Below are 72,089 nucleotides of genomic sequence, written 5' to 3' on the forward strand. Positions count from 1 at the left end.
CTAAATCCTGTTTTTCTGCCTGCGTGTGTTTTTCCTCTTATACTCACAGTCAATATTTGTGGGGGGCTGCCTATCCTTTGGGGTTCTGCTCTGAGGCAAGATAGAATTCCCATTTCCATCTATAGGGGTATTTAGTCCTCCGGCTGTGTCGAGGTGTCTAGGACGTGTTAGGTACATCCCACGGCTACTTCTAGTTGCGGTGTTAGTTTAGGGTTTGCGGTCAGTACAGGTACCACCTACTCCTGAGAAAGTCTCTCATGCGGCTCCAAGGTCACCGGATCATAACAGTGGTCCCAAACTTCTTCCATTTAATGATTATGGAGGCCACTGTGCTCTCACGAACCTTGAGTACTGCAGAAATTCTTGTGTAACCTTGGCCAGATCGGTGCCTTGCCACAATTCTGTCTCTGAGCTCCTCAGAGATTTCCCAGCAGGTCGTCAATGTTTAATTGGTGGGGGTGTAATACTCGGCATCCCCATCGATCAGCTGTTCCTGTTATGCTACGGCACAGCTCCATTGACGAACTAGTGGACGCGGCTGGTACTGCACATACACCCCCTATTGATTTGAATAGTAGGCAGATGTGCAGTACACGGCCGCGGCCATTATTCAGTCGACAGTGCTGTGCTGTGTAGCTCTGTAACTGAGCCATTCCGGCCACCGCCGACACATAGGAATAGCTGATCGGCAGGGATACCGGGTGTCGCACCCCCACTGATCAGACACTGATGACCTGTCCTAAGGATGGACCATCAATGTTAAAGTCCCGGTCACCCCTTTTAATACTGTCCCAATTAACTCTGTTAAAAATATATAAATAATATTCAATATAAATAAGTATATGAATCATTCTCCTATATCGAAAACCTCGCTTTAACTGATAGGCGACTGGCTACATCAGTAACCCTTCCCTTGCTCTGTTTTCAGTAGGAGGCCATAGAAGACCCATCAGAGGTCACTGAGACTTATGTACATAGATAGACCACATAATAAGACAAATTAAGATTTCATAATTTTTATTATCCCTGAAATAATGAAGGACAAGGTGAATAGCCAAGTACTGTATCAAACAGCACTGAGCTTGACCAACTGGAAATATAAAGCTAAATCAGTGTGCTGAATTTTTGCAGCCATCAACAAAACATCCCTGTGGCTTTATTTTATGAATATGCAGTGAATGTTCATGTTTCCCCCTAATCTAGGCATGCAGGACCCATAAACACAGAAATGCATTAAGCCGGGGACCCTTCTGCTGTGTATAAGGGCTTGAACTAAACTTGTCATTATGGTTTTAATACTGAAACCAGTTGTACGGCTGTAGAGGTCCTGGTATAACAATGAAAACGATACCTGTGTTGTAGTGATCCGATGTACCAGAGCTGAGATATCAAGCTTTGAAGCTTCATGCAAATTAATGTGGGGGCGTGTCCGTGACTTCCATGTAAACCTAAACATCCCCAGCACTTCCAGGCTAATTTACATATGGTTTCAAAGCTTGATTTCTGTAGTAATCGGATGGATTACTACAAAACAGGTATCATTTTTATTGTTGTAATTGGATCTATACAGCCATATAACTCATTGCATAAATAAAATTATGCTGGCGCGTTCCCTTTAAAATTAAAGTTTGTGTGTCATTATTAGTTTTGGCTTCTATAAGTGTTATCTCTAGCATAGGATGTTGCCGAGTAGAGTCTTTATGTGCTGGTCTTCTACAGACAGGACAGAAGCTATGACCCTATGACCTATATTATGACATTGCTGAGAAGTGATACAACCGGTCTGTTCTCATCCATGAATGAAATGGGGCTGTCACAGAAACTCCATCTTTCTCCGTCTTAGTATCACCAGTTAGCACTTGGGAAAGACATTTCTTCATGAGATTGGCACCACAACAGCTAAAGAATTAGAGTCAAGAAAACATTGCTACAATAATAGGAATTAAAATACCTATATCGATGCAATTGGCAGTATATTGGCAGTGCTGAGTAGGTCATCCTGTTATATCGATACTATCGTATGTTCCCTTCTATGAATAGAAAGAATAAAAAGCAATTGGTATAAGGATTTACAAAATATTTTGCAGGGATGCCCGATATATTTGGTTCTGATGAGATACTGGCAGTGTTTTTCTGATTGGACCCATCATTTTCAGAAAAAAGTGGAAAAATCAGTGACAGTCAGAAACCAATAGACTTGGCGGCCCTGATCTACAGGATGCATTAGCCTGGACAGTTCTGTATTATTGGTATGTGTACAGAATATCGCATCTTGTACCTTTGTGAAAGTAATGATGTCCTGACTTAGGTTTTTAGTTTTTCAAGTGCTTGTTTAGCCATTACCATCCTCTATTCATATGCATGCTCAGTTCAGATGATCATGCATGCATTCAGATTGGGGAGAGTCTAGTCAAAGGCTGGCCATACAAATTTGGTAGCTGTCGGCTAAACATTTGCTTGACCAACCGCTATTTCACCCACCTACCCTATACACATGCACTCTCAGTTCTGCAGAGCATGCATTATGCATGTGTTCTCTTTGTAGAGATAGGAGTGTGCTGCTATCAGACATCTTCATCCCCCCCAACATTATCTGTTGGGGGAGAGTCTGGTACACCACATACATATTACTTAGTTGGTCGGTCTCAGTCCCACTGGGTCTAGCCAACTTTACTCTTAATAGATGTCGGCACCTTAGAAACATATTGTGTGCTGAACTGGTAATGGGACATTAATGGATGAAGAAGCATGGATGCAAAACCTATGCAGTGCCAAAAAAAACATTCCTTCATTCTGCAAGTGATCCATACTTGAAAGGAGACCTGGGTTCGTCCACATTTACAAAAACAGTCCACTGGATCGTCCACCCTCCGTGCACCCACTGAACCTGACATGTGCACGCTCACAAACAGGAGAAGGCTCCAAGTGTCTCCAGACCAAAGCTGCCCAGATGTCTCCTTCACTATCTCAGGATCATACACAGTGGAAGGGTTCCTGCAGTCTCTTGGGATTATTAACAGTGGGTGTCACATAATCTTCATGCCCGGGAGCTAGTAATGCTCAAAATGAATATAAGAGTATTATTAATATATTCTAAGGACAGAGTTGTCTGCTTCTCCCTGGGAATCCGCTCGTAACTGTAGATGTAAGAGGCAGGTCATAGAACCTCAGGGATGGTTGCCTGCGGGAAAGAAGCATGGAGAAAACATTACAACCACATTATGGATAGTCTGTAATACTATGGATAAATCAAAAAACGTAGTTACCCTCGCATGACATCTGGATTATTACATTATTTCCACAGCGCTACCCAAAACCATAGATGCATCAATTACAGGCATCTAGTTATAGAATAACCAATGGTGGTTTATGAGCATCAGCAAGCAAGTCCTTATGTGGTCTATAGAGTTACTGGTATGTATGTAACTAGGAAATGTCCCAAGCTTATAGGGGTTTAATAATGATGGCCGATACTTAAAATTGGTCATTAATATCAGATTGGTCATGGTTCAACTCCTGCACCCCGTTGTTTAGGTGGTTTAAGAGGCCACACCACATTGGCACAGCATGTAGATTTTGTTGTACCTGTGCCTGCTGCTCCTTGAATAGGATGTGATGTAGAACGCTGCAGTATTCCTCACAGATACTACAGAATGCACATAGTTAGGTCTGGTGCTGCTGCTCCTAGAATAAGATGTGCTGTAGAGTGCTGCAGTATTCATCACACCTACTACAGAATGCACAGAGTTAGGTCTGGTTCTGCTGCTCCCAGAATAGGATGTGCTGTAGAGTGCTGCAGTATTCATCACAGCTACTAGATAATGCACATAGTTAGGTCTGGTGCTGCTGCTCCTAGAATAAGATGTGCTGTAGAGTGCTGCAGTATTCATCACACCTACTGCAGAATGCACAGAGCTGTGTCTGGTGCTGCTGCTCCTAGAATAGGATGTGCTGTAGAGTGCTGCAGTATTCATCACACCTACTGCAGAATGCACATAGCTGTGTCTGGTGCTGCTGCTCCTAAAATAGGATGTGCTGTAGAGTGCTGCAGTATTCATCACAGCTATTGCAGAAAGCACAGAGCTATGTCTGGTGCTGCTGCTCCCAGAATAGGATGTGCTGTAGAGTGCTGCAGTTTTAATCACAGCTACTACAGAATGCACAGAGCTATGTCTGGTGCTGCTGCTCCTAGAATAGGATGTGCTGCAGTATTCATCACAGCTACTGCAGAATTCACAGAGCTGTGTCTAGTGCTGCTGCTCCTAGAATAGGATGTGCTGTAGAGCACTGCAGTATTCATCACAGCTACTGCAGAATTCACAGAGGTATGTCTGGTGCTGCTGCTCCCAGAATAGGATGTGCTGTAGAGTGCTGCAGTATTCATCACAGCTATTGCAGAATTCACAGAGCTGTGCCTGGTGCTGCTGCTCCTAGAATAGGATGTGCTGTAGACCACAGCAGTATTCATCACAGCTACTGCAGAATTCAGAGATGTGTCTAGTGCTGCTGCTCCTAGAATAGGATGTGCTGTAGAGTGCTGCAGTATTCATCACAGCTATTGCAGAATTCGCAGAGCTGTGTCTGGTGCTGCTGCTCCTAGAATAGGATGTGCTGTAGAGTGCTGCAGTATTCATCACAGCTATTGCAGAATTCACAGAGCTGTGTCTGGTGCTGCTGCTCCTAGAATAGGATGTGCTGTAGAGCACTGCAGTATTCATCACAGCTACTACAGAATGCACAGAGCTGTGTCTGGTGCTGCTGCTCCTAGAATAGGACTGAGCTGTAGAGTGCTGCAGTATTCATCACAGCTACTGCAGAATTCACAGAGCTGTGTCTAGTGCTGCTGCTCCTAGAATGCTGCAGTATTCATCACAGCTACTACAGAATCAGCTTTCTTCCTCCTGGATTCGAGCTCATTTGCATGACCTACGGATAGGCAATCAATAACAGAATCCAGAAGACCCCCTTTAAGGAACCCTTAGGATGTACATAATAACATTCTTATGTCCTGGAGGCATTGCTTATGATATGTTTATTCCCTGCCCGGAAGCAGAGTCCCTGGGAATGTTATCCATATCTTGGCAACTATGCGGAGCAGTCCCATGGCAGCCGCCTTGGCAGCTATGACTATAATTACTATGGCTATAGTGACAACATTGTCGCCCTCTGTATGTCAGAACGTTATCACCTGAGGAACTTTACGTATTTGTTTTTCCTCTCTAATATCTTTTTCTTCCATCTATCCAATAAATGCCATTAATATACCATAGGTCTCTCCGATAGTCTTTTTTTTTCCACTTGGGTCAGCGATGACATCCCTGCCTACTCCTGGGACGTCTGCAGCAAATCATTGACCTCATTGGTCCCATGCAGTACATTACTGATGCAAGTGATTGGCTGCAGCGGTGTAACTTCTGCCGGTGCATCCGCATGGTTCTCCTCCTCCCACCATGCAGGGATGCTGGCTTTCTTACCGCCCCAGCGGCAGCAGCTACCTATATTATTTGGAATGGATTTCAATTGTGAATTGCAAGGCAGCATCCATAGCCGGATTTGACATCTCCACTGGTTTAGTAAACTGGAAATATCCCGTAATACTCTCTGGAGACTCTGTAGTCTTGGAAGGGAGCAACATGAACCAGAGCTGTACAGGATGGGAAGGACACTTAGGTCCTGAGCAGAAGATGATTTCGATTTTTTTATTTTTTTTTTGCAAAGGAGCAGATACATTCCTTGCGTTCCATTGTTACATATATTTGTGGATTTAGTATTTTCCCATTTTTATTTCTTTTCCGTCAGAAAAGATTTAGGAAGCCTCCGTACACTTTAGATCGTGATCCAGTCGAGCTAAAATCATCATCTAATGTTTTTTCAGCTTAAAAAAAGACTTGTGCTCTGATATATAACTCCATTTTTCTGCCTTTAGAGAGGGTTGTCTTAGTTTTAAAAAAAAATGTCGAAAAGGTACAAGTAGCATAAAATCACAAAAGCACTCACCTGAAAAAGCCTCTAGTGCCCAACTGGTCTTACGCTACCCTTATCACTGGTCTCAGCAATCTTGTGCCAACATGCTAGAATTACCACTAAAGCCAGCGATTGGTAGCAGCGGTCACTTGGGAAGGTAAAGACACCAACCCTGGACAAAGATAAGCAAAGCTTGTCTGGAAGCACTGCAGCTGACACCATGGAGTGTCAGTGGATTTATCGAGCTATCAAACTGTGTGTGGGGGTTGCTGACTGTGGGGGCCCTTATAATAAGTGGAGAACTGTGGGGCCATCATATTGTGTGTGGGGGCACTCAAATTGCATGTTGGGGCTATAGAGGACATCATGTGTGGGGGGCTTTGGGGGCCATCACACTGTGTATAGGGGACTGTGGGGCCTCCATTATATACAAGTGCATCTCATTAAATTAGAATTTCATCAAAAAGTTAATTTATTTCAGTTCTTCAATATAAAAAGTGAAACTCACATATTATATAGAGTCATTACACACAGAGTGATCTATTTCACATGTTTATTTCTGTTAATGTTGATGATTATGGCTTACAGCCAATGAAAGCCCAAAAGTCATTATCTCAGTAAATTAGAATACTTTATAACACCAGCTTGAAAAAGGTTTTTAAAATCCAAAATGTTCTCCTACTGAAATGTATATTCAGTAAATGCACTCAATACTTGGTCGGGGCTCCTTTTGCATCAGTTACTGCATCAATGCGGCGTGGCATGGAGGCGATCAGCCTGTGGCACTCCTGAGGGGTTATGGAAGCCCAGATTGCTGTGATAGCAGCCTTCAGCTCGTCTGCATTGTGAGATGCACCTGTATATATAGGGGAGCTGTGGGGCCATCACACTGTGTATTGGGGACTGTGGAGCCTCCATTCTATAAATAGGGGAGCTGTGGGGCCATCATACTGTGCGGGGGGCACTTTTGGGACATCATGCTGTGGGAGGGATTATACTATGTTGGGGTTACTTTTCCAGGGGCACTGTGGTGTCATCATCATTATGTGCGTGATAGGGGACTGTGGGGGGAATTAACTGTAGCGATACTCAGCAATGAGGGCATTTCTTAAGGCATTATACTCTATAAGGGGCTTCATTATTGGCATAATTACTGTGTACCTTCCTTAATATATGCCACTTTCCCTGATTTTAAAAGCTGCCAAATTTTCAGGGAGGGGGTAATTAGAGGGGAGGGGCCCAATTAGGACTTTTTCTACAGGAACCTGTGATTTCTATCACTGCCCGAGGTCCCTGTTCCACCTGACCCTCCCCGACTGTCGGAAAGCCGCCCACCTTACTCACCCTCTCCCATCTCTCCCCCAGATCCTCATTGTTCACATACTTTCAGTTCTCCTTCAGGGTTCCCCTCTCCATCAGTTTTTACTTCTTCCTCAGTTTTCTGATCCTCTGAGTTAAGGTTTTGCATTTTTTTTCTTCTGACACATTTCAGAATGACAAGGCAAAGAATGACAACGGCCAAAAAACCTCCAACCGATGCTCCGACCAAAACTGCAACGGTCGAGTCTCTTTCAGGTGGAACTAGGAGAAGAAGACACAATGATGGAATCGTCACTGGACTGGTATGGTGGCTAATATCTCGGCTAATATCTCAAGCAATTTATCAATTAAAGGGTCAAACGTTGACATACAAAGAAGAGAGCTAATTGGCATGTTTTTCCTATGGTGCATTGCTATCGTAGACTGGCTGACTCAATACTAAATGTCGTTGCCCATTTTATACCTTCTGTAAGGACCTCTAGGCGAATTCTCCCAGTGCCCTTATGACGGTCTGGTGGGTTCAACACATAACAATGGTATTCTCCCTCATCTTCCAGCTGAACGTCATGGATTGTCACTGCTAAATCATTTTTAATGGGGTTTCCTGTAAACTCCACACGGTTCTGAAAACGCTCGAGACGTTGGTTGATGATCTTCTTATCGTACTGGATAAACTGGAAGTTCAGAAACAGAGGATGGTTACATTCTGGTGGAACTTTGTAATAACGTCGATAAACGTTTTGACAGATATTGCACAAAATATACTGATAGTGTAGCAAAAAGTCTATGGACACTATGGAAAACATGAGTTTGACACGTTATCAGGTAATTTTAGTTATAAACTTGCAGTTTTACTCTGCAATCCTCTTTCCTTCATTCATTTGCAGACCCCCTGATGTGCAGTTTGCTGCCTGATCCAAATTACCTATTTTCCCTCAGTGGTAGTGTTTCTCCCAGTAATAGAGGCTGGATGTGAGGTCTGTGTGTCTCTCCCAGTAATATAGGCTGGATGTGAGCTCTGTGTATCTCTCCCAGTAATATAGGCTGGATGTGAGGTCTGTGTGTCTCTCCCAGTAATATAGGCTGGATGTGAGGTCTGTGTGTCTCTTCCAGTAATATAGGCTGGATGTGAGCTCTGTGTGTCTCTCCCAGTAATATAGGATGGATGTGAGGTCTGTGTGTCTCTCCCAGTAATATAGGCTGGATGTGAGCTCTGTGTATCTCTCCCAGTAATATAGGCTGGATGTGAGGTCTGTGTGTCTCTCCCAGTAATATAGGCTGGATGTGAGCTCTGTGTGTCTCTCCCAGTAATATAGGCTGGATGTGAGCTCTGTGTGTCTCTCCCAGTAATATAGGATGGATGTGAGGTCTGTGTGTCTCTCCCAGTAATATAGTCTGGATGTGAGCTTTGTGTGTCTCTCCCAGTAATATAGGCTGGATGTGAGGTCTGTGTGTCTCTCCCAGTAATATAGGCTGGATGTGAGGTATGTGTGTCTCTCCCAGTAATATAGGCTGGATGTGATCTCTGTGTGTCTCTCCCAGTAATATAGGCTGGATGTGAGGTATGTGTGTCTCTCCCAGTAATATAGGCTGGATGTGATCTCTGTGTGTCTCTCCCAGTAATATAGGCTGGATGTGAGGTCTGTGTGTCTCTCCCAGTAATATAGGCTGGATGTGAGCTATGTGTGTCTCTCCCAGTAATATAGGCTGGATGTGAGGTCTGTGTGTCTCTCCCAGTAATATAGGCTGGATGTGAGCTCTGTGTGTCTCTCCCAGTAATATACGCTGGATGTGAGCTCTGTGTGTCTCAGTAATATAGGCTGGATGTGAGGTCTGTGTGTCTCTCCCAGTAATATAGGCTGGATGTGAGGTCTGTGTGTCTCTCCCAGTAATATAGGCTGGATGTGAGCACTGTGTGTCTCTCCCAGTAATATAGGCTGGATGTGAGCTCTGTGTGTCTCTCCCAGTAGTATAGGCTGGATCTGAGCTCTTTGTGCATCCACGGTGCTGATGTTTACAGTAGCTAATATATCAGCACAGCTTCTGACCTGCGCTTAGTTTCTCATTATGTGTTTTGGTTTTTTTACATCCAGTTTTCTCTGCAGTCAGTCTTCATAACCAGGAGAAGGATTTGTAACATTTTATAAAGCACTCAGCTAAATAAAGGACTTACAGACATTCTCCAGCAACAAAATGGTAGAATATTTTAATGAAGACAATTTTGAAAGTTGTGTAAATTTGCATTTAGGAAGCAAACTCCAGCATGGGATTATTTGTACTCTTATGGGACTATAAGTTCTCTGTATGGCATGGTGTAGCCACTGTATATTATTTTGTACAGAAGGCGTTGTAGTATATTGTGGGGGGTTATGTAATGTATAGTGGTACGATTATTTATCATAGTTGTAACCCAATGTCAGGGTTTTGCATAAATGTGAAAAAAGCAAATGGATTTGGTCGTGAATCAGCTTAGAAGAGAGTTCAGGAAAAGAGAACTAAGACTTACAGACCCTGTCCTCAAAACAAACTCACCTGAGGGATTCGCTGTTAACTCATTCTGCAGACTGCTATGTACTGTGATACATAGAGAATGTAGAAGTCAAACGGTGCAAAATGTTTAGTAGAATGATGGAGTCTGGGTCTGTATTTATCTTGGACATCATAGCTGGGGTATAGGGAGTCTGTAATGGGGTCTGTATTTATTCTTAGCTCCTTAGATTTTTAGGGGTCTGTATGAGGTATGTATTTATTCTGGGGTCATTTTTTTAGGATGTTCTGCTTTGGGGTCAGTGTTTATTTAAGGGGTTTGGGGTTTGTATGGATTTAATGAGGTCTGTTTTCGGATGTGTATTTATTCAGGGGGTCTGGTCTATGGTCCGCAGGTCCTGTGTATCTTGGGTCTGATCTGTATTTGGTTAGGGGGTCTAGTCTGGGGTCAAGTAGGTAGTTACTTTTTATTCTGGGCTGATATATGGATTTACTCTTGGGGTCCGTGCTTATTCAGCAGTCTGTAGTATGAGATACACATTTATTCTGGGGTCGGTATTTAATCAGGGGGTGTCAATAGGTTTAAGGTTTCAGCATTGGGACCTGTATTTGGGGGGCATCTGGATCTGTATTCATTTTGTGATCGGGGGGGGGTTCTAATTTAGGGTCTGTATTAATCTAGTTTGTCTGGTCTGATAGCTGTAGATTTATCTTGTGATCTGCATTTATCCTTGGGTCTCATCTGTTGATTTTGGGATCTGGTCTAGGACCTGTGCTTGCCCTGGGGTCTGTATTTTGGGCTGAGGTTATTTTAAGGACTTCATTTATTAGGGCTCAGGAAGTCTCTATTTATTTTGAGGTCTATATTTTAGGGACTTTACTGCCGGCATTTATTTTTAGCTTTTCTCTGGGGTCATTTTCAGCAAATTTGGGGCGTTTCTGGGCATGAAAGGCATATGTCACAAAAATCTGGGGTGACTCTTATACTCGGATCATTCTTCTTCTTGGAATTTCCAAACCTGATGTCAATGTGGATAAGAATGGAGCGTCAGTCATGTGTGCGTACATGGATGTTCTAGAACTATAAGTTAGTGACCCACGTCGTGGATTTTCACCACGGGTTTAACCCTCCGGAACTAAATCTGCCCAGTTTGGTGACTGTGGACATATCCTTATAGTTTCCATTCCTTTTTAGCCTATTCCTAGTCGTAGATACTCGGATAGCATCTTATCCAATCGCTTTCGCTCATCACTAGTTTTAAAGCAGTGTTGTCCTGATAAGGTCTTTTTTTTTTAACCAAAATTGTAAATTGACAATTTTGGTAAGAAAAAAAAAACTCAACTTGACCACAATGTGTGAACCCAAAGCTCCGCTAATGTTCTCCATCCCCGCTAAAGCCACGTTCCCCACCGATCCTACTTTATATTGTACAGTTCTATTCTTAATTCTATTATCACCTTTTTTTATTTTTTTATTCTTCCATTTTTCTGAACTCTCTTATTGAATCTCTGGTTCCTGTCCTTCCCACACAGGCTTCCTTCGCTCCAGTGCCTGTTGTGCTCGTTGCCCGAGGAGGCGAATCTCAACCCACGCGCTCCACATTCACGAGCCGAGCTGTATATTCCCATACCTCCGCGCTTACACATAAGCCTTGTTAACTGACTAATCCGGCGCACGTTGCTTCCTTTCTGTTTTCGGCTTCACGCTACGTTCCCATTCCACGGCTTCCCACACTTTCACGCGCTCTCAGTGGGACATTGAAGCCCCATTTCAATAGCACGGTGGGTTTTAGTTCCTGAGAAATTGTGAGACTTCCATTAGTGATCGCTTTCCTACTGCAAGAACATATTAGAGTTTTTGTTGCTTATTCATTTTTTATTATTTAAGTTTAGATTTCTTAAAAATATATTTTCTCATAATACATTTCAGATCTGGGCAAGAAAAATTGAAGGTATTGGAAATATCATTCCCAGATTCCATGGCCAACAATGAAGGGAAGTCTACAAGGATTGATGATACAATGGAAGTGCCGCTCATAGTAATAGCTCATGTAAGTTTTTGTTTTTCTGCTCCAACTCTCCTGCCATTTTTCATCTTTTTATTTACTTTTTTTTACTTTTTTTTCATTTTTATGCAAGTTGTGGCCAGGCTCTTTAGTGTTGGTAGGGTGAGTTGGAGTGTCTGTCCTTGTGTGGTTCCCTTATAGTATAGGTGTTTGTAAGCCAGACACAGTGCATCACACATAATGGTAAGCAAGTTCCAGCACCTACAGTGCTGTCAGAAAAACCATTGGACAATAGCCGGAGAATTAAGCATTGCAAATTGAAGGGAAGTAGGTTCCAGTACCTATAGTGCTGTCAGAATGCTGATAAAAAGGCACCGTTCAATGAAAAAAAACTTTGAATGGCAAATTACAGAGCATGGCATGAGAAAAGTCAGAAAAACCATTGGACAATGGCAGGATAAATAAGTATTGCGAATTGAAAGGAAGTAGGTTCCAGCACCTACAGTGCTGTCAGAATGCTGATAAATGAACCGCCCACTGAAAAAACATTGAATGGCAAATTACAGAGTATGGCATGAGAAAAGTCAGAAAAACCATTGGACAATGGCAGGATAAATAAGTATTGCGAACTGAAAGTAAGTTCCAGCACCTACAGTGCTGTCAGAATGCTGATAAAAAGGATCCGCTCACTGAAAAAAGTTACAGAGCATGAAAATTACAAAAGATATATTAAACTGGTATGTGCATCAAAAGTACCTTGTTGTTGAGGATGAGGCCAGCAAGACGAAGGGCAGGTTTGTGTGAAATTAAAGATATGTGTTATCAATAGGACATGGTGGAGCTTGCTGATCGCTGGGGGTTTGATCACCAGCAATCCCAAGATTGGGGCTCTGAAGACCCCGTTTAGAATAGAGGTTCACATGCTCGACCTCCGCTCCATTCATTGTCTATGGGACTGTAGGATAAAGCAGAGTACAGCAGTCTCATAGACAATGAATGGAGCGTGTGCACCTCTGCTTCATTTATGACGGGGTTTTAGAGCCCTGGTTTCAGGATAACTCAGGGTTTGAATGCTCGGACCCCCAGCGATCAGAATCCTGTAGATAAAAAATAACTTGTTATTTTTTGGGACACATAAATACTTTGTAAAAAAAAACAAAACAGGAAATGGCGGGTACGACTAGGGTTTAGTTTTGCATATAAAAGTGTTAGAATACAAAGCCAATAAAATGTCATCTGTACAATATGAGAAAAGTTGCAAACACAAAGGAAACAAGACATTGATGGAAATGAACTAGAAAGAAACGAAACATCAGCGTGGACTGAGCGTGGACGGAGCGTGGACGTTCATGGTTCTCACAAATGGTTAAATGTGGACAGGTGTGAGTCCCGGTGCGTACTGGGGACACATGATGGGGACATACTGGAGCACAATGGTTTGGCACAGATGAGCCAGTACATTCACAGAGGTCCACACCATCGCTCACCGTCTCCTCCGTACAGTTCTCGCAGCTCCGATACGTCCAGTTCATGGAGAATTGTTTGATGTCCATCTTGTAGCATGAGTTGAAGTTGCAGGGCAGTCGAATGTCGGAGCCATTAAGGGCATAAATAACAGCGGGCACAGCGATCTCCATCCCGGATGCACAAACTGAGCACATGCAAACATTAGTGGCAGAAAAGCATAACTGGAAGTCATTGCATGCAGAGCGGCACGTGGCGGTGACAACTGCGATCGGCACTTTTTTTTTAGAACTCCCATAGAAGTGAATTGTGGGAGACCCCAGTCCTTGAGATAGAGGAAGGTCCCACACCTATCAGCTATTTACAGCAAATTCAGTGGATATGCCAAAAATGTCTAGCATTACAATACTCCTTTAATTTCCTAAAAACATAGCTACAACGAATTACCCTTTAAACCAAATTCTCATTAATTAAAACTTTAAGAATGCTTTACATGATCAATGATGGGTGGTCGCCCACTGCTTTACTTAATTTTCACTGCTCCGGGGTAACAGTCTATATTTTATAGCAGAGATTGCTTCACAGTTCTGCTGGTTGTCATAGGAAACAGTCAGCAGGCTCGTTGTCAGGTCCGCTGCAGAGCTGAACTCTTATAATGCAGTGGCATAGATATTTCTACCTACATTATCATAACGTAACGTGACCATTGTGAACACTTAAAGGTTATGGATACCTTTGCACACATTTTTGTAAATGAAGAATTCAACAACTTAAAAAAAAAGAAGTCTTTTAAGATTCCTACTATTCTGCTGCTGTAGAGTCTGTTTTACCTCCTTTACATAGCTGACTGTTCTGGTGTCAGTGCTTAGGATAGCTGCAGGGAATGGGGAGAAGGTTCTACATGGCAGAACAGAGTAAGGCTAGTTTCACATTTGCGTTTAAAAACGCAGCGTTTAAAACGCAAACGCAGGTGTTGAAAAAACGCATGTAAACGCGTGCAAACGCTGCGTTTTTTAGACGCATGCGTTTTTCTCATGCGGTAAAAAAACGCGTTTACATGCGTTTTTTCCTGCGTTTGCATTTTTGAAACGAATGCTGAGAAGTGTGTGACAGCTGCCAATCATCAAAATCATCTAGAAAACCCAATATAAATAGAAAAAGCTATGATGCGACCTCTGCTGGATGTCCTCATGAACTGGAGCCTGGGAACTTTTTCCCACGCGCGACGTCATATGAGGACATCCAGCAGAGGGCGCATCACCGCGACTGAAGGTAACTATAGGTCATTGACCTACATTTCCTTCATTCCCCGGGGTTTTACAGGCACGAGCACAGCTGCATTATAGCAGAGCTCCTGCCTGTAAAATATTTTAACCCCTTCAGATGGATTTACATCGTGGGACGTGACAGATCTACAGAAGGTATGAGATATTGTTGGTTTATTATTTTTAATTTGTTACAGAACGAGGGTCTTCAGGTGGATTGAGAGAGCAATAAAATATTACAACAACCTGTGTGTTTATTTCATTAAAATACTTAGCAATATTGTGTGTGTGGTTAAAAAAAACCATTTCATGCAATTGGATTAATAATGGATAGGTGTCATAATTGACGCCTCTCCATTATTAATCTGGCTTAATGTCACCTTACAATAGCAAGGTGACATTAACCCTTCATTACCCCATATCCCACCGCTACACGGGAATGGGAAGAGAGTGGCCAAGTGCCAGAATAGGCGCATCTTCCAGATGTGCCTTTTCTGGGGTGGCTGGGGGCAGATGTTTGTAGCCAGGGGGGGCCAATAACCATGGACCCTCTCTAGGCTATTAATATCTGCCCTCAGTCACTGGCTTTACCACTCTGGTGGAGAAAATTGCGCGGGAGCCCAGGGGGATATGACATGGTTTGCTGTATGTAAACCATGTCTCATATCATGTCGGGTTTAGGCAGGAGAAATGAAAAGCCGGCAATTGAATTACCGGCTTTTCAGCTATATCGCGCTGAAGCAAATATATATACAGTCATATGAAAAAGTTTGGGCACCCCTATTAATCTTAAGCTTAATGTTTTATAAAAATGGTTTTTTTTTAAGGCCAGAAGTGGCAGGCCAAGAAAAACATCAGAAAGGCAGAGAAGAAGAATGGTGAGATCAGTCAAGGACAATCCTCAGACCATCTCCAGAGAGCTGCAGCATCAACTTGCTGCAGATGGTGTCACTGTGCATCGGTCAACTATACAACGCACTGTGTTTTTTTGCCCCCATGCATAACGCCTTTTTGTATTACCAAACAACTCAATCTTGGTTTCATGAGTCCACAGGACCTTCTTCCAAAAAGAAAATTGGCTTCTTTAAATGTGCTTTTGCATACCTCAGCCGACTCTGTTTGTGGCGTGCTTGCAGAAACGGCTTCTTTCGCATCACTCTCCCATACAGCTTCTCCTTGTGCAAAGTGCGTTGTATAGTTGACCGATGCACAGTGACACCATCTGCAGCAAGTTGATGCTGCAGATCTCTGGAGGTGGCCTGTGGATTGTCCTTGACTGATCTCACCATTCTTCTTCTCTGCCTTTCTGATGTTTTTCTTGGCCTGCCACTTCTGGCCTTAACAAGAACTGTACCTGTGTTCTTCCATTTCCTTACTATGTTCCTCACAGTGGAAATTGACAGGTTAAATCTCTGAGACAGCTTTTTGTATCCTTCCCCTGAACAACTATGTTGAATAATCTTTGTTTTCAGATCATTTGACAGTTGTTTTGAGGAGCCCATGATGCCACTCTTCAGAGGAGATTCAAACAGGAGAACAACTTGCAAGTGGCCACTTTAAGTAGCTTTTCTCATGATTGCATACACCTAGCTATGAAGTTCAAAGCTCAATGAGGTTACAAAACCAAAAAAAGTGCTTTAGTAAGTCAGTAAAAAGTAGGTAGGAGTTTTTAAAACAAGAAAATGATAAGGGTGCCCATACTTATGCACCTGTCAAATTTTGTTTGAATGCAGATTGCACATTTTCTGTTAGTACAATAAACCTCATTTCAAGGCAGAAACATTACTGTGTCCAAAAGTTATTAGATATATGAAACTGAAATAGGTGTTGCAAAATAAACCATTTTTATAAAACATTAAGCTTAAGATTAATAGGGGTGCCCAAACTTTTTCATATGACTGTATATATATATGTGTCTCAATGACATATATATATATACAGTATATATATATATATACATATATATATATGTATATATATATATATATATATATATATATATATATATATATATATATATATATAAAAAAAACGAAACCCGACTTTGGCAAAAGTCGGCGACTTTTGAAATTGGCCGATCTTTTTCTCTCAACCCTAGTTAGGATCCCTAGGGTCAGGGTTAGGGTTAGGGTTTGGATCCCATTATTACCTTGATGGTGGGGGGTGGCTTATCAGTGTGTATTATTGTTTTTTTCTATTAAAACGCAACCAAACGCATGTGCTTAAAAACGCATGCGTTTACATAGACAGCAATACGTTTTTTTGCCGCAAAAAAAGCCTCTAGAAATTACTACATGTTGCATTTCTGCGACCAAACGCAAGCATAGAAAAGACGCATGCGTCGTCAAACGCGGCAAAACACATACAAAAAAACCGCATGCGTTTTTAATGTTAAATATAGAAAAAAAAACGCATGCGTTTTTTTGCGCTAAAACGCAGCGGCAAAAAACGCAAATGTGAAACCAGCCTAAGATTCCTACTATTCTGCTGTTGTAGAGCCTGTTTTACCTCCTTTACATAACTGACTGTTCTGGTGTCAGTGTTTAGGATAGCTGCAGGGAATGGGGAGAAGGTTCTACACGGCAGAACAGAATAAGATTCTTACTATTCTGCTGTTGTAGAGTCTGTTTTACCTCCTTTACATAGCTGACTGTTCTGGTGTCAGTGCTTAGGATAGCTGCAGGGAAGGGGGAGAAGGTTCTACACGGCAGAACAGAATAAGATTCTCACTATTCTGCTGTTGTAGAGTCTGTTTTACCTCCTTTACACAACTGACTGTTCTGGTGTCAGTGTTTAGGATAGCTGCAGGGAAGGGGGAGAAGGTTCTACACGGCAGAACAGAATAAGATTCTCACTATTCTGCTGTTGTAGAGTCTGTTTTACCTCCTTTACACAACTGACTGTACTGGTGTCAGTGTTTAGGATAGCTGCAGGGAAGGGGGAGAAGGTTCTACACGGCAGAACAGAGTAAGATTCCTACTATTCTGCTGTTGTAGAGTCTGTTTTACCTCCTTTACATAGCTGACTGTTCTGGTGTCAGTGTTTAGGATAGCTGCAGGGAATGGGGAAAAGGTTCTACACGGCAGAACAGAGTAGGATTCTTACTATTCTGCTGTTGTAGAGTCTGTTTTACCTCCTTTACACAACTGACTGTTCTGGTGTCAGTGTTTAGGATAGCTGCAGGGAATGGGGAGAAGGTTCTACATGGCAGGACAGAGTGTCTGGGGAAGGGGTTAAACATCTATGTCTTTAGGGAGGGATGAGGACATAGGTTGAACTCTATACTGTGTATCACATAGGCTGTGGGTTAGCTACAGACAGAAGAACACCCAGGGGAAAGGAGAGGGAAATCATCCAATGCTCAGTGTCAGTGTGAATACGAGGGAGAAATAGATCATTCATGGCCTATATAAGAAGGATGAAACATAGGAAGGAAGGGGCAATGGGTAGTGATGAGCGAATATACTCGTTGCTCGGGTTTTCCGAGCACGCTCGGGTGTCCTCCGAGTATTTATGACTGCTCGGAGATTTAGTTTTCATCGCCTCAGCTGAATGATTTACATCTGTTAGCCAGGCTGAGTACATGTGGGGGTTGCCTGGTTGTTAGGGAATCCGCACATGTAATCAAGCTGTCTAGTAGCTGTATATCATTCAGCTGCCGCGATGAAAACTAAATCTCCGAACACTAACAAATACTCGGAGGACACCCGAGCATGCTCTGGAAAACCCGAGGAACGAGTACACTCGCTCATCATTAGTAATGGGGGCACATTGGGATGAGGGAAGTCTGACATTAGGGGCAGACTGCAAACTGTGTATCTAAAGGTAACCGCTAACATACAATGCTATGGTTTTATGCAATCTATTGATCCATGGGGTGTACTTAATTTTTCACATTTTTTTTCAGCATTTTGGCATATTTTCTCTTAATTAAACAGTGACGCGGTGCAATTTCTCATGCGTTCTTGTTTGTTCATCTGAGGTTGTATTTACCTCATTTTAGGACCTTCTAAGGACCGGTTCATTTTATTATGTCCTGTTACAAAAAAACCCCAGAGAATTCCAATATTGTGTATTTATTTTTTCTGACTGCATGTAAAACATTTTTTTTTTTCATGTCAAAGGCGTCCATAGCTTTTAAATTCATATTTGTGGAAAGACTGAGCCAACAAAAAACACTCAGATTCCAGCTCTGAAGCCTGAATGCAGCTATGGGCCGATAATAGTGCAGCGCCCCAGAGTCCTGGTCGTTGCAGTACTGTGGCTCCGCCACTATGGGGAGCTATGGTGCGTCTGATGGCACTGAAGGAGTTCATCTGATCAGGTATCACAGACACCAATACATTTCATAGCCGGGCCTCCGGGGGGAGCTAAGGGTGCTATTCATTAGGCCACTCCCCACCATAGTGGGTAAACTGGGGGTCAGGCAGGAAGTTAGATCAGAAAGCTGACTGGGTTGGGACCAGGCAACACCTTGTGGCAGAGGGTGTTGTAGGGGAAGATACAGTAGGGTCTCTGTCAGGGGTGGGATCCTGGCAGAGGCTTGGCAACTTGAACGAACGTAACGGGACCGTGCCTGCTCCGGGTAGCGGCGGTGCCCAAGGAAGGATTAGAAGAGAGATAGATTGTGCTGAGTGAGAAACGAGATCACGCAAAAGGAGAAATACCAGTAGGAGTCGTGCTGTAAGACCGAAGCAACATCCTACTGAGGCGCACTACCGGTGGCCGGAACGCCGAGGGAGTATCATAACATTCAGCTTCAAGCAATACTCTAAACAGCGGCAGGACAGTCAGTTTAAGGCGGGCTGTCTAACCTAAATCACCTATGCAGTCTTGGGGGGCAACTTGTGGAGAGGGGCGACTCTAGGGTCCCGGAAGAGCTCCGAGCCTACCCGTCAAACGGGTGCCGTCCCAACCAGAACATCAGGGAGGGACGGAGGATTAGCAGAACATCATCTAATCGAGTTGGGAGGGAACTTAAGAAACAGACACAACAGTTGTGGGGGACTTCCCGTAAGCACAGCAGGGAAGGACCACAACACATAGCGCTAGAAGGAAGGCACCGATTTCCACCTGTGAAGAGAACTCTGGAGGCGCCATTGGACCGGCCGGACTTGCGCAGCCTGGTGAACCGTATTCCGGACTGAGGACTCAGAGATCTTCAGTAAAGAGGTAAAGAGACTGCAACCTGGTGTCCTCGTTATTTACTGCACTGCACCACCACAGCGTCACCACCATCATCCATATCTATTATTCACTGTACGCCCCACGGCAGGGTCACGGACCGGGGCCTAGCCGCCGTGACAACCCCAGAGCAGAGACTCAGAGGCCCGGTACCGGGTACCCCTCGGCCCTGCGGCAGTGGGGGCGCTACAACTTGGCGTCACGAACAGGATCTACTTAAGCCTGAGGAATCGGGTCATGTGTGCCTTGGAATTGTGATTTATTTTGCTTGAACTGTGACTTATTGCAAAGACTGTGGATTGCCACTTGCCGCCAAAAGTTCCCGCCAAAACCGCCGCCATTACAGCGCTAAGGAGAGCGCAGGAGAAGACGAAGGGCGTGGAAGTGGGCGTGAACAAGCTGGAGAGCGCGAAAGACAATGGCCGCCCAGTCTAAATATTTCTGCCCCTTGAGGACGTGTCCGTCAGCAGCCGAGATCCGCCTACTGATCCTCAATGGGGGGCGGAGACAACGAAAGCGAAACCGCCCACGAAGGAGAGAGCGGGAAAAGGACCAGGAAGAAGAATTCAGCGACATGGAGGACGCCATGGCCAGCCGCCCGGAGCCGGAGCGTGGGGTCGGAGCCGAGGACTCCCCCAGCTACCCGGAGAGGCACCGCAGCCAGACCTCCACAGTTGACGCTGACCTCCTGCAGACCGGAGCGGATGAGCTGATCCACCAACTCCTGCAGACGCAGCTGAGCACTGAGGCCGGGTGGAAGAAGGCCATCATCGGGAGCCTCGCCAGACGTCTGTCGGCAGCCTCGTCTGGTCTGGAGCAAGAAAGAAGTTCCAGCGCTCCGAAGCCATCAAGCAAGGCCCTGCCGGAAAGCGAGATGCTGCGAGCAGAGATGACAACGTCGCAGCACGAGGCCCTGCAGCCAGCATTCCAGACCCCAGCGGAGGCAGAGCAGACCGGCACCGGAGGGACCGCATCTGAAGCAGGTATGAAGGACGACCCTGCCCTGACAACCGACATCACTCCAGTGACTGCTAGTGCCCCAGCTGCTGACTCCGTTCCAGTGACTGATCTTGCAGCAACCGCTACCTCTGCTGCAGCAAATGCCCATACTCAAGCTGTGCAGACATCCATCGCTGCGCATGATTTAACCGTACATGAAAGACGGATTAACGGCGTTTGTCCAGCACTGGGTGTAACCCTGGACCTCACTTTCCCCAGGCCAAGAAGGGTTAAGTGCCAGGTGCAGCCCTGGAAGCCGTCCAACTAAACCTCGGAAACCTGAACATGTAAATAGTTAACTGTTCCTCTGCTGTTTTGCTGCTAAAACCCATCCAGGGTTAACTCTTAAAGGGATACCTTTGTTGACCCGGGATCCCTATTGTTTTTGTTTGTTTTCTACGTTTTTGCACCAGTTATCAAGAACTGCTGAATCATGAACAATGCATGATACAAAATCCTTGTATATAGTTTGCACCTTCTTAAAGGTGCTCCCAACTGGTTTTACTTAAAGAAGGACTCTTTGTGAAGATACCACACTGGAACCTTTGCTGAGTATGGACTGGTAGCTTGAGAAGGCGTGCTACCTCATAGAGACTTGGTCCCCTCTTAAAGGGGATGTTCATTTGTTGCGCTTAAACGGCGATATTGCTTTAAGACTGGAAGCAATAATGTCTCGACCAAAGAAAGTGATGATAATGTTTATGTGAGTAAGTTATATGTATTTAACTAGTTGATTGTGAAGAAATGCTGATGATGTTCTCTGAAAAGAAAAAGTGAAAGATAGTGAGAAAGATAATGAGAAGGCTTAATGTTTAGTAGAGAATGTTTTGATAATGTTGATAGATAGTTAGGATAGAAGGTAAACCCTGAGTCCTCATAGGAGTCATGTAGAGATGGCTCAGTGCTCTTAAACTGAAAGTAATGTTATGTTCTATACCGTGTATAGTAGTCGAAAAGGCAGTAGGCCCGGGCTGAACGGGGCGGTCCTGCATAGAAAGGAGAGGCAGTAGGTCTGGTGCCGTTAGGACAGGCGGTCCTGCAGATTTAAAGAAGGAGAATGAAAAAGTTAAATTACCTTATAATGTGATTATAGGAAGGTCTTTAGTGGATTCAGAGTGTATGTCCTTAAAGGCAATGTTAAATTATTGTTCAACAATTTTGCACTTAGTAGAATACCCGGTTGGGTAAGAAGAGTTATTTATAGCATGTTGCTATGATATTTAACCATGTTTGTAACGTTCAAGTGTCCTTACCTCCCATAAAGGGAAGCCTGTTCAAGTATACTTATTGTTATTGCACTCAACAAAACTGTATGTCTTTTTGCTAACTTGTATTGTTGTTTTCTTCCCAGTCCCGGAGTACTGTGTTTAACCAGGGGGGAGTGCAGCGCCCCAGAGTCCTGGTCGTTGCAGTACTGTGGCTCCGCCACTATGGGGAGCTATGGTGCGTCTGATGGCACTGAAGGAGTTTATCTGATCAGGTATCACAGACACCAATACATTTCATAGCCGGGCCTCCGGGGGGAGCTAAGGGTGCTATTCATTAGGCCACTCCCCACCATAGTGGGTAAACTGGGGGTCAGGCAGGAAGTTAGATCAGAAAGCTGACTGGGTTGGAACCAGGCAACACCTTGTGGCAGAGGGTGTTGTAGGGGAAGATACAGTAGGGTCTCTGTCAGGGGTGGGATCCTGGCAGAGGCTTGGCAACTTGAACGAACGTAACGGGACCGTGCCTGCTCCGGGTAGCGGCGGTGCCCAAGGAAGGATTAGAAGAGAGATAGATTGTGCTGAGTGAGAAACGAGATCACGCAAAAGGAGAAATACCAGTAGGAGTCGTGCTGTAAGACCAAAGCAACATCCTACTGAGGCGCATAACCGGTGGCCGGAACGCCGAGGGAGTATCATAACATTCAGCTTCAAGCAATACTCTAAACAGCGGCAGGACAGTCAGTTTAAGGCGGGCTGTCTAACCTAAATCACCTATGCAGTCTTGGGGGGCAACTTGTGGAGAGGGGCGACTCTAGGGTCCCGGAAGAGCTCCGAGCCTACCCGTCAAACGGGTGCCGTCCCAACCAGAACATCAGGGAGGGACGGAGGATTAGCAGAACATCATCTAATCGAGTTGTGAGGGAACTTAAGAAACAGACACAACAGTTGTTGGGACTTTCCGTAAGCACAGCAGGGAAGGACCACAACACATAGCGCTAGAAGGAAGGCACCGATTTCCACCTGTGAAGAGAACTCTGGAGGTGCCATTGGACCAGCCGGACTTGCGCAGCCTGGTGAACCGTATTCCGGACTGAGGACTCAGAGATCTTCAGTAAAGAGGTAAAGAGACTGCAACCTGGTGTCCTTGTTATTTACTGCACTGCACCACCACAGCGTCACCACCATCATCCATATCTATTATACACTGTACGCCCCACGGCAGGGTCACGGACCGGGGCCTAGCCGCCGTGACAACCCCAGAGCAGAGACTCAGAGGCCCATTACCGGGTACCCCTCGGCCCTGCGGCAGTGGGGGCGCTACAATATAAGCCGTAATTCAGGATCAGTGCAAGATAAGTAATGTCATTTATTTACAAAATTACACCGCAGATATGTTACAGGGGGTTACTAAAGTGATACCATACTCTAATATACTTTATGTTTTATTTACTCCAAAGTTTCGAGTTTGTTGTGAAAAAAATCAGGACATTGGTGATTTAGAGGTGGGATAGATAATAGATAGATAAATAGATAGATAGATAATTGATAGATAGGTAGATAGATGGATAGATAGATAATTGATAGATAGATAGATAGATAGATAGATAGATAATATGATAGATAAATAGATAGATAATAGATAGATAGATAATAGATAGATAGATAGATAGATAGATAGATAGATAGATAGATAGATAGATAGATAATATGATAGATAAATAGATAGATAGATAGATGATAGATAATAGATAGATGGATAGGTAATAGATAGATAATAGATGGATAGATGATAGATAGATAATAGATAGATGGATAGATAGTAGATACTGTAGATGATAGATAATAGATAGATGATAGATAATAGATAGATAAGAGATAGATACATAGATCGATAAAAGATAGATAGATAGATAGATAGATAGATAGATAGATAGATAGATAGATAGATACGAGTATATAGGAGACGGATACAGTTGCATCCCTTTAAGACAATGCTCTGTGAGCTGAACAAACCACACTACACTGCCATTTCACTCACAGAGCATTGTCTTCAAGGGATACAATTGTATCTACTTCTTTTCAAGTGGACAGAATGAGGGATTTCTGCCTCCCAGAAGGTTCTCTGTTACTCGCAGCATCGTAATATCTTGAAAAGGGCGAGGAATTCAATTATAAAGCATATTAGAGAGTTGTAGAACTTTTCATTACATAGAGAAATCCCTTTACTGTAGTTTATTAGCATAAAAAGATCAGAATAGTTTCTCCACAGTCTTCCAGGATAATGTACTAAGGCTGAGTTTTTGGTCAGTTTTTTTATGCTGTGTATCTTCGAAAAAATGCAGTTAACCTGAAATGGTGCAGACAGTCAGACAATCTGCAATATCAAAAACTCACCAAAACCTCATTGTGGGAACGTAGCCTAATAATCCACAGTTATTAATGAACATCTCGGTGATAATTTTCACATCCAAAATTATTTATTTACAAAACAACCTAAATTGTTACTATACAGATGTCATAATCAAATTCTGCAGCATTTTAACCCTTTACACCATCACTCGTAATACTGTTATCTTCTCAATGCATCATTTACATATCCCTTAACTTCGTTCTCGCCTCGCATTTTTATGCCTGCATCCCTAATAACTCTTCTTTTTCTTCCCTTTCCCTCCCCTCTCTGTTCCTTGTCTCGGTCTCATCTACGGTTGCTGCACTGCGGGTAGATCCTGGACCGGCATCTGGCGCACCGTGCAGGTCACATTGCAGAGTAAGCGGTATAAGAGGGGTTAAGAGGCGTCCTACTGGTGACTTATGGTACTGCAATCGCTCCCAGCACTCCAGAATGGCAAGGGTAACTGCACAGCCTCCATTATTACATGATCAATAGCTACTCTGCTGAGTCAAGATTACTGGAGGAGGAGGAGGGGGTTGGATGTATCAAGGTGGAAGGAGTGGACGAAGAGTTTCACTGTATGCAGCATGATGTCTATCCCAGATGCACAGATGCTGCTGTAATGGGACGTTGCATCATAGAATCCCATTTTCAGGATGTAAAATCTCCTAAAATTTGGAATCTAGTCATTTTAGGTTTTGACATTTTTATGCTATTTTTGCATATTTATCTATTATCTATATATAATCTATCTATCTATCTATCTATCTATCTATCTATCCATTATCATCTATAATCCATCTAATATCTATTTATTATCTATCTATATAGATGTTGTAAATACTAAAATCTAGAATCTAGTAATTTTAGGTTTGAACACTTTATGCCATTTTTGCATATCTATCTATCCATGCATGATCGATTATATATATATATATATATATATATATATATATATATATATTTATTTATTTACACACTAACACATACATATGTAAAATTGTTAGGGTTTTAGATAAAGGTCTTGGCCAGCAAACTGGACCCTTAAACCTGATATATTTTATTCATATATATTATATATATATATATATATATATATATATATATATATATATATATATATATATATATATATATGCTCTATACATATTTCTATCCATTTATGTATATATATTTATTTACACGCATATATACGTGCCAGAATCATATGCATTTTGGTATCCATGCCTAACGCTAATAATATAGTCTAAATCTTGCTGATAGGCGATCACCATTGTATCAGTTCAGCACCATTATAATAACACAATTACTGGGATTTTATGGCGGTTCCATCCCAGTGACCTTATAGAACCAGCCCAGTAATAGTATATCATTTACGTCACATACAATTAATTTTTTGTAATTCCCACAATCCATTTATCGATAGCGCTGGACATCATTGTTCGTGATCGCCCCCTTATCTATGACATTTCCTTTATTCATGACCTTGTTGCAATCTACAGAATTCCTCCCCGAAGCTTTTAATTCCCAGTTAGGAAATCATCAGAATTGTTCTTCCCATATTTAATCAGCAGCCTCCGTATTAATCCTCCCTGGAATCCCTTCTGCTTTTGCATGGAAGTCCCTCGGTGCCATAATCTAAGCTGCAATGGTCTGTGCCAGAATCAGGTCAGACATGTGAAGGTGACCTGGGGCGCATCGTCCAATACCGGCAGGTAAATACCCCACGATGATACAATATGCACAGATATAGGATCTACCTATCACCCCCATTCCGATACTGTTTCATTCCGATGCAATTAAATGTTTATTTATTTTTGATTATTTTATCTCATTTTTTTTTTTTTATAGGTTGAATGCATGGGCCTCATTAACCCCCGATTGGAAGTGAAAGGGTAAGTATGGAGTGTGCGGAGGGTGGAAGTGCATTGCGGCAGATGTATACCCAGCTGTGCATGCAGAACTGGCCATACAACTTACCCAGGAGGCTGAGTGCCAGTGTTACCGAGCTTAGCCCATGGGGTGTTGGGCGCTCTCTCCTGCCCATGGCCTGGGAGGGGTGAGGGGGGTCTCCGGCTGCTGTCCAGGAATATATCTATTTATATAATGTAATTTTCCCCTCGATGGTACAGCTCAGACAGAATTGTAAACTCAATATGGCCGGTTCTCTGGCTGCAGCAGAGATGCAGGAGCGTTGGGGGTGGTGGGTGGTGGGAACACTTGGTTTTATGGTTGGTGGATTTCTTAGAATGATGCAGGAGGGAGAAAGAAAAAAAGAGCTCTCTTTTACTGTATTTATCATAATAATAATAATCTTTATTTCTACAGTATATAGCGCTAACATATTCCGCAGCGCTTTACATTTTGCACACATTATCATTTCTATTCTTTTTTTTATTTGCCAGATATAATAAACCGTTACAATAGATGTGAATACATTTTCTATTTTATTTATTTTTACAGGGATTGTTTACAGTACATCTCTCAAGTTGTTCACTGTTCTTTTTTTTTCTAATATTACATCCTTCTCATCTTTCTTTGCATTACTTACTAACTTTTTAACTCCCTCTATAGTAGTGATAGATATTGTATAAAGAACAAACCACCCAGCTTTCCTAGAGTCCCGACTGGCAAAATCTACCAAAGGATACATTAGTATGGCAAGGGTTAATTAATATTTACAAATAAATGCAATTGTGTGAAAATACATAGAAGAAAATGTTACAATATCAAATAAATAAAATGTTACATAAAAGTAATACGTTTGTTAAAGAAAATTGAAAGGACCAGGCTCGGTTCTGCATGACGTGCTCTTAATGTTGATGCTTCGGCGGCCTCGCTTTATTACTTAGTCTGTTTTCGTGTCAGACAAGTACACAGTATACCTGGACCGACTGCCCAACGAGGGATCAATTATCTGTTCTAGGTTTATGAAATATTAATTATACTGAGCTGACAGAGCATTTTCAGCAAATGTAATGCATTTAGAAAAAAATAGTCTGCTCATCATTCTATCAAAGCAGGCATTACCCTTATACAAGAGAGTATCCCCCGTCCTTGTCCCCGTGGGTAGAGACAGTCATCCAGCTTTTCCAATACTCTGCCCACAAACATAAGCGATCATCATTCATCTTCTATCGCCCAATATCACTACTCCCATTTGCTTCCATACTCCTGGAGCAGCACGTCCACTCTGAACTTTCCTCTCACCTCTCATCTAACTCGCTCTTCGACAATCTACAATCTGGTTTCCGTCCCCACCATTCCACTGAGACAGCCCTGACCAAAATTACTAGCGACCAACTTACAGCCAAAGCTAACAGACAATACTCTACACTCCGCCTTCTAGACCTGTCCTCTGCCTTCGACACAGTTGACCACTACCTCCTACTACAGATCCTCTCCTCCTTTGGCATCAAAGACCTCGCCCTATCCTGGATCTCCTCATACCTTTCCAACTGCACATTCAGCATTTCCCACTCCCATACTACCTCCTCATCCCACCCTCTCTGTTGGAGTCCCCCAAGGCTTTGTTCTAGGAACCTTACTCTTCTCAATCTATACACTTGGCCTGGGACAACTCATAAAGTCCCATGGATTCGAGTATCACCTGTATGCTGATGACACTCAGATCTACCTCTCTGGCCCAGACGTCATCTCTCTGCTGTCCAGAATCCCGGAGTGTCTTTTAGCCTTATCCTCCTTCTCCTCCTTCTTCTCCTCTCGCTTCCTCAAACTCAATGTGGACAAATCTGAACTCATCATCTTTCCTCCATCTCATAGATCTTCCTTACCTGACCTATCTATTACAATCAATGACATCATGCTTTCCCCCGTACCGGAAGTCTGCTGCCTCGGAGTAACCTTTGACTCTGCCCTGTCCTTCAAACCGCACATCCAAGCTCGTTCCACCTCCTGTCGCCTCCAGCTCAAAAATATCTCCAGAATTCGTCCTTTCCTCAACCGTCAATCTACTAAACCTCTTGTGTATGCCCTCATCATCTCCCGCCTCGACTACTGCAACATCCTTTTCTGTGGCCTCCCTGCTGATACCCTTGCACCTCTCAAGTCCATCCTTAACTCTGCTACCCGACTAATTCATCTCTCTCCTCGCTACTCCTCCACTTCCCCCCTCTGCAAATCTCTTCACTGGCTCCTATTCCCTCAGCGTATCCAGTTCAAATTACTAATACTGACCTACAAAGCCATCCATAACCCGTCTCCTCCATATATCTCTGAACTAATCTCCCGATATCTTCCCTCACGTAATCTCTGGTCCTCCCAAGACCTCCTTCTCTCCTCCACACGTATTCGCTCCTCATCCAATCGCCTCCAAGACTTCTCCCGAATATCCCCCATCCTCTGGAATTCTTTGCCCCAACACGTCCGACTATCAACCACATTCGGATCCTTCAGACGGAACCTGAAAACCCACCTCTTCAGGAAAGCCTACAGCCTGCACTGACCCCACTGCCTCCTCACCACTACCGGAGCTACCGCCTCACCAACATCGGAGATCCTGCAACTCTCAACCTATTGTCTCCATCCCCACCATCCTGTAGAATGTAAGCCCACAAGGGCAGGGTCCTCGCCCCTCTGTATCAGTCTGTGATTGTTAGTTTGCTTACTGTAAGTGATATCTGTAATTTGTATGTAATCCCTTCTCATGTACAGCACCATGGAATCAATGGTGCTATATAAATAAATAATAATAAAATAATAATAATAGGAAATCCTTCAGCTTTTGTGACACATCTGTAAAGACAAAAATAGATGCTTACTGCTTTGGAGGTGGAAATGGGCTCCTTTATCTTGTGACCACTGTGGCTGCACCAATGATATATCCACCCCAGCGGAGCATGCATGAGCGGGCTGGGAAGAATAGCCATAGGCAGAATCAGCGTTTAGTCAACAACATTTGAAGTCTTTCCACTTGTCCCCTACACAATCAAATTTGCACAAAAAAAAACAAAATATCTGTTTTACCTGCACTATAATATGTGCGATTGTAATGGCCGCGCATTTATGCGTATGAAGCAGCTGTTTCCCTCTGACATCTTCCCAGAACCATTAATGCTTAGCTCGGCAGAGGGCAGATTGCTAGCTGTGCAGAACGCGCATGTGTACGGGGGGGTTAGCTTACAGCTCACTAAAATGTATGGCAAATATAACATGGCAGATTCTTGTTTCTCAGCACATCTGTTATCAGGTGGGCACAGTCGTGATATCTCCATACACAGTAAGTGGGGGTGGGGCTTTATCTCTCTACAGGAAGTGGGGGAGGATCTTTATCTGTACAGGAAGAGGGGGAGGGTCTTTATCTCTACTGGAAGTGGAGGAGGGTCTTTATCTCTCTACAGGAAGTGGAGTGTTATGATCCTAGTGGTAGAGGATCTCAGGAGTTCCAGCTAAGTCCGCAAACACAAAAACCAGCTCATAGGGAAGTGGTAACTTGGCTGACCGCATATCTGATCCTGGCACAACAACTAGAAGTAGCCGGGGAACGTACCTACGTTGATTCTAGACGTCTCGCACCAGCCGGAGAACTAACTAACCCTTTCAGAGAAAATAAGACCTCACTTGCCTCCAGAGAAAAGACCCCAAAGTTATTATACAAGCCCCCAACAAATAATAACGGTGAGGTAAGAAGAAAAGACAAACGTAAGAATGAGCTAGATTTAGCAAAGAGAGGCCCACTAATTAATAGCAGAAAATAGGAAGAGGACTTATGCGGTCAGCAAAAAACCCTATAGAAATATCCACGCTGAAGATCCAAGAACCCCCACACCGACTAACGGTGTGGGGGGAGAATATCAGCCCCCTAGAGCTTCCAGCAAAAACAGAAATCACATTTTGAACAAGCTGGAACAAAATAAGAGCAAATGCAAAAGGACAAAAATAAGAAAGCAGAACTTAGCTTATCTTGCAAAACTCAGGGACCAGGAGTCAGGAGGAAAACAGACATAGACTGATTACATCGATTCCAGGCACTAGACTGAGTTTCCAGGAAGTCTAAATAGGAACACCCAAGGCCTAACGAACCAGGTGGGTACCAACCTGGGGAAGGATAATCCAAGTGCCATACCGCTAGTGACCACAAGAGGGAGCCAACAAATATAGTTCACAACAGTGGAGCAGGTCTTTATCTCTCTACAGGAAGTGGGGTGGGTCTTTATCTCTCTACAGGAAGTGGGGCAGGTCTTTATCTCTACAGGAAGTGGGGGAGGGTCTTTATCTCTCTACAGGAAGTGCGGCAGGTCTTTATCTCTACAGGAAGTGGGGGAGGGTCTTTATCTCTCTACAGGAAGTGGGGTGGGTCTTTATCTCTCTACAGGAAGTGCGGCAGGTCTTTATCTCTACAGGAAGTGGGGGAGGATCTTTATCTCTCTACAGGAAGTGGGGGAGGATCTTTATCTCTCTACAGGAAGTGGGGGAGGATCTTTATCTCTACTGGAAGTGGAGGAGGGTCTTTATCTCTCTACAGGAAGTGGGGTGGGTCTTTATCTCTCTACAGGAAGTGGGGCAGGTCTTTATCTCTACAGGAAGTGGGGGAGGGTCTTTATCTCTCTACAGGAAGTGCGGCAGGTCTTTATCTCTACAGGAAGTGGGGGAGGGTCTTTATCTCTCTACAGGAAGTGGGGTGGGTCTTAATCTCTCTACAGGAAGTGTGGCAGGTCTTTATCTCTACAGGAAGTGGGGGAGGGTCTTTATCTCTCTACAGGAAGTGGGGTGGGTCTTTATCTCTCTACAGGAAGTGCGGCAGGTCTTTATCTCTACAGGAAGTGGGGTGGGTCTTTATCTCTCTACAGGAAGTGGGGGAGGGTCTTTATCTCTCTACGAGAAGTGGAGCGGGTCTTTGTCTCTCTCTGCTACTAATCTCCTGTTTCTCAAAGTGCATACAGGCATAACAGAGAGGTTGACTCTCACATTAAAACAGTCAAGTCATTGGGCAATAGCAGGAGCCATACATGCTGGGAAGTGAAGGAATAAGAAGTTCCTGCACATATAGTACTCACATAAAATTCCTGTATGTACTGGACTGCTATATGCACCAAAAGCAGTCTTACCATGTCATGGGAGATGTGAGTAAAACTATGTTTTTTTAAACAAATTGCCTCTTCAAAGAAAAAGAGGACTTGAACTATATAGCGCCACCTGTTGGAAGTAGCGATCCTACAAGTCACAATCAACCCTTTAACGAGTCTTGCAATATGACTTAGGATAAAAGCCAAATCAGTATCTCAATTTGCTGATTTGACTCTTATCCTAAAGGTACCGTCACACTCAGCAACTTTGCAAAGAGAACGACAACAATCCGTGACGTTGCAGCATCCTGGATACCGATCTCGTTGTGTTTGACACGCAGCAGCGATCTGGATCCCGCTGTGCCATTGCTGGTCGGAGCTAGAAGTCCAGAACTTTATTTTGTCGCCAGGTCGGCGTGTATCGTCATGTTTGACATCAAAAGCAACGACGCCAGCAACGAGCATAGGGGGCGTCGCAGCATCTCCTTCTAGCCAGTCGGTACACTCCGGCTGTTTGACATGGAGCTAACAACCAGCGAGAATGATAAGTGAGTCGCCGTTACGTCACTGGATCGCTCCTGCATCGTTCTGGAGTTGCTGTGTTTGACGTCTCTACAGCGACCTAAACAGTGACGCTCCAGCGATCTAGTTTAGGTGGGCTCGTTGTCTATATCACCGCAGCGTCGCTGAGTGTGACGGTACCTTAAGTCATATTGCAAGACTCGTTAAAGGGTTGATTGTGACTTGTAGGATCGCTACTTCCAACATGTGGCGCTATAGAGTTCAAGTCATCTTTTTCTCTGAAGAGGTAATTTGCATATTAAATTTCCCAGAGGAGCATTGCACGGCGAATAAGCCTCCTTACCCTGACAAGCCAAAGCTGGTATGTCACTCTCCACAAGGAGAAACCTTACCCCTTAGGCTATGTGCACACGCTGCGGAATGGTGTATTTTTCCGCACTGATTTTGATAAATCCTCAGGGCAAAAACACTGCGTTTTTCCTGCAGATTTATTGCGGATTTACTGCGGATTTACCGCGGTTTTTACTGCGGTTTTACACCTGCGGTTTTCTATTATGCAGCAAGTGTAAAACCGCTGCGGAATCCGCATGGTACTGTACACCGCATGGAAAACTGCTGCGGATCCGCTGCGTCACAAACACTGTGGATCCGCAGTAAAAACCGCAACATGTGAACATGGCCTTAGACCTGTTTTTTTATAGGTTTTATGTGAATCAACACATACGACTTAAAGGGAACCTGTCACATCCAAAATCGAAGGTGAGCTAAGCCCACCGGCATCAGGGGCTGATCTACAGCATTCTGTAAAGGTACCGTCACACTAAGTGACGCTGCAGCGATACAGACAACGATGCCGATCGCTGCAGCGTCGCTGTTTGGTCGCTGGAGAGCTGTCACACAGACTGCTCTCCAGCGACCAACGATGCCGAGGTCCCTGGGTAACCAGGGTAAACATCGGGTTGCTAAGCGCAGGGCCGCGCTTAGTAACCCGATGTTTACCCTGGTTACCATTGTAAAACATCGCTGGTATCGTTGCTTTTGCTGTCAAACACAACGATACACGGCGATCTGACGACCAAATAAAGTTCTGAACTTTAATCAACGACCAGCGATATCACAGCAGGATCCTGATCGCTGCTGCGTGTCAAACTCAACGATATCGCTAGCCAGGACGCTGCAACATCACGGATCGCTAGCGATATCGTTTAGTGTGACGGTACCTTAATGCTGTAGATAAGCCCCCAATGTAACCTGAAAGATAAGATAAAGAGGTTAGATTATACTGTGTTGTATTATATATTTTTTAATATGATTTCAACACTCCAATTAATTAATACGAATGATAGAGATATTGATTGGTTTTGTTATATAATATACAGTATATTTGTATTTTCAAAGAGTATAGCAGAAAGCTAATTGAAAACTTGTCCAGCCGCATGTCAATAGTCAGTCTAAACAAAGGAATTTACATTTAGTGTACACTTTACACTTATCTTCAAAGATGAGAGATCTTCCTAGGCCTACATATGTTGATTGGAGGTCTAAAGGTACCTTCACACTGAACAACTTAACAACGATATCGCTAGCGATCCGTGACGTTGCAGCGTCCTGGATAGCGATATCGTTGTGTTTGACACGCAGCAGCGATCAGGATCCTGCTGTGACATCGTTCGTCGGAGCTAGAAGGCCAGCACCTTATTTCGTCGCTGGCTCACCCGTTGACATCGCTGAGTCGGCGTGTGTGACGCTGATTCAGCGATGTCTTCACTGGTAACCAGGGTAAACATCGGGTTACTAAGCGCAGGGCCGCGCTTAGTAACCCGATATTTACCCTGGTTACCAGTGTAAATGTAAAAAAAAACAAACACTACATATGGAGCGCCCCCACTGCCGCAGGGCCGAGGGGCACCCGGTACCGGGCCTCTGTGTCTCGGTTCTGGGGTTGTCACGGTGGCTAGGCCCGGTCCGTGACCCTGCTGAGGGGCGTCCAGTGAAAGTTGCCAATGTGCAGATGTTGTGGTGTGGTGTAAGTTGCGGTGAATAACGAGGACACCAGGTTGCAGTCTCTTTACCTCTTTACTGAAGGCTTCAGGATCCTCAGTCCGGAATACGGTCAACCGGGCTACCTGAGTCCGGCCGGTCCGATGGCACCTCCAGAGTTCCCTTTGCAGGTGGAAATCTGTGCCTACCTTCTAGCGCTTGTGTGTTGCAGTCCTTCCCTGCTGTGCTTACGGGATAGTCCTCACAACTCTTGTGTCTGTTTCTGAAGTTCCCTCACAACTCGATTATGATGTTCTTCTTCGTCCCCCAGATGATATGGCTAGGACGCACCCGTATGACGGGTAGGCTCGGAGGTCTTCCGGGACCCTAGAGTCGCCCCTCTCCAAATGTTGCCCCCTGTGTCTGCTTAGGTGATGTTGGTTGAGACAGCCCGCCTATAACTGACTGTCCTGCCGTAGGTTTGAAGTAAGGCCTGGAGCTCAATACTTCCTCGGCGTTTCCGGCCACCGGCTGCGCTCCTCAGTAGGATGCTGCCTCGTCTTACAGCATGACTCCTACTGGTGTTTCTCCTTGTTGCGTTGATCTCGTTTCTCACTCAGCACAATAAACCTCGCTTCTTGTCCTTTCTTGGGGTACCGCCGCAATGAAGTGCAGGCGCGGTCCCGTAACGTTCTTTCTGTTCGCTAGGCCTCTGTCAGGATCCCACCCCTGACAGGGACCCCCCTGAATCTTCCCCTGCAACACCCTCTGCCACAGGATGTTGCCTGGTTCCAACCCAGTCAGCTTTCTCTCTAACTTCCTATCTAACCCCCAGTTTTACCAGACTGTGAGGAGTGGCCTAATACATAGCACCCTTAGCTCCCCCTGGAGGCCAGACTGTGAAGTGTATTGGTGTCTGTGATACCTGGTCAGGTGAACTCCTTCAGTGCCATCAGACGTACCATAGCCCCCCTTAGCGGCGGAGCATCAGTACTGCAACGACCAGGACTCTGGGGCGCTGCACATACCTACATTCCGGTGTCTGTCGGGTCCCCCGGCATCTTCTTCCCTGCACTGTGTCAGCGCCGGCCGGCCGTAAAGCAGAGCACAGCGGTGACGTCACTGCTCTGCCGGCGCTTACAGTGCAGGGATGCAGAACGCCGGGGGACCCGACAGACACCGGAATGTAAGTATGCAGTATTTGTTTTTTTTTACATTTACACTGGTAACCAGGGTAAACATCGGGTTACTAAGCGCGGCCCTGCGCTTAGTAACCCGATGTTTACCCTGGTTACCCGGGGACTTCGGCATCGTTGGTCGCTGGAGAGCTGTCTGTGTGACAGCTCTCCAGCGACCACACAGTGACGCTGCAGCGATCGGCATCGTTGTCTAGATCGCTGCAGCGTCGCTAAATGTGACGGTACCTTTAAGGTACCGTTACACTAAACGACTTACCAACGATCACGACCAGCGATACGACCTGGCCGTGATCGTTGGTAAGTCGTTGTGTGGTCGCTGGGGAGCTGTCACACAGACAGCTCTCTCCAGCGACCAACGATCAGGGGAACGACTTCGGCATCGTTGAAACTGTCTTCAACGATGCCGAAGTCCCCCTGCAGCACCCGGGTAGCCAGGGTAAACATCGGGTTACTAAGTGCAGGGCCGCGCTTAGTAACCCGATATTTACCCTGGTTACCATTGTAAAAGTAAAAAAAAAAAAAAAACAGTACATACTCACATTCTGATGTCTGTCACGTCCCCCGGCGTCCACAGGGTTAAAACTGCTTTTGGCAGGAGCGCTGGTAATGCACGCGCTGCTGCCGAGAGCTTCCCTGCACTGACTGTGTCAGCGCCGGCAGTAACAGCGGTGACGTCACCGCTGTGCTCTGTTTTACGGCCGGCGCTGACACAGTCAACCCTGTGGACGCCGGGGGACGTGACAGACATCAGAATGTGAGTATGTACTGTTTTTTTTAACTTTTACAATGGTAACCAGGGTAAATATCGGGTTACTAAGCGCGGCCCTGCACTTAGTAACCTGATATTTACCCTGGTTACAAGTGAACACATCGCTGGATCGGTGTCACACACACCGATCCAGCGATGACAGCGAGTGATCAGCGACCAAAAAAAGGTCCTGATCATTCCCATCGACCAACGATCTCCCAGCAGGGGCCTGATCGTTGGTCGCTGTCACACATAACGAGATCGTTAGCGGGATAGTTGCTTACGTCACCAAAAGCGTGACGTTGCAACGATATCGTTAACGATATCGTTATGTGTGACTCAGCCTTTAAAGCCCCCAGGGATGCCAGGTGGTGAAGTCTTATCTATTTGGCCTTAAGGGTACTGTCACACAGTGCAACTTTCCAACGATCACGACCAGCAATACGACCTGGCCGTGATCGTTGGAAAGTCGTTGTGTGGTCCCTGGAGAGCTGTCACACAGACCGCTCTCCAGCGACCAACGATACCGAGGTCCCGGGTAACCAGGGTAAACATCGGGTTACTAAGCGCAGGGCCGCGCTTAGTAACCCAATGTTTACCCTGGTTACCAGCGTAAAAGTAAAAAAAAAAAAACCGTACATACTCACATTCCGGTGTCCTTCAGGTCCCTTGCCGTCTGCTTCCCGCTCTGACTTTGTGCCGCCGTAAAGTGAAAGCAGATCACAGCGGTGACGTCACCGCTGTGCTCTGCTCTTACATTCCGGCCGGCAGTCAGTCAGAGCGGGAAGCAGACGGCAAGGGACCTGAAGGACACCGGAATGTGAGTATGTACGGTTTTTTTTTTTTACTTTTACGCTGGTAACCACGGTAAACATCGGGTTACTAAGCGCGGCCCTGCGCTTAGTAACCAGATGTTTACCCTGGTTACAAGCGAACGCATCGCTGGATCGCTGTCACACACAACGATCCAGCGATGACAGCGGGAGATCCAGCGACGAAAGAAAGTTCCAAACGATCTGCTACGACGTACGATTCTCAGCAGGGTCCCTGATCGCTGCTGCGTGTCAGACACAGCGATATCGTATGGATATCGCTGGAACGTCACGGATCGTACCGTCGTAGCGACAAAAGTGCCACTGTGTGACAGTACCCTAAGGCTTCAGTACACATACCATGATATAGAACAAAGCCTCAGATAACAATGGACAGTTTTTAACATATAAGGCTGTGTGCACACGTTGCAGATTTTTCGTGTTTTTTCCCGATAAAAACGCTATAAAACCACAAAAAATCTGCATACATTATGCATCCCATCATTTGTAATGAATTCCGCAATTTTTGGACACATGATGCGTTTTTTTCCCACGAAAAAAACGCATCGCGGTAAAAAACTCAGCATGTTCATTAATTTTGCGGATTTTTAGCGGATTTCCCACTATATAATGCATTGGGAAATGTCCGGAAAAATCTGCAAAAAAACGTACCAAAAACGCGCCAAAAACGCGCAAAAAACGCATGCAGATTTCTTGCAGATTTCTTGCAGAAAATGTCAGGAATTTTCTGCAAGAAATCCTGAACGTGTGCACATAGCCTTAATGGGAGGTATGCCTGAGACAGGACACAGAGACAGATTGGATGAGAGAGGACACATGTGGCTTGGCTACTCTTGCTTCCTGGACATCAGTGATGAACTCCTACCATGCTAATGTAATGTATGACTTATGACTTAATTGATTATGTGCTATTTTGAGTGACTGTTTATATTTGTTATCTATTATTAAGTAAATTCATATTAGTTTATTAAATTTTCGTGTGAGCATTTATTTTATTCATCACAATTCTTTGAACCTTAACAAAATAATACTCACCTGGGCGGGGGGTCCGATCCGATGGGCGTCGCAGTCCGGTGCCTCCCATCTTCATAGGATGACGTCCTCTTCTTGTCTTCACGCTGCGGCTCTGGCGCAGGCGTACTTTGTCTGCCCTGTTGAGGGCAGAGCAAAGTACAGCAGTTCCTGGCGCCTGTACACTGCAGTACTTCGCTCTGCCCTCAACAGGGCAGACAAAGTACGCCTGCGCCAGAGCAGGGGCAGGAAGACAAGAAGAGGACGTCATCGTAAGAAGATGGGAGGAGCTGGATCAGACCACTACACCCATCGGATCAGACCGCAGTGGGACCGCCCCTGGGTGAGTATAATCTAACCTCTTTTTCTCATCTTTCAGGATACATCGGGGGCTTATCTACAGCATTACAGAATGCTGTAGATAAGCCCCTGATGCCGGTGGGCTTAGCTCACCTTCGATTTTGGGGGTGACAGGTTCCCTTTAAGTCATAAATAATCTAAAACAGTGAAGAAAGTAATAGATTTTCATATATTTCATTTTCATGGATTATTGGCTAATGATCCAGTCCCTCCTTTGTGTCCCCTTTGTCTTGGGGTTATACTATGGTGGATACCAGGTAAAGTGCAATATGACTGAGCCACGACAAAAAAGATCTGAAGACAGAATGAAAGCGACTGCCCTCTCCAGAGACACCAGAACGCTGATTTCCAGACTCTGCTGGGACCAATAAGTGCTGTGTAGTAAAAGTCCTCTGGGTATGAACTGTGCTGAGTTTGCCAGAATTTTAACTCATGAATGACCTGGGATGTAGATAGTACTCAGTCACTACAGTCTTTCATGATCAGTTATCTATGGGGGTGCCTGAACATTTGATATGCAATATCAATTCTATACAAAGTGATTTGTACTTTTTTAAGGGTAATCCCAGTGTTTGTCCTTCTATGGAATAATGAGCACCTGACATCTGAACATGCTGATTTATACAGTTTTGCCCAGTTAAGGTATGTTATATACACTGCTCAAAAAAATAAAGGGAACATTAAAATCCCACATCCTACATTTCACTGAATGAAATATTCCAGTTCCAAGTCTTTATTCATTACATAGTGGAATGCATTAATAACAATGAAACATAAAAATGATCAGAGTAAATCAAAATCAATATCCCATGGAGGTTTGGATTTGGAATGATTCTCAAAATCAAAGTGGAAAATCAAATTACAGGCTGATCCAAGTTCAGTGGAAATGCCTCAAGACAATTAAATGATGCTCAGTAGTGTGTGTGGCCTCCACGTGCCTTTATGACCTCTCTACAACTCCTGGGCATGCTCCTGATGAGACAGTGAATGTACTCCTGAGGGATCTCCTCAAATACCTATATTAAAGTATCAGTCAACTCCTGGACAGTCTGCGGTGCAATGAGGCATTGTTGGATAGAACGAGACATCATGTTCCCCCGTTACTGACCCACTGCCAAACCAGTAATGCTGAAGGAAGTTGCAGGCACCAGAACATTCTACATGGCGTCCCCAGACTCTGTCACGTCTGTCACGTGCTCAGTGTGAACCTGCTCTCATCCGTGAAGAGCACAGAATGCCAATGTCAAATCTCCCAATCTTTGTGATCTCTGGCAATTGCTAATCGCCCTGCATGGTGTTGGGCTGTGAGCACAACATCCACTTGTGGATGTCGGGCCCTCATAGAGACTATTTCTGACAGTTTGAACAGACTCATGGATGTTAGTGGCCTGCTGGAAGTCATTTTGTAGGGCTCTGGCACTGTTCCTCCTGTTCCTCTTTGCACAAAGGAGGAGGTAGCGGTCCTGCTGCTGGGTTGTTGCCCTCCTACGGCCCCCTCCATGTCTCCTGGTGTCCTGGTGTACAGGCCTGTCTCCTGGTATCTGCTCCATGTTATGGACATTATGCTGACAGACACAGCAACCCTTCTTGCCATAGCTTGCACTACCTGAGCAACTTCTGTGGGTTGCAGACACCGCCTCAGGCTACTTTACCTCAGTGGGTCAGTGAGGCTGCGTTCCCAGCTGGGCCCCTGAACTGCAGTGTCCGCCGGTGACATCATCGCTAGCACAGTGAGAAAAAGTCTCTCAGGCTGGTTCACCGAAGTTCACCTGGAGAAATTTCTCATTTCTCCTAGTAAACTCTCTGAGCTCAGTGCTGCACCGTGAGGCTTTTCTCACTGTGCTAGTGGTGATGTCACCGGCGGACACTGGAGTTCTTGCGCCTGTAACCACAACACATGTGGCGATATCCTGGTTGCTAGACAATTCCTGTGTGTGTTGTGACTTGTGCAGCCGTGGGGACTGGAACATATTATTCAAGCACTCTGAAGTTGTTGAGGAGAGCCATAAGATCAAATACTTAATTAACCTCAACACATAAGGTAATTGAGGGAAGCAACCTATAACATGTATTGTTTAACCTTACATAAGTTTTCCTCAGACAAAGTAAGACACTTAAGATGGCTGCCATCTCCTCTACCAGAGCCGTGTGCTCTGGTATCCAAGATGAACAATGAAGACACTGAAGATGGCCGCCATTTCCTGTTTCAGCATGCCGTGTGCTCTGGTATCCAAGATGACGCCCACCCTGATGACCTCATGGATCCGCCCATGGACTTGCTCATGCCCAACCCACTAACCAATGGAATACATCCGATCACTCCCATCTTAGAGCTAACCAAGCCCCCTTACAGGAGATATATAACATTGTGTTTGACTAATAAACTGCCTTCTTGGAGCTGAGCCACACATTGGTCAAGGAGAGTTACAGCTGACTGTGTCTGGTGTATTTCTTTAGTGCACATGATCAATATCCATTAGGCCAGGAGTAGGCAACTAGAGAATTGAACATTATATTAATTGTTCAACCCTAATATTTGGCCGCCCAACCTGGGGCCAGCAGAGGAAGAGCCCTAAACCGTGAGGACCGGCGAGTGGAACGGCTGGATGCACTGAGTACCCCGAACCTGGAGACTGATCAACTCCTTAACAGAACACGGTAAGTCTGCTGATTTTTATAATCTGTAGTCTTTACCTGTGTCCTTCGGGGTATCCTGTGCAGATTGCCTGACTGTGTCCGATTTTCTTGGTATCTGTAAGACGGCAGAAAGGGTATCTCCGCTGCTGGTCATTTAATTGCAAGAACCGTCACATGTTTTAGTTGCCTACTGCCTGTTACATGTTGTGAAGAGGGGAGATGACTGGTAGTTAAGAGAAGCATTGTGTAAGGACAGTCAAAGCAGGTTTCTAGGAAAGAAAAAGAAGCAAGTGTTTACAGAAGGAGAAGCATTGTGTTTGGAACAGGATGAGCAAGTTAAGCAATGTGTGTTAAAACAGGAAAAGCAGGTTTTTTTAGAGAAGGATAAGCAAGCAAGTGTAGAAAAAATAAATAATTTTTGTCTGTGGTATACGGTTGTCGCCTGTGATAAGATTTTCAGTTCTGTACAAGAGAGACTAGGACCTGGAGTGAATTGACTCGGCCTAGGGGGGCCCGGTAAAGCTTGGAGCGAATTGGCTCAGTTCGGGCATAATAAATTGTGTAGCAGCTCATTGAAACTTGGAGCGAATTGGCTCAGTTCGAGCCAATTAAATTTATAGTTTTTCTTTTTTTTTTGCCCCGTGACATCGAGTGAGTTGACTCTGCACGGGGACCGGTAAGTTAGGGAGCAATTTGACAAAGTAGGGAATAATTGGTTTGTAAAGTACGGAGCACGGAAGTCAGACAGGGACCACATGACAAGAAGCAATAGGAACTGAGTACTGCAGACTCAGTTCCCTTTAGAATCTCAGGTTTGAGTCATCTCCCCCGTCTTATTGTTTGTTTGGTGTTTGTTATCTTGATAGATAGATATATATACTGTATATCTATAGAAAGATGGAGAAATTAATGCAGTTCTGCCGCATGGGCACTAAGCCAAATTCAGATGGCAAGTTAGACTCATGCACATTAGTGGAAATTGTGTGGAATGCCAGAAGGGGGGATGGTTACAGCCCCTGGAGTGGAAGCTTGTCTTGAAAGAAAGAAAAGGTATCCTAGAAGATAATGGATTGTTGTCTATTGCTAGGGCAGGAGAAAGAGTCTCTGAAAGTCTGTATAAAAAAAAATAAAAAAAAAAATTGGAAATTGGGTAGAAGAGAAAAGGAATAGAAAGAATAGAGTTTTGAGTTGTGTATTACAAAAATATATCCTGTGAGCGGCCACCACCGTATAATGGTGGCCCAGAGCCATGTGGTAAATGTAATAGCGGCCATTTTGTTAATGGCACATGTGTTAAATGTAATAGCAGCCAAAATGGTGGCCCAGAGCCATGTGGTAAATGTAATAGCGGCCATTTTGTTAATGGCACATGTGTTAAATGTAATAGCAGCCAAAATGGTGGCCCAGAGCCATGTGCTAAATGTAATGGCGGCCATTTTGTTGGTGGTAAAAATAATTCTGACGGCGGCCATTTTGTTGGTGGTAAATATAATTCTGACGGCGGCCATTTTGTGGATGGCGAATGTGCTGCTCCTGGTGGTGAACATCTCAGACTAAGGCTACACACCACATCACCAAATCCTTGTTACCCAGTAATGACCACTAACGGCCAATACTATATTCCTTCGGGAAGTGAACAGGCTTTACCCATGTTTCCTATCTCAGTGGTTTCCAATGGGGCACCAACCCTTTCCCCTATCACTCCTGTTGTGAATCCAGCAGTCCTCCCACCTGGATCGTCCCCAGCACCTACCCTTTCTACTGTCACTTCCACTGCCAATTTAGCTGCACACCCACATGAGATGCTCCAAGCAGCGGCCTCTCCTCCCACAACAGCACTCTCACGCAGCCTACATAACCCTATGCCCAGTACCTCACAGGCTGGCTCGCAGCCAAGCGCACACCTGTATGGGACGGTGGCGACTGTATCAAGGGGGGGCTCAATCTGGGAGGAGGATACCAATAGCACAGGAAGCACAAAGGGGAGGGAATGGTGACAACCTATTTTTGAAAAAGAACTTCCTGAGGGACCCCTGGTAGTGGTGGGAAAGGGTGACATAACAACAATGGAGACAGACGCTATTGTTAATGCTGCCAATTCTCGGTTAGAGCACAATGGAGGTGTAGCTAGAGCTATAGTGGAAGCGGGAGGGGCAACTATTCAATCTGACAGTCGAATCATTGTTGAGTCATGTGGTCAGATAGCTGTTGGGGACATAGCGGTGACTAAAGCTGGCAATCTTCCATGTAGAATGATCATACACACTGTGACCCCTACTTATGACCCTATTCATCCAGACGTTAGTGCTCAGCAACTTCATGCAGCAATAACTCGCATTAATGAGGACAGGACTGTTAAAAGCTTTTAAGACTGCCTGCGTCACCTGGAGCCCACACCATGATACTGGAGCTGCCCAAATAGAGCCCCTCATTCCAGGACTGTTACCTCCTCCGGGTCCTCATACACAAGGGACTACATCTGCACTCCCGGTGCCATCTCTACTCCCGCCTCAGGTGCCACCACCAACAGTGCCAATGCTCATGTCTGAGGAGCCCACCCTCTACGTCAAGTTTACAGCCCAGCAAGCTGCTACTCTGTTGAACCAAGTTCTAGATCCAGAAAAACAGCCGATGCCTTTCTACAGGAGCATGACGAGACATGGGACTCAGGTGTTGAGTTCTGCCAAGAACCTAAGACATGGGCCTCGGATGAGCTGGCTGACCTATTACTTACTGTCGCCAATCTATTCCAGATGCCTCCAAGTTGATGCAGCCATTGTACGATGACCTCAAGACGTCAGCGTTTCCACTATGTACCAAATCCGTGGAAGCTTTCTACGCTCTTAAAACAGGCCATACAGTCTGCACCAGCTCTTTGAATCCCAAATCCTGATATCATCTGAGGACATCCAGTTCTCTTAATGGCTCCACTGTTATGGTTCTCAATGGCAAGAGAACATAGCCCAGCAAACATAAGAACTAGCTCTTGGAAGGATGGAAACTAAACTGACCATGAACTAAACCTGCCGCACAACTAACAGTAGCCGGGTAGCGTAGCCTGCGTTTTATCCCTAGACGCCCAGCGCCGGCCGGAGGACTAACTAATCCTGGCAGAGGAAAATATAGTCCTGGCTCACCTCTAGAGAAATTTCCCCGAAAGGCAGACAGAGGCCCCCACAAATATTGGCGGTGATTTTAGATGAAATGACAAACGTAGTATGAAAATAGGTTTAGCAAAATTGAGGTCCGCTTACTAGATAGCAGAAAGACAGAAAGGGCACTTTCATGGTCAGCTGAAAACCCTATCAAAACTCCATCCTGAAATTACTTTAAGACTCTAGTATTAACTCATAACATCAGAGTGGCAATTTCAGATCACAAGAGCTTTCCAGACACAGAAACGAAACTACAGCTGTGAACTGGAACAAAATGCAAAAACAAACAAGGACAAAAGTCCAACTTAGCTGGGAGTTGTCTAGCAGCAGGAACATGCACAGAAAGGCTTCTGATTACAATGTTGACCGGCATGGAAGTGACAGAGGAGCAAGGCTAAATAGCGACTCCCACATCCTGATGGAAACAGGTGAACAGAGAGGATGATGCACACCAGTTCAATTCCACCAGTGGCCACCGGGGGAGCCCAAAATCCAATTTCACAACAGTACCCCCCCCTCAAGGAGGGGGCACCGAACCCTCACCAGAACCACCAGGGCGATCAGGATGAGCCCTATGAAAGGCACGGACCAAATCGGAGGCATGAACATCAGAGGCAGTCACCCAAGAATTATCCTCCTGACCGTATCCCTTCCATTTGACCAGATACTGGAGTTTCCGTCTGGAAACACGGGAGTCCAAGATTTTTTCCACAACGTACTCCAACTCGCCCTCAACCAACACCGGAGCAGGAGGCTCAACGGAAGGCACAACCGGTACCTCATACCTGCGCAATAATGACCGATGAAAAACATTATGAATAGAAAAAGATGCAGGGAGGTCCAAACGGAAGGACACAGGGTTAAGAATCTCCAATATCTTGTACGGGCCGATGAACCGAGGCTTAAACTTGGGAGAAGAAACCCTCATAGGGACAAAACGAGAAGACAACCACACCAAGTCCCCAACACAAAGCCGAGGACCAACCCGACGCCGGCGGTTGGCAAAAAGCTGAGTCTTCTCCTGGGACAACTTCAAATTGTCCACTACCTGCCCCCAAATCTGATGCAACCTCTCCACCACAGCATCCACTCCAGGACAATCCGAAGATTCCACCTGACCAGAAGAAAATCGAGGATGAAACCCCGAATTACAGAAAAAGGGAGACACCAAGGTGGCAGAGCTGGCCCGATTATTGAGGGCAAACTCCGCTAAAGGCAAAAAAGCAACCCAATCATCCTGATCTGCAGACACAAAACACCTCAAATATGTCTCCAAGGTCTGATTCGTCCGCTCGGTCTGGCCATTAGTCTGAGGATGGAAAGCAGACGAGAAAGACAAATCTATGCCCATCCTAGCACAGAATGCTCGCCAAAATCTAGACACGAATTGGGTACCTCTGTCAGAAACGATATTCTCCGGAATACCATGCAAACGGACCACATTTTGAAAAAACAGAGGAACCAACTCGGAAGAAGAAGGCAACTTAGGCAGGGGAACCAAATGGACCATCTTAGAGAAACGATCACACACCACCCAGATGACAGACATCTTCTGAGAAACAGGAAGATCCGAAATAAAATCCATCGAGATGTGCGTCCAGGGCCTCTTCGGGATAGGCAAGGGCAACAACAATCCACTAGCCCGAGAACAACAAGGCTTGGCCCGAGCACAAACGTCACAAGACTGCACAAAGCCTCGCACATCTCGAGACAGGGAAGGCCACCAGAAGGACCTTGCCACCAAATCCCTGGTACCAAAGATTCCAGGATGACCTGCCAACGCAGAAGAATGAACCTCAGAAATGACTTTACTGGTCCAATCATCAGGAACAAACAGTCTACCAGGTGGGCAACGATCAGGTCTATCCGCCTGAAACTCCTGCAAGGCCCGCCGCAGGTCTGGAGAAACGGCCGACAATATCACTCCATCCTTAAGGATACCTGTAGGTTCAGAATTACCAGGGGAGTCAGGCTCAAAACTCCTAGAAAGGGCATCCGCCTTAACATTCTTAGAACCCGGCAGGTAGGACACCACAAAATTAAACCGAGAGAAAAACAACGACCAGCGCGCCTGTCTAGGATTCAGGCGTCTGGCGGACTCAAGATAAATTAGATTTTTGTGGTCAGTCAATACCACCACCTGATGTCTAGCCCCCTCAAGCCAATGACGCCACTCCTCAAAAGCCCACTTCATGGCCAAAAGCTCCCGATTCCCAACATCATAATTCCGCTCGGCGGGCGAAAATTTACGCGAGAAAAAAGCACAAGGTCTCATCACGGAGCAATCGGAACTTCTCTGCGACAAAACCGCCCCAGCTCCGATTTCAGAAGCGTCGACCTCAACCTGAAAAGGAAGAGCAACATCAGGCTGACGCAACACAGGGGCGGAAGAAAAGCGGCGCTTAAGCTCCCGAAAGGCCTCCACAGCAGCAGGGGACCAATCAGCAACATCAGCACCCTTCTTAGTCAAATCAGTCAATGGTTTAACAACATCAGAAAAACCAGCAATAAATCGACGATAAAAGTTAGCAAAGCCCAAAAATTTCTGAAGACTCTTAAGAGAAGAGGGTTGCGTCCAATCACAAATAGCCTGAACCTTGACAGGATCCATCTCGATGGAAGAGGGGGAAAAAATATATCCCAAAAAGGAAATCTTTTGAACCCCAAAAACGCACTTAGAACCCTTCACACACAAGGAATTAGACCGCAAAACCTGAAAAACCCTCCTGACCTGCTGGACATGAGAGTCCCAGTCATCCGAAAAAATCAAAATATCATCCAGATACACAATCATAAATTTATCCAAATAATCACGGAAAATGTCATGCATAAAGGACTGAAAGACTGAAGGGGCATTTGAAAGACCAAAAGGCATCACCAAATACTCAAAGTGGCCCTCGGGCGTATTAAATGCGGTTTTCCACTCATCCCCCTGCTTAATTCGCACCAAATTATACGCCCCACGGAGATCTATCTTAGAGAACCACTTGGCCCCCTTTATGCGAGCAAACAAATCAGTCAGCAGTGGCAACGGATATTGATATTTAACCGTGATTTTATTCAAAAGCCGATAATCAATGCACGGCCTCAAAGAGCCATCTTTCTTAGCCACAAAGAAAAAACCGGCTCCTAAGGGAGATGACGAAGGACGAATATGTCCCTTTTCCAAGGACTCCTTTATATATTCTCGCATAGCAGCATGTTCAGGCACAGACAGATTAAATAAACGACCCTTAGGGTATTTACTACCCGGAATCAAATCTATGGCACAATCGCACTCCCGGTGCGGAGGTAATGAACCAAGCTTAGGTTCTTCAAAAACGTCACGATATTCAGTCAAGAATTCAGGAATCTCAGAGGGAATAGATGATGAAATGGAAACCACAGGTACGTCCCCATGCGTCCCCTTACATCCCCAGCTTAACACAGACATAGCTTTCCAGTCAAGGACTGGGTTATGAGATTGCAGCCATGGCAATCCAAGCACCAACACATCATGTAGGTTATACAGCACAAGAAAGCGAATAATCTCCTGGTGATCCGGATTAATCCGCATAGTTACTTGTGTCCAGTATTGTGGTTTATTGCTAGCCAATGGGGTGGAGTCAATCCCCTTCAGGGGTATAGGAGTTTCAAGAGGCTCCAAATCATACCCACAGCGTTTGGCAAAGGACCAATCCATAAGACTCAAAGCGGCGCCAGAGTCGACATAGGCATCCGCGGTAATAGATGATAAAGAACAAATCAGGGTCACAGATAGAATAAACTTAGACTGTAAAGTGCCAATTGAAACAGACTTATCAAGCTTCTTAGTACGCTTAGAGCATGCTGATATAACATGAGTTGAATCACCACAATAGAAGCACAACCCATTTTTTCGTCTAAAATTCTGCCGTTCACTTCTGGACAGAATTCTATCACATTGCATATTCTCTGGCGTCTTCTCAGTAGACACCGCCAAATGGTGCACAGGTTTGCGCTCCCGCAGACGCCTATCGATCTGGATAGCCATTGTCATGGACTCATTCAGACCCGCAGGCACAGGGAACCCCACCATAACATCCTTAATGGCATCAGAGAGACCCTCTCTGAAATTCGCCGCCAGGGCGCACTCATTCCACTGAGTAAGCACAGCCCATTTACGGAATTTCTGGCAGTATATTTCAGCTTCGTCTTGCCCCTGAGATAGGGACATCAAGGCCTTTTCCGCCTGAAGTTCTAACTGAGGTTCCTCATAAAGCAACCCCAAGGCCAGAAAAAACGCATCCACATTGAGCAACGCAGGATCCCCTGGAGCCAATGCAAAAGCCCAATCCTGAGGGTCGCCCCGGAGCAAGGAAATCACAATCCTGACCTGCTGAGCAGGATCTCCAGCAGAGCGAGATTTCAGGGACAAAAACAACTTGCAATTATTTTTGAAATTTTGAAAGCAAGATCTATTCCCCGAGAAAAATTCAGGCAAAGGAATTCTAGGTTCAGATATAGGAACATGAACAACAAAATCTTGTAAATTTTGAACTTTCGTGGTGAGATTATTCAAACCTGCAGCTAAACTCTGAATATCCATTTTAAACAGGTGAACACAGAGCCATTCCAGGATTAGAAGGAGAGAGAGAGAGAAAGGCTGCAATATAGGCAGACCTGCAAGAGATTCAATTACTAGCACACTCAGAACTGAAGGAAAAAAAAAAAAAAAAAATCTTCAGCAGACTTCTCTTTTCTCTCCTTTCTCTGTCAATTAATTTAACCCTTTAGGGCCGGTCAAACTGTTATGGTTCTCAATGGCAAGAGAACATAGCCCAGCAAACATAAGAACTAGCTCTTGGAAGGATGGAAACTAAACTGACCATGAACTAAACCTGCCGCACAACTAACAGTAGCCGGGTAGCGTAGCCTGCGTTTTATCCCTAGACGCCCAGCGCCGGCCGGAGGACTAACTAATCCTGGCAGAGGAAAATATAGTCCTGGCTCACCTCTAGAGAAATTTCCCCGAAAGGCAGACAGAGGCCCCCACAAATATTGGCGGTGATTTTAGATGAAATGACAAACGTAGTATGAAAATAGGTTTAGCAAAATTGAGGTCCGCTTACTAGATAGCAGAAAGACAGAAAGGGCACTTTCATGGTCAGCTGAAAACCCTATCAAAACTCCATCCTGAAATTACTTTAAGACTCTAGTATTAACTCATAACATCAGAGTGGCAATTTCAGATCACAAGAGCTTTCCAGACACAGAAACTAAACTACAGCTGTGAACTGGAACAAAATGCAAAAACAAACAAGGACAAAAGTCCAACTTAGCTGGGAGTTGTCTAGCAGCAGGAACATGCACAGAAAGGCTTCTGATTACAATGTTGACCGGCATGGAAGTGACAGAGGAGCAAGGCTAAATAGCGACTCCCACATCCTGATGGAAACAGGTGAACAGAGAGGATGATGCACACCAGTTCAATTCCACCAGTGGCCACCGGGGGAGCCCAAAATCCAATTTCACAACACTCCACACGACATAATTGCTATTGTTGGAACCTAAACATCTGTTGGTGCAGCATCATATGAGACTCCAATGTTGGCTCTTGGTTCCGGATAATGTCACTCTTGTCCGCTGCAGCATCTTCAAACTGTCCACGCTACTTCCTCTTTCCAGGGGGGATGTGGATGATACTGATGCTCTCGGAGAAGATGCCTCTACACACTCAGAGGTTCATGACTGTCTTGAACAAATGCATGAAGAAGTAGCCTCCCAGAAAAACGTGTCTGAAGACCCACTCCCACATGCTGACGTGACGTTCTTCACTGATGGTTCCAGATTTGCAGATAAAACAGGAAGGTTCCATACGGGATATGCCATGGTTACACATGACCTGATCATCTCAGCTGGATCGCTACCACCGCACATGTCTGCACAAGAAGCGGAACTTAAAGCTTTGACGCTGGCTTGTCAGGAAGCGACGGAGAAGGTGGTCAACATCTACACGGATTCAAGATACGCTTTTGGAGTGGCTCATGACTTCGACAGTATCTGGGCAGCCAGAGGATACCTAACGTCCAGTGGAACTCCTGTAAAACATGCTGTTACCATGCAAGAACTTGTGGTCGCTCTGAATCTACCTTCAGAGGTTGCAGTGATCGAGATCAAAGCTCACGGGAGACTGGATTCTCCAGAAGCAAGGGGGAACTTCTTTGCTGACAAAACAGCAAAAACCTAAGCTGTGGATCCATTTAGGAAAGAGAAAGCAGCGGTGTACGTGTCACAAGACACTGAAGAAGGGACTAAAGCCTCTCTTATGAGGATTATCCATCTACATCAAGACAAGACATCAGATGATGAAAAGAAGTCATGGCAAGTAGGAGGAGCTAAAAAAGGATGAAGATGGAGTCTGGAGGGTGAACACAAAGGTCTACCCCGTAATCTGTACCCCTCAGTGACAGAATGGGCACACGTTATCACCCACAGAGGCAAGAATCAGATGAATGACCCGATTTGGAATACCTACATGGCACCTGGGATTTCTACTGTCACCCAAAAAAATATTTCAAGTCCTGCCTTGTGTGTGCAACATGCAATCCAGCACCGCCTCAGAAAGTTACTCAGAAACATTTGGCTAAACCACTCTATCCCTTTCAGAGAATTCAGATCGCTCGTATTCAAATGCCAAAAGTAGGGAAGCACGAGTATGTACTGGTAGTGACTGACATGTTTTCAGGATGGCCCGAAGCCTATCCAGTAACCAACATGACCGCCAGAGTGACTGTTAAGAGACTGATGAATGAAGTAGTAAGCAGATATGGGGTCCCAGAGGTAATTGAGAGTGACCAAGGACCTGCGTTCACTGCAGCACTGACTAAGGAACTATGGACACTGGTGGGAGCGGATTTGGGTTTACATACTCCATATCACCCACAGAGCAGTGGGAAAGTAGAAAGACTGAATGACACCTTCAAAAATAAAATACTGAAAGCCAGTTAGGAGGTCAGACTTGGACAGACATTTTGCCCGTTGCCTTATACTCAGTCATAAACACTCCAAGGGGTCCCACCAAACTCACACCATACGAGATTCTTTTTGGGGGGCCTCCAAGATTGGGTCAATATTTTCCACAACAGCTAGCCTTAGGAAGTGATACTCTTGTAAATTATGCAATTGTTGTTACTAAAGAACTGTCAATAACACATGTACAAGTTTTATCATCCATTCCAGGTCCAGATTCCAGTGACGGTACCCATACTTTCTAACCTGGTGACTACGTGCTGGTAAAGAAATTCATCAGAAAGACATCCCTGGAGTCGAGATTTGAGGGTCCCTACCAAGTGCTCCTGACTACTCCTACTTCAGTCAGGGTTGCTGAGCGCCTCCTGGATCCATCTCTCACATTATAAATTTGTTTTAGACAGTTAGGGACAGAGTAGGATCTGACCTGCTTGTCAAAGTCCAGCTACAAAGGGAGGTTTTCCACAAGGGAAAACTTGTCTCAAACTGGTGAAAACTCCAATTCCCCCTCCCGGGCAAGACGGTCAGATCTAGGATGTGTACAACAGGGTTAGTCGCACATGTGTATTTTATGTAACCATGGAGATGGGAGATTGGAGAGTAATAGATCCAGCAGGTAGGGAAGTCCCGAGGACACTGGTAACGCGCTCCGATATACCTCCGCAGTATACCCATAATTAGTCACACATTCTCTGGTGTCTATAGCATCCATATTGTCATGAAGCTTCTGATGTCATAATAACACTTAACATCGATGGGTTAGGGAACCACGGTGGGATCAAGATAAAAGAAAAGGTTAATAAAGTATTTAGGGGGGACTGTTGAGGAGAGCCATAAGATCAAATACTTAATTAACCTCAACACATAAGGTAATTGAGGGAAGCAACCTATAACATGTATTGTTTAACCTTACATAAGTTTTCCTCAGACAAAGTAAGACACTTAAGATGGCTGCCATCTCCTCTACCAGAGCCGTGTGCTCTGGTATCCAAGATGAACAATGAAGACACTGAAGATGGCCGCCATTTCCTGTTTCAGCATGCCGTGTGCTCTGGTATCCAAGATGACGCCCACCCTGATGACCTCATGGATCCGCCCATGGACTTGCTCATGCCCAACCCACTAACCAATGGAATACATCCGATCACTCCCATCTTAGAGCTAACCGAGCCCCCTTACAGGAGATATATAACATTGTGTTTGACTAATAAACTGCCTTCTTGGAGCTGAGCCACACATTGATCAAGGAGAGTTACAGCTGACTGTGTCTGGTGTATTTCTTTAGTGCACATGATCAATATCCATTAGGCCAGGAGTAGGCAACTAGAGAATTGAACATTATATTAATTGTTCAACCCTAATATTGTCACTTTGTTAGCTCCCGAGCATGCTCAGATAACACCTTATCCCAGCATGCTCGCTCATCCTTACCTATCGCTTACAGTCCGGAAGCAGCCCTTGATACCGTCTATGTACATGGAGCCAGACCTCGAAAATGTGGGTGAAATCCAGCCAGAAAATATGTCAAATTTACCAAATGCCAAATTTACAGCGCTTGACCTACAGTATGATCAGGTCATGTGAGTCACTTCCAAAATAGCAGACGGGACAGGAATCTTTTGGTGGAACTCTATGTTGTGTAGTTCTTCTGTTATTCTTCCTGGAAATGTACGAATAAGGCTGAGACCACACGACAATTTTGGCCACGGCACAGGGCGCAGGGCCATAAAATCTCTGTTTGCTGCTGCTACATTGCAGAATAATGCAGATCAATGGGGTCGTATTGTGACAGCATCAAGCAAGTCGCGAAAAATCCAACTGGTTCCAACTATTCATGACTTGTTTTTCACGGTTGCAGTACCTTCCAATCGCAATGAGACCTCACTCAATGGCATTATTCTGCAGCGTCCTGCGGTGATCTTGGGTTGTGGCCAAAGTTGCCATGCAGCCCCAGCCTAAATTAATGATTGGGTGTTACCATTCCCTTCATCTGTAGAGCATGACCCTTCACATCCCAGTGTCCAGTCAGCAGCACCTTATTAATTTGGCACTTTTTCTATGTCCTGCACATAAACAATGGTTGATAAATGATTCTTTATGAGTTTTAATTCCCTTAATCTTACAAGCGTTACTAACCAGATGTAACTAGATAATGATGATCGTTTTAATTTGTGTTTCCAGACTTAATTAGGCAATTCATAATCCTTTCTTCTTTGGGCTTGCTCAGACAAGTGGTGATTTCATTTGTTTCCAAATAGAACATAATGTGCATAAACCACCAGTGGTGATATAATGCCTGTGTGCAGTCCAGTACATTGGTTAAAAACAGTCCAAAAATATTAAATAAAGTGTTTCCGTGTCTTATTATCCATCAATTACCCCTGGAAACAGTCCCATCCAATGTTCATCACCAGCAGGCAAACTCAGGTCAGTTTAGTTACTCAGATGAAATTTTATTTTTGTTCCCACTGCAGTTTTTTTTAAAGAATATATAATAAAAAAATATGCACATAAAATTATAAAATAAGAATAGCTGGTCAAAAAGAGAATTAAATATAAAGGTGTGATTTCAAATGTTATACCCAATTTAGAGGGAAACTTGCTTATCACTGAGGATCCGACCACTAGGACCCCAACTAGAGAACAAGGCTTTGGAACCTTAGTAATGGGGTCTGAAGAACCCCATCTTGAATGGAGTAGAGGTGCGCATACTCCACTTTATCCATTATTTAAGGGGCAGCTGGAAGTGGTGGAGCCAGTGGCATAACAATGGACCCGATGCAAAATTTGGACCTGGGCCCACATGCATGTTGGTCAAATATACAGTATGGGCACTTATAGCGCTCTATGAGTCCCTCATCATGGGCCAATTCCTGGTATATATACCCCCCATCCTGGGTTCCTTCATGGCATATGTGTGCCCTCCATTCTGGGTCCCTTTCTGGTTTATATTTCCCCCATTATTGGTTCCTTTTGAGCATATATATCCCCCATCCTCAGTTCCTTATGGCTATCTATGTCCCCCCATCGTGGGCCTTCTGCATTGTATATATGCTCTCCATCCAGTGTTGCTTTCTGGTATATATGCCCCTTCCTGATGTATATGTCCCCCCCATCATGGGTTCCTTATGGGTACATATGTCCCCCATCCTGGTATATCATGGGTTCCTTTCGAGCATGTCCCTCATCCTGGGTTTCATATAAGTACATATGTCCCCGATCCTGGGCTTCTTCCAGTAATATTGTTTGCCAAGACATAAAAAACCCTTATACTCATCTTCCCTTCCTTCCACGTTGCACGGCATCCTCTTCTGTAGCAGGCACAGAGGCCGGCAGGTGACATCAGCGTGCCTGCTATGTGCAATATATGGCATCAGTGCCATGCGCTGCCTACTGATCGGTGAGGGTCCGACATTTGGTGTTCCAGCTGATTAGCTGTTCTTGGTGTTGGTGTTGAGTGGAACAGTCCAATTACATAGCTGCACAGCTCCATCTATTGACAGTGGCCGCGGTCAGGTACTGCACATCCACCCCCTAGTGATTTGAATAGGGGGCGGATGTGCAGCACCCAGCCGCAGCCACTTTACAGTTGTGGCTGCCAACAAAACCGGAAAGAGCTGATTGGCAGGAGCGCCGGGTGTTGCACCCCCACCGGTCAGACATTGGTTACCTATCAATGTTAAAGTAATGGACTACATCTTTAAGCCAGAAGTGATTCCAGCAAGCAGTATTAATCTTTCCTTCCTTCCAAATTCACCTCTAGCTTTTGTTTTAAAAACTGCATCAAAAATTGCCACTACTTAATTTGCTAAAAAAAAAACAAAAAAAAAAAACAATCACCGGTTTTCTAGAAATTTTAATAAAATGTAATTCATGAAAACTCAATATTTGAGATTAAATTAAAAGGATTAAATAAAAAAAAGTAAATAAAATTTTCATTTTGTAACATAACATTTTTCAAGTTATTGTAAGTATAGCAGATGTATCGGCGCAAAGCTGTGTTGCTATGACTACGAACATGAGGTTTCCCATTGTATCATTGTTTCATCGGCTTACAATGTTGACTTAATCTTTAATGATTTCAAAAAAGGAATCACAAAGAACACAATAACATTGTGCTGAAGGGAGAAAGCTGAAGCGACCTTAACGGTCTACCAGGGGCAACCGGCGAGACGTCAAAGGAAAGGGGGCGAAAAAAAAAATTCTGTTGGGGCGGGGACTTTAAACATAAACGGATACAGTATCAAACAGGCTGCTATAAATAACGGGAAAGAAGACACCAGAATCTGAACCGGGCAAAAGTATGGGAAGAATGACAGATCGTCCAACTGTGATGATAAATATTTATCATATATTTTCTCATTGTAAGCATGCAGATATTAAAGATTGCAAACTATTCTGTTTTATATTATTATTATTATTATTATTACTGCACTAAAGTTTTTTCACTGTTGCTCCTTTCTGCTGGGTGACAAATCCCATGCTGGCGATCCGCAGTTTTCCTAGACTTCTCAATAGCAAATTGCGAAGTTCCAAAATAATTTCCTGCTTTGTTATCTTTGCAAAACTGGTCTGATTTGCCATCCATAACTTCAAAATAATACATGACAGTCTATGTGGACAGTTTTCATTATTGCACTCCCTTTCTACCAACATCATCATTTGAGGGCTTGTTTATTTACAGGACGAACTGTCGTTTGGAATTACAACAATCATTTTACTACACAATGTACATAAAAATGAGAAAAAATCCAAATCAGGTGAAATGGTGGGAAAAAAACACAATTCTGCTATTTCTTTTTAAGGCTAAGTTCACAATAGATGTTTTTGCTGTTTTTTTTTTGCTAATATTCAGCTGCATTTTACAGTACCAGCATGTCTATGAGATTTCAGAAATTTCATGCACACACATTGGTTTTTTTGGCCATCAGTATTTTGTGCTTTGTTTGATTTTTTGACACTTCTTTCAACATTTTTTCAGTGTTCTTCACCCATTGATTTGAATGGGTGGTGAAAAAACGCACAAAAAAAGTAGTTATCAGGTTTTGCTGTGTTTTGTGCCAAAACCTGTTTCTATAGAATAAACCTTCTCAGCATGTACAAGAGGCAAATCTAGCATGCCAAAACCACAGCAAAAAACGCTGAGGAAAAAATGCTTTTTTACTTCATCCTCTAACTTTCATGCCAAGAGATTAGATTTTGCTGCAGTAAAAAAAAACTCTGAAACTTACCCCAAGTTTTGTTTTGCCGGCATTTATTGAGCGGTAAAAATGATTTTTCAGATTCGTACAAAAAAAAACAACAAGATTTTACAAATATACAAATAATTGGTTTGTGTTTCCATTTTCTAAGAAACATAACTTTTTCAGTTTGTAGTTTTCATTGGTCTCATTTTGGGGTACTTTCACACTTTTTTATTGTGTTTTGGGGGAAAGATGAGACGATCATAAAACAGCTTCTTCTTTTTATCGTCAGGTTTCAGGGATTTATTTACTATATGCCCTCTGTGTTTTCAGATCTCCCATGAATTTTATATTTTGAAATATTGGATTTTTACAGATGCAGCAATACTGAATATACTTTTTTATATTCAACGTGGTAAAAGGAGAATGATTTAATCCATTAGGGGTTTTTCCTTTATATTTTTTTTTAACTATTTTTGATAGGTATTTTTTAATCCCCTTAGGGGACTCAAACCTGCGATCGCTTGTATAATGTAGTGCAATATTTTCTCATCACTATATATTGTCAATTTACCAATGTCCTAGGAAACAGATGCAGCACAGGTGACACCTGCAGTATACACTATGGTTCCTGAGCTGTACACATGCACCAAACATACTTGTTTGTCAGATGTCAGGAATTGGGTGAAATCTAGTGCGTTACCAGCTTTCACAATGAAAACGGCATCCAATATTAAATACAACACCTAGACCTGATTAGGCTGGTGTACTTACTATGAAAATCCAAGTCAGAATGGCTGTGTTATCAACATTGGAAGATTTTATAGCCGTTATTAAAATAAGTATTTTACTAAATTCAGCTAGTGACTGAGAGAACTGATAAATGTTTATTATTATTATTATCAGGTAGGAAGGAGGGACTTTCAAAAAATGCAATGCAGCCATTTTAAGTTGGATTTTCATAGCAAGTACACCAGCATTATCAGGTTTAAGATATTTATTTATTGTATGCAGTTTGAGTTTGAATATCTGATGACCATATTTGTTTTCAGACTTCCCAGAGAGCCCAGACGTCAACATCATCAACTTTTTGGATGACCTAAAGTTTCCACTGCAAATTAGGGTATTTTGCTGAGGAAGATTTACGAGGCTCAATAAATGCTAATAGCAGACACATACATCAGATCAAAATAGTCTAGGATGTAAGGTAGCAATCTACCAGATCTCACAATGCAAACTGAATGAAATATTACAAAAAACTAGAAGAATGACCACACATAATAAAATAATAACTTTTATTGTATCAAAACATAAAACATATATAATAGATAAAGACTAAGAGGGGTGATAACATCACAGAACATTTGCAAAGGAAGTAAGACAGAGCACCTTATACACAGATGACAATCAGAAAAAAGGGCAGCCAATACAAAACCAGAAAAATAATTACTGTTTGCACTGTAAAGTCAACTGACAACAGAAAATAACTAAAGGGAACACCATCACAAAATATATAGAATGTAATCAGATCGAAAAGGCATAGCTAGATACAATATCCCAAATAAATAATGTGTGCACAGCGCAAATTAGCAAGGACAGACATTAGTATGCCAATAAAATCTAAGAGCTAAGTTAGGAATACACATTTGTCATAAATGTACCATATTCCTGGTGCATCATGTTATTATTACCTTGTGGTGTTGATGTGCCTGTTACTGTGACTTCTTCCAGGGGCAATTTGCTGATCTTGTGGGGTGTTCAGGTTCTTGTGGGGTATTCCCAATCTACAGCAGGTCTTGTGTGGTGTTCCCAATCTACAGCAGGTCTTGTGGGATGTTCTCAATCTACGGTAGGTCTTGTGTGGTGTTCCAAATCTAAGGCAGGTCTTCTGGGGTGTTCCCAATCTACGGCAGGTCTTGTGTGGTGTTCCCAATCTACAGCAGGTCTTGTGGGGTGGTCCCAATCTACAGCAGGTCTTGTGTGGTGTTCCCAATCTACAGCGGGTCTTATGGGATGTTCTCAATCTACGGTAGGTCTTGTGGGGTATTCCCAATCTACAGCAGGTCTTGTGTGGTGTTCCCAATCTACAGCAGGTCTTGTGTGGTGTTCCCAATCTACTGCAGATCTTGTGTGGTGTTCCCAATCTACGGCAGGTCTTGTGAGGTATTGCCAATCTACAGCAGGTCTTGTGGGGTATTCCCAATCTACAGCAGGTTTTTTGTGGTGTTCCCAATCTACGGCAGATCTTGTGTGGTGTTCCCAATCTATGGCAGGTCTTGTGCGGTGTTCCCGATCTACGGCAGGCCTTGTGGGGTGTTCCCAGTCTACAGCAGGTCTTGTGTGGTGTTCCCAATCTACAGTAGCAGGTCTTGTGGGGTGGTCCCAATCTACGGCAGGTCTTGTGGGGTGTTCCCAATCTACAGCAGGTCTTGTGTGGTGTTCCCAATCTACAGCAGGTCTTGTGGGGTGGTCCCAATCTACAGCAGGTCTTGTGTGGTGTTCCCAATCTACAGGTCTTGTGCAGTGTTCCCAATCTACAGCCGGTCTTGTGCAGTGTTCCCAATCTACAGCAGGTCTTGTGGGATGTTCTCAATCTACGGTAGGTCTTGTGGGGTATTCCCAATCTATAGCAGGGTTTGTAGGATTTCTCAATCTACGGTAGGTCTTGTGGAGTATTCCCAATCTACAGCAGGTCTTGTGTGGTGTTCCCAATCTACGGCAGATCTTGTGTGGTGTTCCCAATCTGCAGCAGGTCTTGTGGGGTATTCCCAATCTACAGCAGGTCTTGTGGGGTGGTCCCAATCTACGGCAGGTCTTGTGGGGTGTTCCCAATCTACAGCAGGTCTTGTGTGGTGTTCCCAATCTACAGCAGGTCTTGTGGGGGTGGTCCAAATCTACAGCAGGTCATGTGTGGTGTTCCCAATCTAGAGGTCTTGTGCGGTGTTTCCAATCTACGGCAGGTCTTGTGGAGTGTTCCTAATCTATGGCAGGTCGTGTTTGGTGTTCCCAATCTACGGCAGGTCTTCTGTGGTGTTCCCAATCTACGGCAGACCTTGTGTGGTGTTCCCAATCTACGGCAGGCCATGTGTGGTGTTTCCAATCTATGGCAGGTCTCGTGTGGTGTTCCCAATCTCCAGCAGGTCTTGTGCGGTGTTCCCAATCTACGGCCGACCTTGTGTGGTGTTCCCAATCTACGGCAGGCCTTGTGTGATGTTCCCAATCTACGGCAGGTCTTGTGTGGTGTTCCCAACCTACAGCAGGTCTTGTGGGGTGTTCCAAATAAACGTCAGGTCTTGTGCGGTGTTCCCAATCTACAGCAGGTCTTGTGGGATGCTCCCAATCTATAGCAGGTCTTGTAGGGTGTTTCCAATCTATGGCAGGTCTTGTGTGGTGTTCCCAATCTTCAGCAGGTCTTGTAGGGTGTTCCAAATAAACGGCAGGTCTTGTGTGGTGTTCCCAATCTACGGCAGGTCTTGTGGGGAGTTCCCAATCTACAGCAGGTCTTGTGCAATGTTCCCAATCTACAGCAGGTCTTGTGGGGTATTCCTAATCTACAGCAGGTCTTGTGTGGCGTTTCCAATCTACGGCAGGTCTTGTGGGGTGTTCCCAATCTACGGCAGGTCTTGTGTGGTGTTCCCAATCTACAGCAGGTTTTGTGTGGTGTTCCCAATCTACAGCAAGTCTTGTAGGGTGTTCCAAATAAACGGCAGGTCTTGTGTGTGGTGTTCCCAATCTACGGCAGGTCTTGTGGGGAGTTCCCAATCTACAGCAGGTCTTGTGCAGTGTTCCCAATCTACAGCAGGTCTTGTGGGGTGTTCCCAATCTACAGCAGGTCTTGTGTGGCATTCCCAATGTACGGCAGGTCTTGTGGGGTGTTCCCAAATCTACTGCAGGTTTTGTGTGGTGCTTCCAATCTACAGCAGGTCTTGTGTGGTGTTCCCAATCTATGGCAGGTCTTGTGTGGTGTTCTCAATCTACAGCAGGTCTTGTGGGGTGTTCCAAATCTACAGCAGGTCTTGTGTGGTGTTCCCAATCTACGGCAGGTCTTGTGGGGTGTTCCCAATCTACGGCAGGTCTTGTGTGGTGTTCCCAATCTACGGCAGGTCTTGTGTGGTGTTCCCAATCTACGGCAGGTCTTGTGGGGTGTTCCAAATCTACAGCAGGTCTTGTGTGGTGTTCCAAATCTAAGGCAGGTCTTGTGGGGTGTTCCCAATCTACGGCAGGTCTTGTGCGGTGTTCCAAATCTAAGGCAGGTCTTGTGGGGTGTTCCCAATCTACGGCAGGTCTTGTGTTGTGTTCCCAATCTATGGCAGGTCTTGTGTGGTGTTCCCAATCTACAGCAGGTCTTGTGCAGTGTTCCCAATCTATGGCAGGACTTGTGTGGTGTTCCCAATCTACAGCAGGTCTTGTGCAGTGTTCCCAATCTACGGCAGACCTTGTGCGATGTTCCCAATCTACAGTAGGTCTTGTGGGGTGTTTCCAATCTACAGCAGGTCTTGTGCAGTGTTCCCAATCTATGGCAGGACTTGTGTGGTGTTCCCAATCTACAGCAGGTCTTGTGCAGTGTTCCCAATCTACGGCAGACCTTGTGCGATGTTCCCAATCTACAGTAGGTCTTGTGTGGTGTTCCCAATCTACAGCAGGTCTTGTGCAGTGTTCCCAATCTATGGCAGGACTTGTGTGGTGTTCCCAATCTACAGCAGGTCTTGTGCAGTGTTCCCAATCTACGGCAGACCTTGTGTGATGTTCCCAATCTACAGTAGGTCTTGTGGGGTGTTTCCAATCTATGGCAGGACTTGTGTGGTGTTCCCAATCTACAGCAGGTCTTGCAGGGTGTTCCAAATAAACGGCAGGTCTTGTGGGGAATTCCCAATCTACAACAGGTCTTGTGGGGTGTTCCCAATCTATGGCTGGTCTTGTGCTGTGTTCTCAATCTAGAGCAGGCCTTGTGTGGTTTTCCTAATCTACGGCAGGTCTTGTGGGGTGTTCCCAATCTACGGCAGGCCTTGTGTGGTGTTCTCAATCTACAGCAGGTCTTGTGCGGTGTTCCCAATCTACAGCAGACCTTGTGCGATGTTCCCAATCTACAGTAGGTCTTGTGGGGTGTTTCCAATTTATGGCAGGCCTTGTGTGGTGTTCCCAATCTACAGCAGGTCTTGTAGGATGTTCCAAATAAACGTCAGGTCTTGTGGAGTGTTCTCAATCAACAGCATGTCTTGTAGGGTGTTCCCAATCTACAGCTTGTGGGGAATTTTCGATCTACAGCAGGTCTTGTGGGGTGTTTCAGGGTCCTGTGTGGCGCTCCTAATCTACGGCTGGCCTTGTGGGGTGTTTCGGGTCTTATATGATGTTCCCAATCTGGTGTTCCCAGAATACAACAGGTTTTGTGGGGCGTTTCTGGTACATGGCCAATCATGTGGGGTTTTAGATTTTTTTCTATAAACATATGAGATGAATTCATTATGTTTCACCTACAGGTGGCACCACACTAAAGCTTTCAATATTGTGTTTTCTAAGCAGCTAACATAAATGCTAGCTAAATCCCTGCTATCTTAATGCCAACATTTGGGGTCGGACGTCTCCCTTCCACACCATCCCGCTCAATGCTTACAACTGTGCATGGTAATCCACAGAGACGTCAAGTGCAAGCGTGATCCTGGCCTTAAGATGTTTTGTTATGACACTTTCTTTTAGGCTCATCACAATGGCTATATAACAGTGATTGATGGGATCAGACCTTGGTGACCCTCTAAGGGTGATATGTGGACCCAAGAAAAAAAAACAGGGTCTTTGTTGAACCTATAAGGGTATGTGAACACGTAGAATGGTCCTCTGCTGATTTTTCCGCAGCGGATTTGATAAATCCACAGGGCAAAAACACTGCGTTTTTCCTGCGGATTTATAGCGGATTTACCGTGTTTTTTCTGCGGATTCCACTGCGGTTTTACACCTGCGGTTTTCTATTATGGAGCAGGTGTAAAACCGCTGCGGATTCCGCACAAAGAATTGACATGCTGCGGAATGTAAACCCCTGCGTTTCCGCGCGTTTTTTTCTGCAGTATGGGCACAGCGTTTTCGGTTTCCCATAGGTTTACATTGTACTGTAAACACATGGGAAACTGCTGCGGATCCGCAGCAAAATCCGCATCGTGTGCACATAGCCTAAAACATGATGGATCCCATTCCATTGAATTATGTTGGATAATTATTTCTCAGTTCTTGCTATGGGAAAGGCTTCCTTAATCCTTTACATGGCATCTGATCTTTTCCTCGGATTGAATGCGCAGAGTCATAACATGACTATACTGCATACATTAACATTAAATAATTTACCTTCAGATTGCCAATTAACAACACACACCCTTGATCACGGGTTCTTAATGAGCTTTTTGCAAATTCGCCATAAGGAACTCCTACACTTATAGAAATTGTGGGATTAAAAAATAGCATTCAGCTGAATCAGCAGCGAAAATGATGATCTAGGGTTCAGCGCCTGTAATGATCTGTTTGTTCATACACATATAGTGGGGAAGATAAGTATTTGATACAGTGCCTATTTTAAAAGTTTTCCCACCTACAAAAAATGGAGAGGTCTGTAATTTTTATCATAGGTACACTTGAACTTTTAGAGACAATCTAAAAAAAAAAAAATACAGAAAATCACATTGTATAATTTTTACATAATTAATTTGTATTTTTTGTATGAAAACGAAAAACAGAATTTTTTTGTGCAGAAACCATTGTTCGCAGTTACAGCATTCAGACGTTTCCTGTAGTTCTTGACCCGGTTTGCACACACTGCAGCAGAGATTTTGGCCCCCTCCTCCATACAGATTTTCTCCAGATCTTTCAGGTTTCGGGGCTGTCGCTGGACAACATTGAGTTTCAGCTCCCTCCAAAGATTTTCTATAGGGTTCAGGTCTGGAGACCGGCTAGGCCACTCCAAGACCTTGAAATGCTTCTTACGTAGGCACGCCTTCGTTGCCCTGGCTGTGTGTATTGGGTCATTGTCATGCTGGAAGACCTGGCTACTCCATCTTCAATGCTGTTACTGAGGGAAGAAGGCTGTTGGCCAAAATCTTGCGATAAGTGACCCCATCCATCCTGTCCCCTTTGTAGCGAAGCACCCCCAAAATATGATGTTTCCCCACCATGCTTCATGGTTGGGAAGGTGTTCTTTGGGTTGTTCTCATCCTTCTTCTTCCTCCAAACACAGCAACTGGAGAGGATACCAAAAAGTTCTATTTTGGTCCCATCTGATCACATTACCTTCTCCCATGCCTCCTGTGGATCATACAGATGGTCACGGACCATGAATGCAGAGTAGGAGGCGTCTTAAAACTAACAGGTCTGTGAGAACCAGAATTCATGCTGGTTAGTAGGTGATCAAATCAAATAAAAATCATACAAATGCGATTTCTTTTTTTTTTTTTTTTTTTTTAGATTCTACCTCTCACAGTTGAAGTGCACCTACGATAAAAATTACAGACCTTTCCATTCTTTGTAGGTGGGAAAACTTACAATGCCTACTCAAAAATAAATAAGATACAGATAGTGGCACAGTTCCTGGACATATTAGCAGTTCTAACTTGTGGGGGAGCTACAAAAGAAAGTTTGGACACCCACAATCTGGGAGTGTTGGAGTATTATTATTTATTTATATAGCACCATTAATTCCAAGGTGCTGTACAAGAGAAGGGGTTAGGGTTAAGATGTAGCCACACGCCCCAACGCGCATTTCGCAATTGCTTCTTCGGGGGGCCAGGAGGAAGCCATTGCGAAACGCGCATCGGGGTGCGTGGCTACAGATGGACATCAATATGGGTGAGACTACTTACAATATATATGGCTACTTAGGGTACTGTCACACTCTGCAACTTTTCAACGATCACGACCAGCGATACGACCTGGCCGTGATCGTTGGAAACTCGCTGTGTGGTCGCTGGAGAGCTGTCACACAGACCGCTCTCCAGCGACCAACGATGCCGAGGTCCCGGGTAACCAGGGTAAACATCGGGTTACTAAGCGCAGGGCCGCGCTTAGTAACCCGATGTTTACCGTGGTTACCAGCGTAAAAGTAAAAAAAAACAAAACCGTACATACTCACATTCCGGTGTCCTTCAGGTCCCTTGCCGTCTGCTTCCCGCACTGACTGAGTGCCGCCGTAAAGTGAAAGCAGATCACAGCGGTGACGTCGCCGCTGTGATCTGCTCTCACTTTCCGGCCGGCAGTCAGTCAGAGCGGGAAGCAGACGGCAAGGGACCTGAAGGACACCGGAATGTGAGTATGTACGGTTTGTTTTTTCTTACTTTTACGCTGGTAACCACGGTAAACATCGGGTTACTAAGCGCGGCCCTGCGCTTAGTAACCCGATGCTTATCCTGGTTACAAGCGAACGCATCGCTGGATCGCTGTCACACACAACGATCCAGCGATGACAGCGGGAGATCCAGCGACGAAATAAAGTTTCAAACGATCTGCTACGACGTACGATTCTCAGCAGGGTCCCTGATCGCAGTAGCGTGTCAGACACTGCGATATCGTATGGATATCGCTGGAACGTCACGGATCGTACCGTCGTAGCGACCAAAGTGCCACTGTGTGACAGTACCCTTAGTGTTTTAGGGGGTGAGTTTTATATGACAGGTCATTGACCGAAGAACAGTGAGAAATCTCTATGTTACTATTGTATACTTCCCTCTAGGACACTTAGTATTAGGCCATCTCCATATCTCTGAAGTATATGCACTGGCGTTTTAGTTTGAATTGATATTTTGATTGGGGACATTGCTGATGGCTATGTAGTACTTTTGCCCATGAGTAGGTTTTGTCTGTAGCATTTGTACATCTTGGCATCTGTGGCCATATTTTCGAATAGCTCTGTTTATGCATATTTATAACTTAATGACTTTGTTTTTAACTCAATTTTTGCAATAAAAGAATACAATTTTATTCTAATCAAGAGAACTTTTTCTTTGATTTTTTGGTGGTGTTTTTGCTCCATGTTTTGGAGGCCATTTTGAGGTTGTAGGGTGAGTGTGCTTACCCTTTAAGTGCGAAAAATTGGAGTTCGTCTTGTAATCTGTTGGTTCTAAAGATTTGTTAATTGCTTTTCCAGTTTTGATACTATGTGAAGAACTATATTTACGCCTATGTCATAAATTGGGAGTATTTTGGCTACTTATCTGCTTAAGTTTGGGTCCCATGGAGCTTCAATTGCTTATGAAGTAGTGGTAAGGAACATTGTAGTTGGGATGTCGGAAGTTACACAAGAGCTAAACCTGCCCGCCAGACCGTGCACCTGCTGAACCCAGCTTTACGCACCTACAGATCACTAGAAAATTGTAGCATTGGAAATAATTTAAGGAAATGGCTCCGTATAAAAACCAGATGATAAAACAACCTGATACCGGTCATGTTATAACATGCTGACGACGATGCAGGATCCAACAAGTTTTAGCCTACATTTCACTTCTCAGAACTTCATATTCTTCAATATTACATAACGGCAAGAACAAAGTGTTCAGGTCACCAAAGGTCTCAGGGTTCAAAAGTCCCCCCTCGAAAAAAAAAAAAAAAAAAAGCAGCCATACTCCTGTCCTTGGAATATTTTTTTTTTTTTTTAAGTAATAACCTCTCCTCCCTCACCCCCACAAAAAATGTAATACGAGTTGACCTAGAATCACAACTAATTTTATACCCACAGGATAGGTGGTGTCTGTTCAATTTCTCACTAATGGGACCCTAAGGCTATGTGCACACGTCAGGATTTTGTCAGGATTTTTCATCAGGATTTGTAGCCAAAACCAGGAGTGGAACAATTAGAGGAAAAGTATAATAGAAACATATGCACCACTTCTGCATTAATCACCCACTCCTGGTTTTGGCTACAAAACCTGAGGAAAAAGCCTGACAAAATCCTGACAAAATCATGACAAAATCCTGACGTGTGCACATACCCTTACTGATCACGAGAACGCAAGTTCCTTAGCACCCTGTTAAAATGGAGCAGTGTTCATGCACAGATCGTTCCTGCGATTACTTCTTTTAAAAGGAATATTCAGAAATTTATGAGTCATGAGAAAAACCAACATCCTCTTTGAAGTCTGAGCTTTAGCTCTTGGGTCTTTTGTAATTTCTCCAAGCACTGAACGATCTGTCCTTAGGATTCATTTTCTGGGATGTCCACTACTGGGAAGATTGTCAACTTTCTTACTGTGGAATAATGAACACCAAATTGTTTGGAAATAGCCTTATAACATTTTCCAGATTGATGAGCAGCAAGAATTGGTTTTTTTTAGATCATTGTTGATGTCTTTGTCATACGCCTGAATGCTGCAGACCAGCAAACTGCCAAAACTTCTGCTTTTATAAAGGAGGTCACAATTGTTTGTGAGCAATTAATCATGGGTATTTTTGTTATTATTATTAGTTCCTGATACATAAAGCCATTGAATTCAAAGAGGGTGCACTAAGTTTTACTTATTAATTTATGATGCAGGTCCTACTTATCGTGAGAACAGGGCCTTGTCATTTACAGATGGGTGGGTGGCCGCACATTCGCCTCCCTCTACATTCACTTCTTTGGCAACTCTGAAAATAGCTGAGTACGTCTGGTGCTGCCAACTCGTTATTCACCTGAGGAGCAAGACAGGGCTTTGTCCTCACGGTAGGCACATTTGGGACCCGCAACTATCAAGATATTTTGGGCATCTCCTTTGGAGATGCCAGTAATGCCCAAAATCACAATATCCTTTGAGTTTAATGCCATAATAACCCATGGAAGAAAAAAGTGTCTGATCTTACAACCATGACATACGCAGAAGCGAGGCTCTATTGCAATTCCCTGCTTCTGCTGCAACTGCCAGGATGAGAGACAAGCTGCCGAGATCCGAGTCAAGCTGCCGGGATCCGAGACAAGCTGCCGGGATCCGAGACAAGCTGCCGGGATCCGAGACAAGCTGCCGGGATCCGAGACAAGCAGCGAAAATCAGCGTTAAGGTTTTGTGGCCAATAAAACTAGACACTTAATATAAAAAGAATGGATCCAATAACTATAGATATTTTTAAAGAAATTAATTTATTATAAAATCTTTCATTTAGAGGATTTATGTACGCAGCCAGTTAAATAGAGATATAATGAATGGTAGAGTCGGATTGTACATACATAACAGCAGGAACAAAGTAAAAACATCAAGAAAAATATAATTCTTCATACAATTAACGTACTTTCTGCTCAATGTAACTAAAGTACAATGGTGGAGAGGAGTGCAACATTGGATCTGGGCAATTTAAAGGTCAGTTCAGACAACAGGAAATAGATAAGAAGACTTGTTCACACACATTAATCCTTTTTTACACTTTAATTTTTTTTTCCTCTTTTTACCCAGAGCCATAACTTTTTTTTGTATTATTTCAATCAGACATATGAGGGCATGTTTTTTTTTTTTGCAAGACGATTTGAATTACATCGTTTATTTTACCAAGGGATGTACAAGAAAAAGAATAAGTAAAAACCTCCAAGTGAGAAGAAATGATGAAAAAAAAAAAGTACACGTTTTGCAAAAAAAAAAAAACATTTATATACACACACAGGTCTTTTCTGCCATTTTCAGAGACCATAGTTTTTTCTTATTCCTTCATAACTGGGGCCGTGTTGGGGCTAGTTTTTTGTGAGATGAGATGCAGTTAAATTTTGAGGGACAAGACAATTTGATCACTTTTTACGGCATTTTTTGTGTAAAATTCAGTGACCAAATAGCAATTCTGGCAGTCTTTTCTTCACTATGTTTACTGCGTTGCTTTAATAAATATATGTAAATTTGGATAAATTTAACTTTTACAGATGCAGTGAAACCAAATATTTATATATTTCTTAATTTAGTTACTTTTTTTTCATACAGGGGGAAAAATTTAGCTATTTTACCAGTTCAAGACTGAGCCATTTACAACGGTTTCTAACCAGGCATATTTGGAGTGTCTTTTTGTACATGCAGATTAAAGAGATATAAAAATGTTCTTGTTCGGATATTTAAGTAATTTCTGCTTCTTTATTTCTGTCATACACAGGGCTTCATTTTTAGATCACTGTCATATTCTCTCTTTTCATCACAATAGGTGACGTCACAGCTCACCTCCTCCTCCTGTACAACGACTGATAACACCTCTATACACAGTAGACAACACAGGATCCACCATTCACAATAGGGGATGTCACAGCTCACCTCCTCCTCCTGTACAACGACTGATAACACCTCTATACACAGTAGACAACACAGGATCCACCATTCACAATAGGTGATGTCACAGCTCACCTCCTCCTCCTGTACAATGATAACACCTCTATATACAGTAGATAACACAGGATCCACCATCCACAATAGGTGATGTCACAGCTCACCTCCTCCTGTACAATGAATGATAACACCTCTATATACAGTAGACAACACAGGATCCACCATTCACAATAGGTTATGATCACAGCTCTCCTCCTCCTGTACAATGACTGATAACACCTCTATATACATAGTAACATAGTAACATAGTTAGTAAGGCCGAAAAAAGACATTTGTCCATCCAGTTCAGCCTATATTCCTATATTCCATCATAATAAATCCCCAGATCCACATCCTTCTACAGAACCTAATAATTGTATGATACAATATTGTTCTGCTCCAGGAAGACATCCAGGCCTCTCTTGAACCCCTCGACTGAGTTCGCCATCACCACCTCCTCAGGCAAGCAATTCCAGATTCTCACTGCCCTAACAGTAAAGAATCCTCTTCTATGTTGGTGGAAAAACCTTCTCTCCTCCAGACGCAAAGAATGCCCCCTTGTGCCCGTCACCTTCCTTGGTATAAACAGATCCTCAGCGAGATATTTGTATTGTCCCCTTATATACTTATACATGGTTATTAGATCGCCCCTCAGTCGTCTTTTTTCTAGACTAAATAATCCTAATTTCGATAATCTATCTGGGTATTGTAGTTCTCCCATCCCCTTTATTAACTTTGTTGCCCTCCTTTGTACTCTCTCTAGTTCCATTATATCCTTCCTGAGCACCGGTGCCCAAAACTGGACACAGTACTCCATGTGCGGTCTAACTAGGGATTTGTACAGAGGCAGTATAATGCTCTCATCATGTGTATCCAGACCTCTTTTAATGCACCCCATGATCCTGTTTGCCTTGGCAGCTGCTGCCTGGCACTGGCTGCTCCAGGTAAGTTTATCATTAACTAGGATCCCCAAGTCCTTCTCCCTGTCAGATTTACCCAGTGGTTTCCCGTTCAGTGTGTAATGGTGATATTGATTCCTTCTTCCCATGTGTATAACCTTACATTTATCATTGTTAAACCTCATCTGCCACCTTTCAGCCCAAGTTTCCAACTTATCCAGATCCATCTGTAGCAGAATACTATCTTCTCTTGTATTAACTGCTTTACATAGTTTTGTATCATCTGCAAATATCAATATTTTACTGTGTAAACCTTCTACCAGATCATTAATGAATATGTTGAAGAGAACGGGTCCCAATACCGACCCCTGCGGTACCCCACTGGTCACAGCGACCCAGTTAGAGACTATACCATTTATAACCACCCTCTGCTTTCTATCACTAAGCCAGTTACTAACCCATTTACACACATTTTCCCCCAGACCAAGCATTCTCATTTTGTGTACCAACCTCTTGTGCGGCACGGTATCAAACGCTTTGGAAAAATCGAGATATACCACGTCCAATGACTCACACTATACAGTATAACACGATCCACCATTCACAATAGGTGATGTCGCAGCTCACCTCCTCCTCCTGTACAAGGACTGATAACACCTCTATATACAGTAGACAACACAGGATCCACCATTCACAATAGGTGATGTCACAGCTCACCTCCTCCTCCTCCTGTACAATGACTGATAACACCTCTATATACAGTAGATAACACAGGATCCACCATTCACAATAGGTGATGTCACAGCTCACCTCCTCCTCCTGTACAATGACTGATAACACAGGATCCACCATTCACAATAGGTGATGTCACAGCTCACCTCCTCCTCCTGTACAATGACTGATAACACCTCTATATACAGTAGATAACAGAGGATCCACCATTCACAATAGGTGATGTCACAGCTCACCTCCTCCTCCTGTACAATGACTGATAACACCTCTATATACAGTAGATCACACAGGATCCACCATTCACAATAGGTGATGTCACAGCTCACCTCCTCCTGTACAATGACTGATAACACCTCTATTTGCAGTAGATGCCAGTGTAATCCAGCCTGTGATGACAATGAGATGACTGCTAAGAAATGATCTCTAAACAACAGGAAGTATCAGCCCAATTAGAGGCTCAGAGAGAAAACTGCAAGCTTTCAGGATTCTGATTTTTTTTAAATAGTGACATAAAAGATAAAAAAATATATATATATAAAAATAAAATCATTTTAAGCTTCCTGTGACAAAGATACATCCGCAAATGGAATGGAGGACATGCACAGAAGACTTTTTTATCCGAACCTTTCCTAGGGTTTCTCTTGAATCTGCGTTATCTGTACATCCAGGGTTGTTTTGTGCAGAAGGTAATGGACACAGCACGAGAATACTATGATCTTAGAAACCTTGTGTCTTTTTTAGGTCTTCATCACAATCTGATGATTAAACCCAACATCGGAGCCTGACGTAGGATAGAAAACGAGCCAGCCCGAGAATACTTCTGGTATAGGACAACATTCGGACGCTACTTCTAAGCTGGACACTTCATTCTACACAAACATTAAAATACTTTACAAAGTCTTCAGTTTCAGGTCAATTACACTTTACAATTTCATCTTAAAATAATCCAGAATGTATAAATATAATAAGAAGTTACATAAAAGTCCACACAATCCTGTGGAGTTCAGTTCACAAGCTCCTTCACATTTACTCAAGCCTGGATGTGGTCTTCATGTTTCATCCAAAAGTCTCCATTCACACAAGACCCCTCGTGTCTCCTCCGTAGTCGCCTTCATCATCCTATAGGGCAAGTTAAACGATAGTAAGCACAAGAACTGAAACTTTTCTATACAATCCATTAATCTGTATGATAATGGAGAACAGTGGAGCTGTAGAAAAAAACAAAAACCTTTCTTTATTAAAAGGGTATAAAAGTGTCGAAAAAAGAAGCCAAACTCTCTGTCCTCGGCTGTCTCTCCAGGATCGGAAGTGATGACATCACGACCGCCAATCATCTGACTTTGCAGCCAGTGGTCTCCACAGTCATGATGTCATCACTTCCAGTCCGGGGAAGATCATCGGTAAGGCAGCGCTAGAACGGAGAACGAACTTCAGGTTTAAAATTGGTTTCCCATAAGAAAAACCCTGAAATTGAAGTGTCCTCCACCAAGACAATACATCCATGTCTCATCATATGAAATAGAAACTTCTGATTTTATGTCAATAGCATTATTAAACGACGCTGGTTAGGGTCGTGCAAGTAAAGGAAACTAAGAGTCCGGTAGCGTCTGTCTCGAAAAGAGCGCTTAGTAGACAGCTATCTATTAAGTATTGAGCCCCTAAGTTGGTGAGTTTGGCCAACATTGTATATAGGGGGTCTTAATGACCAATCTTTAAGGAAGTGGACATAAATTTTTAGTATAATCCTCTCTTGGAAAGAAGTAGAAAAGCAAAATATATTAGAAAGTTGCAATTCCATGAATGCGCTAACTATACTTTATCCACCTTAGTGGAGATTTAACACTACCTGGGCTGTGCTTGCGGGAATTATGAATCCTCAATGGTATAAAATTAAGGTTTTTATTACACCAACACATTTTGGCGTTGGACTGGAGCCTTTTTCAAGGTAAAAAAAGCATTTTTTTTTAACATTAAAAAATGCACAAAGTCAGCGCCGAAACGCGTTGGTGTAATAAAAACCTTAATTTTATACATCGAGGATTCTTCATTCCCGCAAGTGCAGCCCAGGGGAACATTACCAGCACTCTCACCCGCTCTTGTAGTATTGCCCCATTATGCCCTTCTGTCCCAACCAGACCTCAGCAACTATATTAACAAAAATATCATCTTACATCTACACATCGCTGGCAAAATCGCATTAGACAGCCGGGGCGCTTTTCTAAAGATGAACTTCGATGAAGCGGAGCGGTCG

At 44.1% G+C, this 72,089-nt stretch overlaps 2 protein-coding genes and 1 long non-coding RNA gene across 4 annotated transcripts in view; 1 reads left to right on the forward strand and 2 right to left on the reverse strand.

Moving 5' to 3' along the window:
• Window positions 1–1,000: 1,000 nt before the first annotated feature.
• On the reverse strand, window positions 1,001–26,487 carry SCN2B (sodium voltage-gated channel beta subunit 2). 2 transcript variants are annotated; one of them, XM_077249905.1, is made up of 5 exons: window positions 26,270–26,487; window positions 13,265–13,428; window positions 7,748–7,958; window positions 7,349–7,545; window positions 1,001–3,181 (listed from the first exon to the last, which is right to left on the reverse strand). In XM_077249905.1, the coding sequence occupies exons 1-5, from the start codon at window positions 26,334–26,336 to the stop codon at window positions 3,158–3,160; spliced, it is 663 nt and encodes a 220-aa protein (XP_077106020.1). In that variant the 5' UTR covers window positions 26,337–26,487; the 3' UTR covers window positions 1,001–3,157. The 2 variants fall into 2 exon arrangements, with proteins under 2 accessions (XP_077106020.1, XP_077106021.1); XM_077249906.1 differs by having other exon boundaries at window positions 7,309–7,545.
• LOC143764383 (uncharacterized) lies at window positions 9,188–29,172 on the forward strand. The gene is made up of 4 exons (XR_013213175.1): window positions 9,188–11,822; window positions 24,621–24,748; window positions 26,141–26,184; window positions 26,753–29,172. It is a non-coding gene; the product is annotated as an uncharacterized LOC143764383 (long non-coding RNA).
• A 41,183-nt stretch (window positions 29,173–70,355) lies between these two features.
• The window catches only part of LOC143764390 (myelin protein zero-like protein 3), a 13,700-nt gene continuing 11,966 nt past the window's right edge, over window positions 70,356–72,089 (reverse strand). Inside the window, exons 5-6 of the mRNA XM_077249915.1 lie at window positions 72,010–72,089; window positions 70,356–70,957 (exon numbers count right to left, since the gene is read on the reverse strand). The exon at window positions 72,010–72,089 is cut by the window's right edge and continues 20 nt beyond it. Coding sequence (XP_077106030.1) covers window positions 70,913–70,957; window positions 72,010–72,089 — 125 coding nt within the window. The 3' untranslated portion in view covers window positions 70,356–70,912. The remainder of the gene's footprint in view (window positions 70,958–72,009) is intronic.

This window comes from Ranitomeya variabilis, chromosome 4, assembly GCF_051348905.1.
Source record: "Ranitomeya variabilis isolate aRanVar5 chromosome 4, aRanVar5.hap1, whole genome shotgun sequence".
Classification (NCBI taxonomy): domain Eukaryota; kingdom Metazoa; phylum Chordata; class Amphibia; order Anura; family Dendrobatidae; genus Ranitomeya; species Ranitomeya variabilis.

Bases quoted from the DNA above. Each gene is read 5' to 3' on its own strand.
- SCN2B (XM_077249905.1), bottom strand. From the start codon at position 26,336: ATGGGCAGGAGAGAGCGCCCAACACCCCATGGGCTAAGCTCGGTAACA. The intron at 7,959-13,264 runs GTGAGCGATGGT...CTGAACTTCCAG, and splicing joins AGAACTGTACGGAGGAGACG to TTTATCCAGTACGATAAGAA. The intron at 7,546-7,747 runs GTATAAAATGGG...TTCTTCTCCTAG, and splicing joins CCTAGAGGTCCTTACAGAAG to TTCCACCTGAAAGAGACTCG.